The sequence below is a fragment of the Grus americana genome, chromosome 3 (assembly GCF_028858705.1).
Source record: "Grus americana isolate bGruAme1 chromosome 3, bGruAme1.mat, whole genome shotgun sequence".
Taxonomy (NCBI): Eukaryota; Metazoa; Chordata; class Aves; order Gruiformes; family Gruidae; genus Grus; species Grus americana.
Window position 1 is genome coordinate 11,121,097 of NC_072854.1, and position 51,530 is coordinate 11,172,626.

Genomic DNA, 51,530 nt, shown 5'->3' on the forward strand with positions numbered 1-51,530 from the left:
CAGTCCTCTGATCAACTTTGTGGCCCTCCTCTGGACTCGCTCCAACAGCTCCATGTCTCTCCTGTACTGGGGCCCCCAGAGCTGGATGCAGTACTCCAGGTGGGGTCTCACCAGAGCGGAGTAGAGGGGCAGGATCACCTCCCTCGACCTGCTGGTCATGCCTCTTTTGATGCAGCCCAGGACACGGTTGGCTTTCTGGGCTGCAAGCGCACACTGCCGGCTCATGCTGAGCTTCTCATCAATCAATACCCCCAAGTCCTTCTCCTCGGGGCTGCTTTCAATCCATTCTCTGCCCAGCCTGTAGTTGTGCTTGGGATTGCGCCGACCCACGGGCAGGACCTTGCACTTGGCCTTGTTGAACTTCATGCGGTTCGCACGGGCCCACCTCTCCAGCCTGTCAAGGTCCCTCTGGATGGTATCCCTTCCCTCCAGTGTGTCAACCACACCACACAGCTTGGTGTCGTCAGCAAACTTGCTGAGGGTGCACTCGATCCCACTGTCCATGTCGCTGACAAAGATGTTGAACAGTGCCGGTCCCAGTACTGACCCCTGAGGAACGCCACTCGTCACTGGTCCTTGGTGTGCAGGGGTGGGGTCAGGGAATGCGTGACAACTGCAGAACAGCAGCAGCAACTGTAGCTGTTGAAAGCACAACATAGCACCAAATAAACTTTTGTTAAACTTAAGCAATTGGTGCTTAACATAGTCTGATGCCTACAGCAGGAGTCAGGGATGCTCATTCAAGCAGTGAACTGAGGCAGTAAGTTAGGAGTAAAACTGCTTGACATTTCCCTTCTATGAACAGTGGAGACAGACAGGTCCAGAAAACAATTCATCTTATCCCAAGGAAAAGATTTAAAATTTGTGGGTTGAATTGCTCTCTAAATACACCAGCCTCTTTCTAACTGCAAGAAAGTTACCAGTTCCTTAACCAAGGTGGATAGTCCAGTCCTTAAATGTTACTAATATAAATTATGTGCTTCTTAGCACTGGAAAAGTCTGCACTTCTATGACATCTACCAAAATGAGGACGATGCTGAGATTGCTGCTTCTATGTGCTACCACAGGGCAGCTGATAACAGAGCTCTGGCCTCTGTGAAACCTGCAGAAGGAAAATTCACGTACAGGACCACAACACATCTTTCTCTTTGGACGTTTAAAGCTTTCCAATTCTAACACACGATAGAGCTTCTACTGCGAGCAGTAGCCTGGGAGCTACATGAGGACTGAATCTGGTAAAGAGTTTATTTTACTTGGGGACAGATTCTGTCTGGGTGTTTTGTGGGACTCGAAGAAGAGGAAATGATTCACTGACAAAGGGGGGAACAGACGTCTTGACTCACAGTTTCCTGATCTAACCACTAGACAATTCCTCCAGCAATTCCTTAGTGCATCAAAAGGATGGATTAGTTTCCTAATTCCTTGAACATCATGAAATAGTTGTCCTGGATTATACATTCAGGTTTACCATACTGCCTATTGAGTGAAGATCTCTGGGTTTTATTCTTCAAGTTTGTAGAAGAAGAGCCAAAATAAGTGTATTTGCCCAACAAACTAGTTGATATTAATGGAACAAAGTGCCAAGTCTGCTGCACTGCTTTTCTCATATGTACAGAGCTGGGGGCTTTGGGGTTGATATACTCAAATCTCACCTAGTTCATAAAGTTCCAAATATATCAGAACACATTTTTTAGACTATGGCTAAGAAACACAAAAGGATTAGGTCCGCATGAAAGCAAATTTAAGACATTACTGTTCAATTAAATCATTCTGGAGTTTCACTTTCCTTCCAGTAAACAGAATTTCTTTCTATCTATGGCCACTATAAATTGTTTCTAGATCATACAAGGATAATTAAGAATGCTTTATGAAGCATGGATGCCAAAAAACTTATAATTACATTTAAGCTCTCAGCTGTACTAAACTCCACTATCAGATTGTCTCATATATGCAGTTTCTTTTATAAATTATTTCCCCTAAAGAGAAAATAACTGTTTCCAAAACCACTTTGCTTATGTTGACAAATCAGTAGACTCACTCCACAAGAGCTCTTGCAGGAGCTTTCGAATTCGTTTCCCACGCAATGTTTCCCCGTGGCTGTCTTGCAGGACGAGTTTAGTTTTAGGACTGTGCCACCTGCTGTTGGAATTGCAAATTTCCCTGGGTCTGCACAGGGTGCAACCACCAGCTCCGACAGTCTGGCCGTGTGTGACTGTGATTTGTTCCCATGTGAGGGACCGACGTTGCAGGACGACTCTGTCTGCCACCCCCGTCAGAGGCTTCAGTCTTCCTAGGATCGTTTATTCCACTGTTCTGAATGGCTCTGCTTTGGCACAGACATGTAAGGGCCTCCCTTTGTCCCTGCTGCTCAGAAATAATTTTATTGGAGGTGGTATGACACACATAGGATGCAGGGCCACATTCTGCAATATTAAATTTTAACAGAAAATTGAAGCTCCTTTCTGCCTTTCAGCTCCATGAGCAAAGAAGGTGCACAGACAGCTAAGGAACGGGCAATTTCAGCGTATTTGCTAGCTCTAGGTACCATTGCAATTGCTGTTGAGTGAGGCTGCAGCTCCAGGTGAATTGAGCAGGAAGGGTAGAGGCACGTTGGAGCCTGGCCCTGCAAAACAAAGAGCAGAGGGCACCACAGCTTCTCAAGGGCAGTGGGGAGCATCCCTCAGCAGTGCGGGGATGCTGGGTCTCAAAAAGTGGCTTAAAACCAAGATACTTCTTAGGATGTCCCATGGCTTAGTCTGTCAGTGCCCCTCTACCTGATCCTCATGATGGGGTTGCTGCCATCCCTGAGACTCAAGAAATTCACTTGCTCACAGAAGTGTTTTCCCAAGGTGAGGAAAATATGGCCCTCTGGATCACATTAGCCCTGTCTGCTTTTGTCTGGAAGCTATTTTGGTATATGAGTTAGTAACACAGTTATTCCAGTTGCATTTCTAATCACACAGATGGACTCTCTTAGATCTCACACAGCGGTCCTGTGCTCAGGGCTCCAAAAGTTTCACCTGACTTAGGGCTGTTATTTGGGCTCTGCTGGGCTAGAAGTCTGGGCTTGCGGGCGATGCTCTGCTTTCTAGGTCTGATCTTGCAAAGAGTTATTTATTTCCAGACTCTTGCAATGACATCTTAACAGCCTGTGATGCCCTGACCCCTCATCTGTGCATTCACACAGGACCATGTACTGAATGCATCACATGCCCGGTCCCTAAGGCACATGCAGTAATGTCTGCTGGTGGCTACGCATAGCACAGCGCATCTCTTCGGGCAATCCGGTGCAGACCTCCTCGCTAGTACCAAACAAGCTGTTTCTTGATCTGGAAACAGCACAGGCACATCACCCTAGTACTGCACATAACTTGTTTGGTCCTGTTGGGAGGCAGAGTGAATTAGGGTATATATTGTGCAGAGCTGGTACAGTTGTGCAGTAAGGAGTACCAGTGCGGTATCTCAGGGCAGCATTTCACCCTCCTGCATAAATCCCACGTTTGTGCATTTGGAGCAAGCTGTGGGAGCTTTAATGTGGCAATGAATCATGTGGCTGAGACATGAACTGAATGTCCTCCACTGGGAACTGGCATTTTTATTAGGGCTTAGACACAGTGGGATTGGACCATCAGGGCATGTTGAATTCCCAGTAAAAAAGTGCTAACAAAGTTCAAAATGCCATCAGTTTTCTGAAAAATTAGTTCTTGGAATAAACACTGTGCTCAGGTATTACCTTAGTTGGTGCTTAGATTGGTGCCATCTCCACCACATCTGAGTGTCCTCCCCTAGGTGCTAACTGATCAGTCGTGGTTTGGTCAGCAGTGTGATAAATGAGTCTGAAAATTAGCTGTTGAGAATTGAAGTAAAGTACTAGTTTCTGTTCTTGGAACTTGTTGAAGACTCTCATCGTTTGTAGATTGGCATCTCAGAGGGGCTGCTTGTGCATGAGAACAAGAGGATTGAGAACAAGGAATGAACTCCAACCACTGCCTTATATTAGACTTTAGTCCCCATTGTTTATAAGCTAGTAGGATCACAGAGCTATTAAAAACTAGGCTGAACAATAGAGATATTTATTATTGACATTGCATTACACTCTTAACCACAAGTATCTCTTATCTGACAACATGAAAGCAATACCACTTTGGGAAAACTGAAAACAACTGTGCATTTGGGTAGTCAGATTCTTCACAAGGGTAACCCACATCCTCCACAGGAGCATTTCTGAGGTCAAAGGTCCACCGGGGAGGACTGGCTAGGGAAATCATCCCAAATGTATTTTCAATTTAACAGTTTCAACAAGGGGCATCTTCCTGGCAGTCACTGCAGAGCAGGGATGCTGTGCTCCATACCTGTCTATGGCAGCTCAGGAAATCAGGTGGTTGGTGTACAGATGAGCTCTCTGGGGCACAAAGTCATATTTCAAGAGACACAACTGATCTGGAACTTTTTAATCCCACTCCTGGTTCCTGTTATAATTACATCCAACTGCCTCATGTCACTAGCATGTTTATCTGCTGACGTTATTAGGAAAGGAAATGTCTTACATTTTAGACACAGAATTATGTTAGCAGTTAGTTAATAGGGTTTTGTTACTGAGAGTTGTAGGACCTGGCATCTTTGGCATCCAGCCTGTATAATGAGGGGGAGGTATATGCTTAGACATCAAATCGAGAAAGGCCAGGATACCATGCAAGAAGCTGTTTAAACAAGCTGGTTAGAAATACTAAGAGACATATGCCTTAAATCCCATTCTGCTGTAGGATTTAGGCAGTTTTTAAGGCATGTTTTTCTCTCTACAGCATGAAGAACTCCCAGATCAATAAGCATCATTAATACTCACAGTTGGCATGACACGGGTGCTCCACAAATACCTGGCCCCAAGATTTTAGGTGTCCATCCTAACATCAACAGCTCCTGCACTGAAACATCACCCTGCTGGCCATGCTAGCCCATGGCTTGTGGGAACCTGCCCCGATTTTGCTCAGAAATTTGGAAGTTAAAACTGAGGCTCACAGGGAGAGCAAAGCGCAGTGTTGCCTGGAGAACTTGTTGTCTCTTGTAGCCCACGGGCTGGTGGAGTTTGGGGAAGGCTGATCCGAGGCCACAAGCAGATGAAGGATGTGAAAGCAAAGCCATTAACTCCTGAGACAAAATGTCTTGGCCAGAGCTACCTGGCAGAGCCGGGTAGTGAACATGGCCCCCAAGTGGCACATAAACCACGTTATGTTTTCTAGTTGGGAAGTAAAATGGAAAATATCAAGAACATAAAAAAATGTCTTTTGCAGACTGAAAATGTGGCTAATATTGCTGTCCCTCCTCCACTTCATTTAATCATCTTAGAACTTGCTTGTAACAGCAAGTGATTCATTTTCAGATAGAAACATGATGAAGTGTCAGCAGAGACCCCTGACGTAACGATGGCCAACATTTCCTTCCAGGATTTGAGCTTTTCCCACAGGACACGCTGTCCACTCCAACCCCTTTTTCTGTGGGAGCTGCCTTCCCCAGCGCTGCCTGTAACCCGAGGTTCATTAGAGGAGAGCTGTTAAGAGGTTACGTGATGCTGAAGACCTTTCCTGGTTCCCCCGACTTCAGGAGGTTTCAGAGCGGGCTTTGGATCAACGGCAGGACTGCTAATGAAACAGGGGGGCTGAAAGCAGGAGGCAGAATTAGCTGTGACTTTTTGACCACGAAGGCTTCAGCCAGAGCAAGCTGTGATGGAAAGCAAGTTCCTCCCGGAGAGAGATCTCGAGGTCCAGCCATCGCTGCTGATTTCCCTTCAGCGGGTGGACCTGGGCATGGAGCCACCTGCCCCAAGGCCACCATGGCTTTGTCCAGCAGCTACACGGCTCAAGCAAAAAGCTTGTCCTACCTTGCCGTGGCTGCCTACCATTTCCAGCCTGGATTTCCTCCTCCTGAGACACTTTGCTACCCACATTCCCGAGCTAGCCTTAAAAATAGGACTGCCTCTGATCCATGCTGGGTAAACAGATTTTAGTTCCCTGTTTTGCATGTGTTGAATTGCTGGTTTTGCATGGTATCTAAAGCAGGCTGCAGGCAGCACAGTTATTGATAGCCGAGAAAAGAGCCACCTCATCTCTGGAGATGCCTTATACAGTGAATTTAAGCTCAATATCCTAAATTTAGGAAAATGTTACATGAAAGGAACCTGCAGTGTAGGGAACAGCTACAGGACTTGAGCTTGGCTTAAACACGCACTCCTACAGAAGCTTGGAAAATTACAAGGTACTCCCTTCTGAAAAACACCTGCCAAACACAGCCTTCCCTTCTGAAATGCTGCGTTATTTGGGAAGAAATGTGGAGGAACAAGTAACCCAATGCATGGGAGTCTCCAAAAGCGCTGCTGCAACAAAATGTTGTTGTATGGCATGGTTGGCAAGGTCGTGCAAGAACGAGGTGGTGGGATGGTTTGAATGCTAAATTTTGTCATGTTTTAAGAGAGACAACCCCAGAAATTAAATGTTGCCAGTCTAAGTTACAATACAGTTGCCATGGCAATTATAAAATGGGAAACCATTGCTGTCATTGCTTGTGTTGTCACATGCCTTATGGTGAAATCGTGGCTCCCTGGGTTATGGAAGGAGACAAAAAAATGTTGGGTTCATCCCAAGAGTCTGCATTTTTTTGAGTGGGGGGTGAGCAGAGGAGCAGCAACTCCAATAAAACCTGCAGGTTGCTCTGACTCTGGCTGGATCCTCGGGGCACAACTCAGGGACACAAGCCTGGGATCTAGACAAAACAGCAGTTTGAAAAACCTCCGGGCTTAGTCATTAATAGAGATTTCTTCTGCAGAGCCAGATCCAGAAGCTTCTTCATGATGACTCCAGGCCTTCAACCTGGCTGCTGATTCACCCCAGCTCTCCTGGCCATCCCTCTGGAGCACGAGCTCCGGTGACGGGCCAGCTCTGGGTACTTCACTGTGGTCTTTTACAGCCAGACTCACAATTTCTCTGCCTCCGATGTGAAAACACTGAACACAAACCAGGTATGAGCAACCAGCTGCATGTATACTGTGGGCAGAACAGACAGACATGTACCTACAGAGCACCATGTAAATAGAGTCTCCATAAGCTGCTTTTATTCTCAGGACGTATGCCAGGAATATAAGAAATCAAATGCATTTATAATAATCTGTCATTACAGGAAGTGATACTGCAAACAGTGTGGAAGACCACACCTACCGTACAGATAGACCATCTGAAAGCAATTCTAACATGTCAGGGTTTTGTCTGCTAATGTCGTACTGACCAAGGCTACCAGCCTATGCAACAACCATAGATCTCTTCAGTATCCTCAAAAAGATCTATCTGTAAGTGCTCCAGATTCCCTGTTAATCACAAAAAGATTAAACGTCGTCTTCTTCCCAACATTGTGATGAGATAAGGCTGAGCTGACAAGACAGACTAAGTGCTGTAGAAACATTATTTCTCCTTTGCAGAGGAAGGAACAGGACAGTCACCTGCTGCCAACCAGCAAGACCTGCTAGTTTGAAGATGTCATTTACTCTAGTAATCCAATAAATATTTTTGAATTGAAATTAGTAAACTGGCTAGGAAGCAGGAAAAACATGAGCAGGCAGCTCCACCGGAGCCCCTAATGCATTGGTGTGGAAAAGAGAGCTAAAATGATCCCATGATGTATATGGTAGGAACAAGTGAATACATTCAAGAGGCCGAATATTACCTCTCCATATGATGATGCAGAAAAAGGATGTCAAGGGGATGTGCAAAATAAGAGCCTCCAAAATTAGCATGAGACATGGTGGAAATGCCTTTTGGTGAGAACTGTAAAGAGATTTAATATCTTTTATTTATCAGAAGTGAGTTTAAGAGGTAACATACTTGTGACACTGAAGCACTTTCTCAGGAAGAATACAGCAGCCATGAGAATGCTATCTCTGTCAGAGAAAGTCACAGAAATCAGTGGTGGGAAACTGAAACTAGATAACATTAAGTTAGCAACAAGATGTAGGTTTTTTCACGTGGAGGATGACTAAACATGAGAAGAAACCATGGAGGATGTGGTGGATGCAGTACATTTTTCTGACCTTCATGCCTCCAGACCAAAGTGGCAGATCCTGCTCAGATACAGAGGTTATGTGAGCATATCTAGGGAAAACTTTGTGGCCTTTGATACCTAGATCGCATGAGAACATGATATTGTCTGAACACTGTAGCGTAAGCCATCCTTTTATCAGTGGATACATATTCATACGTTTTTGACACTAAAGCCTCCCTGAGGGTAATGATCATTTCCCTCCAATGTGTCAGCTGCATCTCTCTGAATGCTGTTTTTCATAGCAATAAACTGTGTGTCATCACTAATTTACTCTGTGTTCACTGTGTCGTGTGCCAGTTTGGAATAAAGCAAGGACAGACACTTACCTTGATTTTAGGAGACTTCCTTGTAGTCATCGTTATCTTGAAAAAAATGCATGCATGCTGCTGATCTCCGATGAAGGGACCTAGGAAGTCTTTAAAGCAAGAGCTAGAACTGCCTGTCAAAAGAAATAGAAAATAACCAGCTGATTTCCCAGACAGCTGGATCAGAGACACAGGCTGAACAGCACTGAGAACAAGTATGCATGTAAAGAACATAATAACAGTCCTGTCTTCTGCTGCTAGAAAAATCCATTTTTTTAATTGTATAAAATATTTATAATAGTATGTTGTAGATTGCACTCGGCTTTTTTGTAGAGGGGAAGGGAATAAAGCCTCCTGCCAGATTCCCAGATCTCCACTGCTGATGGGATGCGCAGAAAACCTACCAGTGCTGCTGTATATTCATGCAGCTCTGTGCAGGCTTTTCATCCAGGGCAAGAGTGGATGCTAAGGGTGCAAGAGCCACCTGGGGCATTCAACAGCTTCTTTCTGAATTGTTTGACAGGGACGCAAACCTCTTCGCCTTCAGGAAAGCCAACTATGCATATTTTTATGTCTACTTCTGCTTTGCTCTCAAGGTTTTTGATTTTATCTTCAAACCAGCAGTGTTTATATTTCTCAAGATGATCGTGTTCTGCTAAACAAGTTCTTTTGTCCCATACTGTTGCTGACAAATCTGCTAGTGAAACAATTTTACTATTCAGTAACTTCAGTTTTGCCTCCAACTTTTTTGCTGTACTCTTTGAACTGACGCTGTTGCATTAATGCCTGCTATGGCTTTGTCTACCATGCATGTCATTGCTATATCCTATTAAAAGCAGTTGCAGCCGTGCTTACCGCTGGCTTCCTCCTTCCTTTTGAAGCAGTTTTCTTTGCCTGGTCTTAATTAACGCATAAGTTGGGAAAGTGCCTTCTTTCCTCCTTTCAAGATGTTTTTGTTTCTTTGTTTTAATTTCACTTCTTTGGCTGAATAGATGTTTCCAGTATGTTCTTTATGAAAATGAAAGGGAAATTGAAGCTTGCACAACTTTTTATTGGTGAAAGAAACCCAGGCCATGGCTCTTCTTTGACTGCATTACCATTGCGTGCTTATTTGACTCCATTTCTTCTCCCTATTCAGAAAAGCCAAGTAACGTGATTAAAGTCCTCTTCCAACTCAAAGACTTTGACAGCAAACAAAGATGGATCACTTACCAACCAAATGAATCATGTACAGGAAACCAAGGCAAGTGTTAAACATATTTACTAGGGGAATCAGTTAAGAATGGTATGCCGAAGATCTGTAATTAATTAACACCAGTTCCACGTACTGAAACAAGAGATTGAAAAGCTATTCGATAATTAGTAAAAATCTATAAAGCTGCATTCCTCAAAGCAGACACAGATGCTGAAAGGAAATGCTGGAATGCTAGGCCAGATATCAACTTGTCGAGGAATTAATCATCTTATTTAATGGCAAATACCTGGTCACGTGGGCTGCCACGCAAAGAGCTGAATAGCCAGACCAGACGGAGCACTTCTCTCATTACTGGTTATTGACACGCTTTTGCAGGCGTGCAGCTAGCGTGTGCCTCAGTTTCCTCACCGATAAGCTAAACAAGCTCCATAGTTCATCAGCTTCACGTGTGCCCATGGAAAGTCACTACTGCACCAGGGCTTCAGACAGGAGCAAAAAATGGGAAAAGTTTGTGAATTACACGAATATGTTATGAATGCATCTCCTGCACATCAGCAGATGAACCTCAGGATTTCGTGCAAACGCCCCTTCGAGCCTGTAAATAAGCCATGGGTCGTGAGATCGTCTCAGCCTGTAAATTAGCATCATTACAGCAGAGCAAGCGGGTCGCAGCCGGGAGCAGCGCCCCACGGCAGGAGTCCCTGCCCGGGGGACACGTCCTCGCTCTGCATTTCATTACCCGCGAATGCCTGAAATGGAGATCTGTGCTTTGATCTCAGTTGTGTCCGAACATCCTCCCGCCTGCGCCAGAAACAATTCCAGAGTGAGGGCTCAGAAACTGGCTACTGAAAGGAGAGCTGCTCCGGGTTGCTTAAACCAGTGCGAAACCACATTGTTTTCCATGTAGTTACCCCAAATTCCCATAGTCTCAGAGAGGGGAGGATGAACCCTTGTAACTTTATGAGAAGGGTCTGTTCTGAACAACCTGGTAAGCACCGATTGCTTCCAGTAGGGAAGGGACAGCTTGTTCTCTCCCCTCACCCAAGGCTTTCTGAGCAGAACTCACCTGCCCTGTTTCAGCTGCAGTTTTCTAACTGTCAGGGAAGCAGATTAAAGAGTATTAAATACTGCCAAGAGGGCGTCTCACTGCCCCTCAAAAGGTGTTTTTGCTGAGGCAGTTTAAAAGCTTCCTCTTTATCTCTCTGACTTGTGTGAAATCACTAAATTTTCTATTGCATCCGTTGTTGATTAAACAAGAGCAAGGCTACAGATATTCAGCGTCAGGGTAGGGGCCTTCTCTTGGCTTCTGTGGGTGAATCCTTAAGTCTACTGCTAATCCATCAGGTCAAGATCTTATAATTTCTGTGAAATGCTATTAAAACAATTCTTTTGTTGCCTTTTTTTTCCCCCCAGAAAATTCCATTTTTTTTACAATTCAATAGAAAATAGAAATAAAAGTTTATGCCTTAATTTCAGCTAGAAAATTCTGCTTTGCTTTTACATGAAGACTGTTCAAAACAAGTTTTTTGCCTTTTTATTGTGATCTGTTGGTTTTTTTCAAAATCAAACTGTTTTCATGAAACATTTAAACATTAATAAGACTGGATTTTTCCCCAGAAAAACTCCCAAAGCCTTCCTCCATCATTTTAGCACCTCGTATGACTGACTCTGCATGCAGAAGCAGACAGGTTTGAATACGGCCCATCACACACTTGCGACTGCACTATTTTGTCAGCACACATTAACTGCATTTTGATCTGCAACAAATGGATGGTTCCAGCTCCTGATTATTGGACTTTCTTTCTGAGTTTGAATGGAAAACAACTCCCCATCAGACTTTTGCAATTAGTTTATGATGTCACACATAAATAGAAAAATATCTTCTCTGGCTTGCAATAAAATTTCAGGCTTTCCATATAACATGACATCACGACAATTTGTGCTATTTTAATAGGCCAATATTGTAAGTGATATGTTGTTAAATAAGCCTGTATTAATACTAGAAAAAGGTCTAATATGATGATGCTTATCTTTGAAAATAAATGCCATTACAGACCAGCCACAGTAATTGCCTTTATTTTGTGGAGGAAAAAAAAAGAAATAGAAAAAAAGAAATAGAAAGGAATGGTGCAAAGCAGTAATCTCATAGTCAATTAAGCAACGTTGAGTCCTGAGATATCTTTCAGCTTATGTTTCCCTGGGAAAAAGAAAACTAAACTAATATAGATGAGCTGAAAGTCGTGATATTTGTTTATGATGTGAGGTATAGATTGTATGCTTTTTAACAGCTCAGACCTGGAGAGATGTATTTTCATTTTACGAAGAGAGAAATCAAGGCAGGGAAAAAAATCGAAGACAAGTATCAAGTTAAAATGTCATAAAGCTAATCACATAACTGTCATCTTTTAACTTCAGGGGAGGCCTCCCTGTCTCTGACATTTGCATATGACTGCTCAGTTACCAGCTTAGGGCTCCAGATAGGTACAAGATAGGAATATTCTCAGAAGAAATCAGTTTCAGGGCTAGGAACAGAAACACTGAAATTTCTGAGGTTTCAGACCACAAGATTAGTCGGTGCTGAACTTCAGAAGATAGGCAGGATGAGACTGGCAGACAGAAGACAAATAATTTGTGTGATCCATGTTTAAACAGAAGCTTCCCATCCCAACAACAGCATTCAAATTACCACCATACCCCCATGGAATCACAGAATGGTTGGGTTTGGAAGGGACCTCTAGAGATCATCTAATCCAATCTCCCTGTTAAAGCAGGATCACCCAGAGCAGGTTGCACAGGATTGCATCCAGGTGGGTTTTGAATATCTCCAGAGGAGGAGACTCCACAACCTCTCTGGGCAGCCTGTTCCAGTGCTCAGTCATCCTGAGAGTAAAGAAGTTTTTTCTCAGCCCAGAACTGGACACAATATTCCAGATGTGGCCTCGCCCAGGGCAGAGTAGAGGGGAAGGATAACCTCCCTCGGCCTACTGGCCACGCTCTTCTTAATGCGCCTCAGCATACCATTGGCCTTCTTGGCCACAAGGGCACACTGCTGGCTCATGGATAACTTGTTGTCCACCAGGACTCCCAGGTCCTTCTCTGCAGAGCTGCCTCCCAGCAGGTCAACCCCTAACCTGTACTGGTGCTGGGGGTTGTTCTGCCCTAGGTGCAGGACCCTACACTTGCCCTTGTTGAATTTCATATGGTTCCTCTCTGCCCAGTTTTCCAGCCTGTCCACATCTTGCTGAGTGGCAGCGCAGCCTTCTGGTGTGTTGGCCACTCCTCCCAGCTTTGCATCATCAGCAAACTTGCTGATGGTACACTCTGTCCCCTCATCCAGGTCATTGATGAATATGTTGAATAAGACCGGACCAAGCACTGACCTCTGGGGCACACCGCTAGCTACAGGCCTCCAACTAGACTCTGCGCCGCTTATCACAACCCTCTGGGCTCTGCCATTCAGCCAGTTTCCTACCCACCTCACTGACCTCTCATCCAACCCACACTTCCTAAGCTTGCTAATGAGGATGTTATGAGAGACAGTGTCAAAAGCCTTGCTGAAGTCAGGGTAGACAGCATTCACTGCTCTCCTTTCATCCACCCAGCTGGTCATGCCATCATAGAAGGCTATCAGATTTGTCAGGCATGATTTCCCCCGGTGAATACATGTTGATCACTCTTGATAACCTCCTTCTCCACATGCTTACTGATGACCCCAGAATGAGCTGTTCCATCACCTTTCCAGGGATGGAGGCCCTCTCATCTGTATTAAGCATTTCTCCCTCACTCCCAAAACCTTTTTCTCACCATAATGCCATTCAGCACATCATTTTATCAACAATCTTCCTGTAGTTTGTCGCGAAATTTCCAGAACGCTATGACATCTTATTGTGCTTTCAAAACCTAGACCTGTTCAGGATGACTTGGAGTTAGACCCAGGACATGGGAATAACAAATCTTTCATCCCTGAAGAATTGATAATCCAACAGAAAGATGGATAATGAGCCTTCCCCATTGCCATCTTCCATGGGTATGCATTTGAGTTTGAGCTTCAGTGCTTGGATCCACACTCAGGAGACAGCAGTCCCCACTGGGTGTGAAATAAAGCCAAGACAGACAAACCCATTCCCTCACCAACCCCTTCTCTGTGCTGAGTTTACTACAACCATGACTTTTTATGCTGTTCTAATTAAATAAGCTTATTTACTATCTTCTTTGTAGTAATGGTCCCTAGCCCTGGTGAGTCCCGCTGAGTTTGTGGCAGGTGTGAGACATGGCCACGCTGAGACACGCTTCTGAATTAGGGGTTCGTTCCTTCCCTTCATTGCTATTCACTGCTTATTTCTCAGAAGTTGTCCCTCTAGATTGGCCAAGATAAAATACAGTTTGTAGCTTTAAAAGAAGCCCTATGACTTTGAAAAAAAAAAAAAAAAAAAAGACTTTCTGAGAGCATCACCTGCACTTATGCATCAGATGGGTGGAGAAATTCTCCATCCAGTAAAGCAGAGGTCTGTGGTTTGAGGCACTCTGCTTAGCATTCTGCTAGCGGTGATAAACTGTTATTTCTCTGAGGATCAGCGCTAGATGAGAACGCATCACGCGCTGCATTACATAGGCAATTCTTGCAATCATCACAGGGATGTTGCTCGATAATGACATACTTGTAACGGCGTCTGAGAACAGAAGTACATTCCTAAAAACTCTTCTGTCTAGACTGGAGAATTTTGCAAAAATGTATCACTCGTGAACACCCCTGTCTATCCCGATCCTCGACCAACCATCTGCTCTCCAATTAATGCTACTGATGCCGATGCTCGCAGCTCCGCTGCTCTGAACACACACACACACACACACACACATTCGCGTTTAATTTACCGCGTTCGTTCTTCCACAGAAAAGATTCATTCCGTGCATTAACTCCTTCCTCCACGCACGGAATAGCCCCCCACGCGGCGATCGGCAGCGCCCGCAGTCCCACGCCCCCCACACGCACCGCGCAACCTCAAACCCTTTGCAACGAGACTCCCGTGAGCACAGACGTGTCCGCCCCCCCCCGTACCCCCCCCCCCCCCCCCAATCCACCGCCGCGACCAGCCGGTCCCCCCGCCCGGCACGGCTCCGCAGCCGCACTGGTGCCCGCTCCTGCCTGCCGCAGCGAGCGCGGCTCCGGCACCAACTTTCCGTGCGCGGCGGAACGGAGCGGAGCATCCCCCCCCCCCGGGGGGAGCAGCGGCGGCGACCCCGGGGGCGGCCATGCTGGGGCCGGCGGTGCGGCTGGCGCTGGGCGCGGGGGAGCTGGTGCCGCCGGCCCCGGGGCTGCCGGCGCGGCTGCTGGCTCTGCTCTGGCCGGCGCTGGTGCTGGCGGCGGCGGCGCTGCTGGTCCTGCGGGGGCTGCGACGCGGCCGGGCCGGGCCGGTGCCCCGCCGCCACCGCCGCCGCGCCGCCGGGGAGGCGCGGGAGGAGGAGGAGGAAGAGGAGGAAGAAGAGGATGGCCCCGCGGGGGCCGGCGACCGGGCAGCCGGGGCGCTGCCGGCGTGGCAGCCGGAGGAACAAAGGCGCACGGCGGAGGTAAGGGCGGCGGGGTGTGTGTGTGTGTGTTCCGGTCCCTGCCCGCCCCCGGCACGGGGGTCTCCCCGGACGAGCATCCTTGCCCCCCTCCTCCCCGGCATCTTTTCCTCCTGCCTGCCTTGCTCTCTGCAGCCCCGCCGGGCTGCACCCGCTGCTCCCAGCCCAGCGGCCACACGGGCAGCCCAGTCCCATGTCGCACGCCCGGGCAGCCTGTCCTGCCTGGAGATGCTGCGTCCCAAACCTCTCTTTGGGTGGTTCAGGGGCTAGGGGGCTCAGCGTTCCTCTCAGAGCCCTGTGGTGGCATCAAGCTTAGAGAGCAAGGCTGGCCTTACGGAGCACCTGGCCTGGGCTCGCTGGTGTCAGCCTTTCTTCCGCCACTTTGTCTAACACCGTAACTCTATGTGGGCTTTATCTTGTTTGCAGGGAATTAAGAAAGCTCCAGTTAATGTCCATCATATTAAGGAGGACGCAAATACAGCGTTTCTGTTACGGTGTTAATACAATGTGCTAAAAATGTGTATTTACTCCGAATCAAATCTTTGTTACTATTGCATTAATATGTGATAGTAGCTGTGAGCTGATGACCATGGCCACCTTGTTGCATATATGGTGTGAGTTTGAGATGATGCACTGCGATGAAGTTTCCATATGACATGGTCATGGTTGTGTCACTTTGACTTGCTGTAAGCTGTGTGTAGCAGAAAATCTCAGCATAAATTACAGAAAACAATTTCACCAAGGTATTGCAATACAGAAAGTAAAGCTCTCGGGAGAACATACCTAACATAAGTATGTACTTAAAATTAATACCTCCAACATTTCTGAACATTTTAATTGTTACTAGTATCTCCTAGGTCTCACTTCTGAGAAAGACAAACAAAATTAATTTGCAGGTGGGGTTTTTTGGGGTGGGTTTAAGTGGTTTTGTTCTTCATGAATAAAATTGTGTCAGGCTTTCCATCGTAAAACTAGCTTTCAAGGTTTTATTATTTTTCATGGAAGTTTTAACTTTTAGTTGTATTATATTTTCATAGGCTGTTCCATTTTAGGGTATTTTGTCTTTCATCAGTGAGAGCAGAATCTTGGCCTGACAGCATAGGTATCCCTCAATTAGTAAAGAACAATTAAATCAAAAAGCAATCCAAACAGAACTGCCTGTGCCAAGGGATGAAGAGGGATTTCAATAACAATTTTATTATAGCTTTATAATCATCAATACTAGATAACTTGACTTGGCTGCAGAACGAATTAAAATTTTGCAGAACCACCAATTATTGGAGGTAGCGTAGGACAGAAAGGGGTGGACACCCATGTTGTCAGAGACAGGCCTGGTTCTGTAATGGTGGTGGGGTTATTAGTTCAAGCTGAAGACATTGATTTTGATTACATATTTTCTGGTCAGAGATGCTGTACCTCACAGGCCTGAATAACAGAAACCAAAGACGAGGAGGAAGAGATAAACTGAAGGGATAAATTTGTTTACAGTCATCTGCAGTTTCTATCATTAATCTCATCTTTTTCTGCACTAAGCGATGGCTGCTCTTTAGGGGCTGGATTTTAGCAGTTACATTTACACAGAGTAGCATCATCCTCTATATGAGACCCATTGATTATTCTCCTATTTGCAGAGGAGGCAAAATATGGACCTAACGAGGTGGAGGATGAGAAGAGGATGATCAAGAAAAAAAACTTAAAAGATCCTAAAGAAAGATAACCTGGGGAAAACATCTTACATGCTGAAATGAAAAAATCAGGCTTGTCCTCCCGTAACAGTACCCTGCCCTTTCTCTTCGCTATTTGTCTCTTTTGTTTTCTTTTCCCTACCCCCCTTCTCCACTGCTCCTTGTCATTTCCCATCATTTTATCTCTGTCTTTGGAACATCATATCCTTGAGGCAAAAACTTTATCTCCTTACGTAAGTGTAAAACGCTGCATGCTGCTTTGGCACTTAGCTGATGCAAGGATGCCAGAACAGCAGAACACCTTTAATATGCCCAAATTTGCATATGAAAATCTCTACCAAGGCAGCATCAGAGATATTATTAATAACAAAGTCTTCCATCCATAGACATGGCCAATGCCATAAGGTGGGGTGCACAGCTATTACAGGATGGGAGCCCCTCTGCTGCCTGCTGAGGTATGAAGCCAAGAGACGAATTGCCTCCAGTGCTCAGGTGTGTTGATACATCCCAGCAGCCAAACATCTGCATATCCTGGAGTGGTGGATAAGTCAAGATCTTAATTAAAAGAAACTAGGCAGTTAATTATTTTTTCAGTTTGGGAATGCGTGTTTGCCGGTGATTCCCAGCCCATGGGTGGGCTGTGAGACTGCCTTCCCGGGGAATCTGCTCTCACCGGGCTGCAGTTCCTCTGATGTAGGACTGATGTCCTTTCCGCTGCATGCCTCTATCCCCCATAGCAACAGGCAGCCAGCGCCTGCCCAGGGTACCTTTGCTGGAGGGTGCAGCGTACCCTCAGCCCTCAGTGGGGCTCCTTCCCAGCCTGCAACTCCCAGGCAGCACCCGGCCCTCCCAGCCACCTCCATCCAAATCCGTCCCAGGTCCAAGTCGCTAAAATGCAACGGTGCATAGCTGTGCTCGTCTCTCCCAGTGCCAGTGCTGCTGGCAGGCAGCTTTCAAGCCTTTGATCTCACTACTTGTTAACTTTGCGTATAGCAGAGTAACAGGATGGAGCGATTACTAGTCTGAGAGCAGGCTATGCACTGTAAGACTCAGTCTGAATTGCTTTCACAGCCCATGTGAAATAAATCTGTTGAACAAACCCTGTTCAAATGGATGCATGGTCTCAACACAATCATACAAGCACATTTTGAATGTGATCTCATTATGCATCACACATAACAAGTTACATTCTGGCTGTTGTCACACACAAAAAAAATCTCTAGAAATGATGCTGGAGGGTGTTTAGTCTTTTTCAGGACAGTCTTTTCCCTAATAGTCTTTTAGGAAATTGGTAACAAGGCTTGCCGGAAGCCAACCAATCTGAACAAGATTGCTGTTGAGTTCGGGGGCTTGTGTTTATTCAAAGTTTTGGGGTTGTTCTGCAAATTGGTCAGTTCAAAAGAATAGCTTTTTTCACAAATGCAGTGATATCGTCTTCCTTAGGCAATTTATAAAAATATGTATTATTTGATACATCCCAAAAGAAAGCTTTCTGCTTTTCAGAAGTGTCTTTATGAACTTGAGATACTTTTTGCCTCTTGCAGGAATTGATTAACAGCACCAGAACTAAAGATCCCCTCAGCTCCAGAGGTGTGCAGCTAGACCTTTTCTCCTACCTTTTCAGGTTATACGGTGTTCTTTATGCCAATGCAACACAGTTGCATAATTATTTTCATACAGCTGTCTTGGATGAGAATTGATTTCGTAAGTATCCTGGAAGGTGTTGGAGTTTGGTAATTGCCTCCTTAAAATGGAGTCTTGATCCTTTGTTGTAATGCTGCTCTAATTAGAATAGCAAATCCCAGGAAACTGATTTCTTCATTCCTCCTTGCAACAGTGGTTTTAATCCACTCACGCTGGGGAAACTCTTCTGTCTTTCCCCAGACATCTCATCAGATGATAGGAGCACCTGAGCTGGGGCAGGTACCCGTCAGCTCCCCGTATTTACGGCTGCTGTATGTGGCCTCTCGTGTATCCTGGGAAGGCTGCCCAGTGGGAGGACATGTGACGTAGGCAGCATCGTCTTAGGGCTGCTTCTCTGATTTTTCTTTTGGAATTGCCTTCTGATATGAATGGCGACAACTGCGATTCTGGCCCCCGCTTCTTGTCATCAGCCTGCATTTGTTACCTGTTAGTGCTCAAGGGGTTCCTACGGGCAACTTCATCCCTGGGAATATGTGCAGAGGAACAGGTCTTCTGTGCTGATGGCCCAGAACCTTGTCCGCAAGGTTCCTGGAACATCCATTTGATGGGAGCACCACCTCTTTCCTCTGCCAGGTGCCTTAAACGAAGGGCAAAATTTCATGTATTCCCAGTATATATTTCCCATATAATTCTGTCTATTCATTGTGTGTGTTTCCCGTGTAGTTTTCCCTTCAAACAGACTCTTCTCTCCCACTGGGAACACATTTGCCTGAAGTGATTTTGTCAGGGAAAACTTTGTATTAATGCATATCCGTAATAGCTATTAATAATATGATTATTAATATTTACAGTATTGATCATGAACCAAGATCCTGCTTTCTTTTCCCTCCCCTTTGCAGGTACGTGTGTGTAGTGTGAGCAGGCATGACCCAAAGAAGTTCCTTTATGTTCTTCTGCCATGCATGAACACCCTCTCGGTTTCCTTTACTAACGAATCCAATATGTTTTTGTGGCTTCCTATTGTCACCTTAGTGGAAATTGCATCTGTGTTATCCTTTCTCTAGCTATTAGGACTGAATGAGTAATTTTTCTTTGAAGCTGGTGCCTTCCTGTCTCTCTGGTGGAGTCCTGCTCTGCCTGAACCCCATCCTTTCTCCTCTGACAAGTGCAAGCTTGTCCTTTCCCATTCATAGAATCATAGAATTATAGAATGGTTTGGGTTGGAAGGGACCTCAAAGATCATCTAGTTCCAAGCCCACTGCCATGGGCAGGGACACCCTCCACCAGACCAGGTTGCCCAAAGCCCCATCCAACCTGGCCTTGAACACTTCTAGGGATGGGGCATCCACGACCTCTCTGGGCAACCTGTTCCAGTGCCTCACCACTCTAACAGTAAAGAATTTCTTCCTAGTAAAGAATTTCTTCACCTGGTTCCCATTGGTTTAGGAAGTAAGTCTCCCAGGCTGAAGTCCATCATTGGCACAGGACCATGTGGGAAAGCCAGACTGGCCAGGATGTCTGCTTGCATTTATGAAAATCTGATTCAGAATTAATGAAACTCAGTGTGCTGCTTTATTTCCCAACAGTTTGTCATGCAGATTGCTCATTGTCTGCTGATGGAGCAATACAAGCTGTTGGCTGGCTGCAGCAATGCTCTGGTTTGCTTGCCCTGTGGCTGAGCTTGTGCTTCTGTGCACAGGGGAGAAGGACCCATCTTCCCAGCACAAACAGTGGACTGCGAGCGGTGTTGCAAATATCCGAATCATAGTGCATCATGTAGGGAGCAAAGATCAGATCTTCCAGAAGATACTGAGGGAAATGAAGACTTTTTGCTCAGTTTTCAGCTTGTTGATCTGCTGAGAAAGCCGAAGAGTGCAGTGATATCTTCTTCAATAGTAACACAGCGTGTTTCAGGGAGGTTCTTTAGTGCCCTGGTTAGAAAGTCCTTTTCTTTTTGTTCTTTTGTCTTTTTATTTTATTTTATTTTTTAATTTAGTGTGTGTTGGTGCAGTATTTGCTGTACCAATGTAGCCTTTTGGCCTATGTCCACCACATTTATTGTGTGGTGTAACCCAAGGTGAAAAAAAAATTTAGTTTTTGCAGTGGAAATGAGCAGTAGGAAACAATTTAATTGAAGTATTTCTTAAATCTGGAAATGGTTTTGTGTTCACAGACCCCCTGCCGGAATGGGGTAGTTTCGCTTCCTTTCATTTCCAGTGTCCAGCCCACTTAATTTGAGTTTTCTGAAAGTGGTAGCCGAAAACAATTTTCTGAATCTTTATTCATGTTCTTAAATGAATTCCTTAATTTCTAATGTAGGAGGCATGTAATAGCTCCCCTTGGGTTTCATACGCTGAGCTTATTTTGTCTTAGAATCCCTCTGCTGGGGAAACCTTTGTGTGCCTTCTAAAGGAACGCAATTTTAAGCACCTTCCCCAAGTGGGACAAAGGGCAGTTAGTGAACCTGAAGCTAATGTTCGCATAATTTTTAATTAATCCTGTAACCAGTTGGTAGCACTGAGATTTGAAAGCAGACTTCCTGACCCGATAGACAGTTACAGAGGCGTTTGGTTTTGTAAAAACGACTCGTCTTATCAAACTACAGAAATGCATGAAGGTAAGTGTGTAGGGGTACGGCTTTATGGCTTCAAATACATGGTTTATATATTAATGATTAAACCCAGTATTTTTTAACATTTGAAGACCTATCACTTTGCCTTCTTTCTTTGTGACTTCATGCAGAACTATATTAACAGTGTAAAATAAATTAAATGGTAGCGCAAACGAATAAAGGTTTCAGAGCAATCATCAGACAAATAACCTTAGGTTACATAAAAAGGAAAAAAAGGCAGGGGGTGGGGGGGAAATCCTGTTCCACTGGGTCAAAAACCAAATGGCCATGAACTAATAATAATCTTTCTATTGTTCCACAGAATTTGAGTAGACATTAATATGCTAAGTCTGATTCCACTAAAAGTCCGGATTCTGTTTCTCTGCATATATTTAATGTATTTGGAATTGCGCTGATGACTATATACAGTCACTTAATATGGCGGGTTTAGATGTGTTCTCCCTGTACAAAACTACATTTTCATTAAGAAAAAAATTACCCTGACAAAATTAATTTCTCTTTAATGAGTCCATTAGGTTAAGTGCAATAAAATAATGAAAATTCCTTCTTCTTTTTCAGAATGGCCAAACAGCATGATAAAGAGGCATGACTGATCCCATATCCTAAAGGCTTCAAAAGGGAAGAACAGGGTAGGGTGGGGTTCCTCAGCCATACAGCCAGCTTACTGCCTGAAAAAGGGTTGGATAAAGGCAGGATTTAGTACAAAAGGTCAGGCTAGAATAATACCTTTCCACCGAAAGGAAGTTGAACTCAGTAAAAATACTTGGTGATGAAAGGAAGGGAGTTGCTGCTGTTACTGAAGGATGGTGGAGAAGCAACAGATACTTCAGGTTTGAAAGAAGAGCATCACCGGAGTGGTGGGCTATTTGGTGATCATCAGTCAGTGGTCAGGTTTGGTATTTTTCTTGCACTCAGCTGCTCATTAGGAAGGATGCAGCAAGGTTCAGGAGTCCCAGGTGGGTATTTAGGGCTGAATAGCCGGTCAGTCAGTGTGAAGACCCCTGGGATGTAGTAAATGACTGTCAACAGTATATTTTTAACCTCTTAGTCAGTAATGGAGAGAGACAAGGATGTTTACCTAGCATATGAAATATCATTTAAGTAGGAAAAGTTGTGCTCGCCTGGTAAAAATATACAGCAGTCAGATTAGCAAAGCATTAAAACAAAGTGCTGCAATTTTTCCAGCTTCTTGCTTGCTGTCATTTATATGGAGAGAAGGTCCAGGAACGTGATCCTGCCCCAGCTGAGACAAGTCTGTCAGAGCCAATATAGTTTGCATCTTCCCTAATTCTCTGTTGCACTCAACATTTTCCCTCTGGAGTTTTCCCTGCCTCTGTCAGGGCTCTGTACAGCTTCGGGCTGTGCTCGCTTATGGCAGCCTGGGGGAGGAAGACAGTTGCATGTCCTTAATCTTGACACCTCCTCGTCTTTCTGCATGTAGTTCCTCATGCTCGCAGAAGCATCTTGATGTAAAGAGAGGCTAATAGGAGGCAGGATGTCTCTCATCCTCTGTGTGTGTCTGAAAGAAGGCAAAAAAGCATCCTCCTCCTCGCTTCACAAGTCGGTGCTGCCGTTTCTGTTGCTGATGGTGGCAGTCTTGCTGAAAGTGGCTTAATTTGGGACATCCATTTACAAAGCCCTTAGAAAATGCTGGAGATCTCATTATGAGAACTGGGACATCACCAGGCTTTGTTGAGATTGGAAAGGAATATTGTGCTTACATGTTCTGTGGCTTCCCCCAGTTATCCCTTCGTGTATTTATGCTATAAAATTCAGTTTTCCTGAAGTCCTGTGTCATACAGTGGAAAACCACCACCCCCCTCCAACATTTTATATTGCATAGGAATTGTTGTTCACTAAGACATGATCTATTTGTATTTTCACACATTTAATTCAACAGAAGCATATGCTGAGAAATAAAGAATCACGTAAGCTCAAGATCTTCCCTAAGTGGTTCAAATTTTCACCAAAATTCCCCTGATACTGTGTTTTATGTCTCCCATCCTATGTGAGAGGCTGCTTCCCTCCCTGCTGCAGGCACAGTGGGATTTTTGCCTTGAGCAGAGAAGGACATGGAAAATGGTCTGGTTTGTGGTGGGGTTTATAGAGCGCCTCTAGTCAATGAACCTGAGAGTTCCAGAAGAGAGATGACTGCCTGTGGGAAAAAATAAAGATGCCCTGGCTAACTATTATAAAACATTGCTGGGTGTTAACACAGAAGTCATTATTTTGCTAGTCAATGTTCAGAAGAATATAACTGTAAAGGTAGCAAATGACAGCTAAGGGAGATGAAAGAGATGTGGACCACTTGGTTTAAGCTTTTCATTTTAAGCTGGTGGAATTACTGAAGTGTAATGTGGCAGGTATTTTGGTTCCTGTAACTGTGGTATTTTACTGGAAGACCCAGAATCGGTGTTGCCTGTGTATTCAGAGAGTGGTATGTTGCAAAGTCCGCAATTTTAGGGCTCCTCCTCCAAATAATAATGGGGTCAGTTGAACGCCAGCCTGCTGGGTCCATGCTTCACCCTTGTACACCAGGAGTTTGTAACTGCTCTGGGTTTCCAAGCAAGCATCTCCAAGGACGAAGCATGTGCCAGTGTGCAGGTGCCTGTCACGCTGTCTTCGACATGCACGTCAAATCAGACCTTTCCGACACTTGGGAAATATATCTCTAGAATGTCTTCAAAATACCAGAGAACTAAGCATTAACAGGCTGAAGGACTGCAACCCGCTGGGTTTGCTGGGGACAGGCATGGGGGCAATCACCCACAGGATTTTATTTGCTGATAACTAATCATTGCAAATGTCAGCAGAGATTATTTTTTTTGGTGTCTAAGAAATAACTCTGGTTCATCTCTCAGAAGAAGCTGCTTCAAGTCCTGACAGCGTTTCGGAGTGTCTTTGGGATAACACACAAAAACTTGTTGCTCTGTGGAGAAGAGTTTCCTTATGTCCCCGTGTCACGGTGTGAGAGCTGTAATCTCGCCCGTCACAAGGTAGCTCTGAGCCTTTGCCTCTCACATCTGGGGTGGTGTCCCCATCACCTAAAGGGATGTAGCCACCCAGTAAGCCCTTTTTTAAAAAAAAAAATCAGGTTTTAGCTTTCCTGATTTACCGTACAGTGTTTTGCAGAGCATGCTGATTTCTCTCTCTTTTTCCTTAATTGCACGCGTTATTCTTCAGCTCTGCAAGAGCACGCAGGGCAGAGCGGGTACCGCTCCTCTGCTGCCCAGTCAGCAGGTTTCATCTGCCAGTGTGCGCGTGGTTAAACTCTGCCACAGCGTCTTGGGGACAGAGAGGACTTGTGAGGGTGGGGAGGAGGAGGAGACGGTGGAAAGCATCAGCAGTTTTCCCTTCCCCAAGAGGACCGCGGGTATCTGAAGCCCCTTCATCACCAGGTTGTGAGAGGGTGCCCGCTGTCTCCTGACGCCAAGGGGACAGCTCTGGGCTGCAGCCAGGGTTTTGCTCGCTGCAGGGCTGCCTTCGCCTGCCAGCCTCCCTGTCGCCCCTTGCCCCAGGCAGAGGTGGAGGAGGGATCAGGGACTACCGTAACAGCCTGGGTCAGGCTGTGAGCTTTGGGTTCAGCTTGGCAGCCCAACAGGTCTGAGGGGACTGAAGGAAACCTGGGCAGCATTGAACGGGGGTTGCGTTGCCCAGGGAGGGGAAGCCAGGCAAAGGAGAGGGGTGCCACACATTTAACATGTGCTCCTGTGCGTGTCAGGGGGAAACAGAGGCATCTGTAGAAGTGGGGGGTCTGCCTTCTCTTGGTGCTGCTGCCTCTGTGTAGCATGCAGGGTCCTTGCTGGCACAGCCCTCGCTGTCTCAGCTGCATATTTACACCCTCCCACCCCTGTAGCTGGAGGTTGGCCATTGCCAGTGAATTCTGAGACAGCTGAGACATTAATCAAACTGTAATGGGAAAAGTGCTTAAACTTTTGTGGTTTACAGGATCTAGGTAGGATGAAAGCTATTCTTTTGGTTGGTCAGATAGACTTGAGGGGGAACATAAGGTCTACCCCAACCAGTAAAGAATTAAAATAAGCCTTCTACTGTCTATGCTGTTTTTGTAAGACAGGTTCACCCTATTTGAAAAACAACTTTGATCCTAGACAAATCTTAGGATAAACCACAAATATGTCTGCTTTGGAATAAATCTATGTGGAGTTTCTGGATTTACATTCATAAAGGCTTAGCTAACACTAATTAATTTGGAATAAATTAACTCCAATTGCAACAAGGCCACAAATCCTAGCCCAGATTTGTACTGGACATTATTTAGCTGCATCTTTCAGCCTATCATATGTATTTTAGGAAGGTGTTGAAATAATTGTATTCATATGTATATTTACACATACACATGCATGCACATACATATTCCATAATGCATTTTTTTTGTCCATCTTCTAGGTTCCAGTGAATGGCCAGCTTATAACATCAGTCAACATCAGACAGAAAAAGCTCCTTAAGGTACCAGCAAGAGTTTTAGAGTTTATATATTGTCTTTCAAGAGACACTTGTTTTAAGAATGTCCCTTATTTGGTAGTCCTTTTTAAAGATCATTTGTTGTTCCTGTTGTTGGAGCACTTAAGAGATGACTTAGGAACATAAGACCAAGTAACTCTCTGGCACAGTCACACTGCGGTGCTTGTCACTGCCACCACAAGTGGGACGGTCTCGTGGTCCGAGCCCAGAAGTGGGAGCTGGGATCTCCTGTATTTCAGTTCCAGGTCTGACATGCGACATTTCCTTGGGTCTGGGCAAGGGTTTTATCTTGGGCACTGAGCACCTGTACTGGTGTGGAGGAAAGTGTCCATGCTTTACAGCTGCTTCCAAATGAGGAGCAGCCCCGTAGCCTGGGCAGGGAAGCGTGTTCCTGGCAGGAGTATCCCGCCTTGGAAAAGTCAAGTACCACTGCGTTAAAACTAGAACATTCAAAATCGAAGGCTTAAGGTTAGCTCTACTGTTTCATCAAGCCATATGGAAATGGCCTCAGCCACTGCTGTGCCCTTTCACATTATTGTAAACTAGAGATACCTTCATTAAAAATAGGCTATTCCATGGTTTTGGGGTTTTTTTGTTGTTGTGGTTTGTTTTTTGGCAGGGTTTTTTTTTTGCTTAAGCATGGGCAGGGTCCTAACTCTTCATTTCAGCATTGCTGATTGTAAAGGGAGTAAATAATTTTAGGTTTTCCTCCTTTTTAGGAATAAAATTAGGAATGATGAATGCCAATCTTACTATAAGAGCAGGTACCTGAAGTAAAATATGAGCTTTCTAACCTAACAAATTTTGTAGGCCAAAAGCTGTAACATTCATTGATTTGGAGTTTGCAATAAAATCTTCTCAGGAGGACTTCAGCTCCCATTTAAAGACTCCAGTGACCTACTACTCTCTCTGAGTGCCACCATGTGGTCTCCATTTCAAACCTATTGCCCTGACTCTTTTTTAATTCATGCTGAAATGTAACAAACACCTATTTTATCTTTCTGCCCTGTATCTCCTGTATACTGTAGCCTAAGAGGAAGAGGAAAGCCCAGTCCTCAGACAAGGAGGTGTCAAAAGATCTGCTTTCTGTGGAAAAAGACAAACTGCAAGAGGAGGAAGGTAACAAAAGATCTAGTTCTTCTGTTATCTGATTTATATTACCGAATAATAACACGGGATGAAATATTTCAAAAGGAAGGTCTTTTCTACTAGAGTTCTGCGTTATTGGGAAAAACTGCCAGTTTGAGAGCTATTTCTATCATCTGCTCCTTACTGCGTGTAACTACACGGACAGGGACCGTGTGCTTTCCTGCCACACTTCTCAGGTCCTTACCGCATTCCCAGGGATGGCAAATCTGCGGATGAGGAAGCATCTCTGAAGTGGCCAGAGGTCCACTGGGTAGCAGGGTCCTGTCTTCTTGATCTTACTTGAATCCTGTGGCCTCTGCCATGCTGATAACACAGCTGAAGCTGCGGTCTTCCCAGGCAGCATTTTGTTGTGCCCATGATTGAGGCTGGTAAAGGCGCTGGGGGAATATACAGCCAATTTCTCGCACGCCCATGAACACAGCCAAGATCTTTGGTTACAAGGAAATCTGCAGAGAAATCTGGCAGAGGCTAGCAAGGCTCAGGCAGCTAGAATTTCACTGGAAAATACATTGCATCCCATGAGCCCCTCTCCGCCTCCCCCCACCAAGGGTCATACTGAAAACAGCAACATCCAAGCTTTTCCAGGCTTAAAAGATTATAATGTGATTAGTGTGGTGGCGAGAGCAAGAGAAGCCCTCGCTGCTGTCGGACCGGAGTCCTCTCTGTGGAGCCTTGGGTCAGGAGCAGAGAGCCTGCAAAGCTGCTGGAGGACAAGGGGAAATGGCAGAGGCTTTCTTCAAACGGATGTTTAGTTTCTGGAACAGATGAGGAAGCTGAACTGTTTCATGCATTATTCAGGGATGCTTTGGAGAAAGAAAGCGTCTTGGTGAAATCCAGGGACTGTGTTTTTTCCTTTACTAACTATTTGTGCCAGTCCCTCCCCTGACTTCTTGGGTCATGGAGAGCATGGGTGGAGGCAGAACGTGGCCCTGTAGATGTGAATGAAGGCGTGTGGAAATCAGCTGGCTGGCAGGGAGCCTGCACATCGCAGAACAGGTCTTAGGGTACGTTCGGGGCTAGAGAAAGGCAGTAAATTGAAGCCTTGTTTGACAGTTAAGATTTTCATTTACTTCGCTGTCAGACGTACAAGGCAGTTGATGCTCTGTTGTGACATCTCCCCCGAGGGAGAGGGGTGTCACGTCAGGCTGACACAAAGGACAGAAGAATCTGTGCAGTTACATGAGTCAGGACACAAGACAGACAGGTTTGTGATGGGGATTTCTTATGTAACGCGTTTCTGCAGAGACAGCAAAGGCTGCACACAGGGGAGATGTACCTCGGTGCTAAGCAATAAAGGCAGCAAAGGAAGTTTTTTGTTAGTTTCAAATGAACTTTGCTCTGTGTTGTAGGAGTTTGGCAGACCAAGATCAGCAGCCGAGAAAAGAGACATTTAAGGAAGGAAAGGCTGAAACAAAAAGGTAAATGTCCAGGCTCAGTTACACACTCGATCTTGCTGGGCTTGTCACCCCTTCTCACTTCCCACAGTCTTTCTGTTTGCTCTATTCATCATTTGGCAGCAAAATCTTTACGCTCACTTAGGCTGTTTACATAGGAAAAGACAGCTCTGGGAGCTCTTACTTGGGAGCTTGCCTTTTACTCCAGGCTTTCATTAAAACACGTAGCATTACCCATAGGACTCTGAAAGCAAATGTCTGTTAGATCTGAGATCTGCTAAAGGCTAGGTCTAATGTGGATTAGTTACTTTTATGGGACTTGACAGAAGTTTTCTGATAATGGCTGTATAAAAAACTGTTTAATTTGCTCAGTTCCAAACAGGTTCTTTAATCCAGGCCTGCCCAGAGTAAACAACTATAAAAGGGGGATATACTCTTATCCTAATGAGATAAAATAAATGCTTTGTGCTTAATCCACATATTTTCCTCTGGGGATTTCAAAGTGTCTGCCATGCACTTATGCCTATATACATTACTACTAATTATGTTGTTATAACTGCTGTATGAAAGCCAGTCATGGAATTAAGGCATTTGGAAATGTTTTAATTATGTGTTATAAAATGATCAATATAATAGAGCAACCTGTAAGTTTAATATATTAGAGTAATTTAGAAGCTAAGATAGAAGTCTGGAATTGGGAGACATAGCTGGAAAAATGTGTTTGTGCACTGTCTGCAATAAGACTATCTTAAAGTGCTCTCAGATGCTCCACTAAAATTGAAGGCCAAGTGAACAGCGAATTTTAATCCAAAAATGTGCAGACATTTTGAGACCATTTTCTCATTTGGATTATACAGAGTTACATATCGAGAGTTTGGATTTTTAACGCTTGGATTATCAAGACTTAAATATCTGCATGACAGTCTCTAAGGACTTAAAGTGCTGAGGTCGTTTCTTGCTCTCCAGCAAAGTAGATGGGTCCACATTTGGCTTTCTTCATGTAAGTTGGGCTGTTGGCATTGGTGGTGCCAGCTGCGTGTGCAGAAGGTTAACCACGCATGGTTTAACACTAAGCCCATGCAGGTGTTAAGTGTTTTGGTGACCCAGGGCAAGGGAGCTCAGTGGACCAAGTCGCAGTTGAGGCACCACAAGTCCTTGGTGCAATCCTGGAGCCTGGGCTGTGCAGCAGGCTGAACCAGGTGATTGTGGTGGTCCTGTTTAGTATGGACATTTACAGACCAGTGAAGTGTGATCTTCCAGAAAGGAGCCCTAACCCTGCCGAGTGCTGATTGCTGTTTCCTAGCAGGGAAGAAGCAGCAGCAGCATTTAGGTGTGTGAAGGCAGGGTTGATGTCAGCAGTGGTCCCCACCCCACCAGAGCCCCAGGAAAATGCTTTGCTGTTCTGAAGGGTGGATTCATAAAGTGCTTTAGGAGTCCTTTGGAACAAAAGATGTTGGAGGTAACTGTCATTATTTATAATATCCATATTCCTAGTGCTGATTTCTCTAGCAGCCTTGAACTACCAACATGCAAAAGATTTGCTTTCTTTTTCCTCAGAGGTCCTGCTGTTCTCTTTCCTTCCCTTTACTGCTCTGGGTCCCCAGCTGGACTCTGGAGGCCTTGAGCCACCCTTGCAGTCAGGGAGGGATGCCCAAGGCCTCTGCAGTGCAGCGTCATCTCCTGTGGGACTCATTTCTAGACTGTGTTATCCTTCCTTCTCACACGGCCTTCACATTTGCTGCTTCAGTGTCCCACTCCAGAGGCTCTGCTTTACTGCCATTGTATCTGTAAATAATTTCACTTGGAATATAGCCATTACATCTGACGGGTTTAGATCAGGCTTTGCTCTGTTGTTTCGCTTGTACAAACTCTTCATTGTAATTAAAAATCATGATGACCCTGTGATGTTTATTCCTGAGAAGACCGCAGCAGAGCATCCCAGGGTAGCTCAGCGGTCGAACCAGCCTTTGACTGGGATGAGAAGCGAGCAGTGTGGCAACTCACAGAGGACACCAGTGGCGGTGGAAAAGGTGCCAAGGCAGAGTGTAGGACCGAGCTGAAGGCCTCAGGAGCCATACAGGAAGAATTGGTGCCTTCCCAGTCAGAAGAGGATGTTTTCTCCAATGTAGGTGAGTGTCAACGTTCAAGCATTGCAGAGGGAAAGCTTCATGAATTACTGTGTCCAGCAGAGTACAGCCCCACCGACGTTCATCCTGCACACACACAGTGTTGTTCACCCGCTTTGAACCCTGCTAGCTGTTGTTTATTTCCCAGCAGTGTGAAAAGAGGAGTCTTTATGGCAGGAATTTCTTCTGTGTTGCAAACTACCTGTTGGGTGCAAGTTGTTTTCTACCCACAGGTGTTTAGTGTTTGGTTCCTTTGCAACCAAAGCCTTTCCTTCCGAGGATGCTCACACACGGTCAGAGTTAGGCTTCAGGGTGTATCTGTGTGTTTCAAAGCAGTATGAGGCAGGGTATGCCTAAATCAGTTGGGCGTTTGACAGCTAGAAGTAGTCTGTTTGTGTCAGTGCCGTGCTGTACCTGCACAGTTTGCCCAGCTTCCCAGCTGATTCAGCCCTTGTTGATGTCCAAATAAACTCATTTAGAGCTACTTTGGGTCTCCGTTGTGCTGTTGGGACATTCTCTGTTTAACATAAGCTGCAAGTGGGAAACTGCATCGCTAAAACCTCTGGCGCCTTTAAAGCAGCAAAGGAATGGACTGCCAGGTCATTAAGGCTAAAGATTAGGACATGCTGATATCAGCTCTCTCACTGGTATTTGATGGTTTTTCATTTCCATTATGGTTTAGTTTTTATAGCAAAGTTATGTCTTGCATTGTGTTTCTACTGAGGGTGATACTTTAGATTCTAGAACTATACCAATAATTAATAACTAGGTGGCAATTGGACCTTTATATTTTTCTTTATATCTCTGTTCCCAACTTCTTGGTGGGGCGGGAGAGTTATGAGTTAAAAGTTAAAGTGATTAATACTGCTTTTTGGTTAATTTTCAAAAGCATTTGATTTTCATCGTAATCTCACTGGTTAATCGAGCTTAATGGCTGGTTGATTGGTATATAAGGCCATATGATGCCTCACCTTCAGTAGCAGTAATCCAGTACTCCAGTGATTCAGAAAACGGTTTTAGGTTGCCCTTACATGAGTTGCTTTCTCTGCTAGAGTTCTTTTTTTCGGAAAGTACGGGGTTGATGGCGGGAGGACATTAGTACCATTTTTTACTCTGCTGCTTTCAAAAGGCCAAATTCCAAGCTGATACATGATACTTCTGCCAGTTGTGCATAAAGGGGACATCAGTTCAGATGAGTGAGAAATTGGTTAAGCCCAGAGAAGTGCCATGCTGGTGTGATGTGCACTTTGAAGGGCGGAGAAGGTGTACGTGGCAACTGGGCTGGAACTACTCTGTCCATAGAAGATAATTTCTCCTTGTTTGATTCTTCTCCAGCAACAGCAGTGGCTGCAGGCTTGGGATGGAGAGAACATGGAAGAGCTGCAATGAGATTGAGTGTGTCAGGTAGAAACTGCAGTCACCAGCTATGAATGTGACATCACATTTTGGGTTTGTTTGCTTTTTAAATGCAGGAACATGGGATATTGCAGAAGTAAAATCCTGTCCTGTGACCTTTGGGACATTATCAGAGCTGTCCAGGGAGTTAGGTGAGTGGTGTCTCTTTGGACTTCTATCTGAATTCTTCTATCACTTTCTTAGATGCTTGGCTTAAAAGTACTTGCATTGCTTACATATGGGTCTTTTCCCTTGGAGCCACATTTCATTAGTCACTCTCCCTTGTAGAGCCTGCTCACATCTGCAATCCAGCACTACCAGCATTTTAAGGAGTGACATCAGAACATTTTATTGAGCGCTTTCCAAACTTGTGTCTCATCTTGGAATAAATAAAAAAAAATATTGCCTCCCCAGCAAATTCTTTCTCTGTTAGGTTTACTCGCACATAAGGTTTCTGTTGTGTTCTGATGACCAACAAATTCAGAGAATTTCAGACCGAGGGAGTGAGCAAACGCCCAGGTTGGAAGGCCCTGTTAGAGGCTGCCAGCCAGCAGCTTCCTCTCCAGCACGGCAAGGGATTTTCAGCTTCAGCCTCTCCACGCATGGCCTTGAGAAGGATGGAGCATCTTCTGGTTTTGCATTAATGAAATGCCTCGTTTCTGGCTTTCACTTTGCCTCTCTGCAACTGTCCATCCTTCTCACTGTCCAGCTCTGAGCACTCCCGGTTCAAACACTTGCTGCCTACCAGAAACTCAGATTTGTCTGGAGGTCCAACTGGCCAATGAATGCAGTCTGGTCTTGAATCTTTCAGAGATGCTAAAGGCAAGCATAGATACATATAAATAGACATCCATGCCCAAAACAGCATGTGCTGTGTAAGCCAGAACACTGGAATTCGCTTCTAAAGCCAGACATGGTAGTAAATATAATACACGCCATATTTTATCATCTATTTTCCAACACTGCATCAGTTGATTGAAGCAGTTCCTAATGTACAGGTACCTGACAGGGAGAAATACTTGTTAACATCTGCATTTATGCAGCAAAAAATCAAGCAGATCAAGAGCAAAACTGCATAAACAAAGGAGTTATTTAGGTGAAAGGAAGAAAGGAAAAATCAGAGGTATGCAAAAAAAATCTGTTGTGTATGAAAGAAATGAAGAAAACACTGGTCTGTTATGTACAGGCCTCAGAAGGGGGCTAAGGGGAATCATTCAGGGAGGCCTGTGAATCCTACTGGTTGCTTTAGTTGTTGAAAATAATCATCAGAAAAACTTTAACTCTTCTTTTGCCTCCAGCAGCTCTCTCTCATCTGTGCTCTCAGACTAATTAATTTGGTAATTATGGATTTCTGTTAGAATGAACAGAAGCCTTCTCACTGAAGTCAGTGGGAGGGGAGCTGGATACACTGGATGCAGCTTTTGTTCTGCAGGAACAACAGCTCCCTTCTCCCGTCCCCAGCAGAGATGTGTTGGAACTTTACATCTCTGAATATTGTTAGTGCAGCCACTCCTGAGCAGGTTGTTTGTAATAACTTATGCGTGTAGTGACCTCATCCAGCCTTTGTTAATAAATCCACTGTTACGAGCAGCATAGATTAATGTGTGGCTTAAATTACATAACGTCCAGGCATCATGACATAGCGAGCAGATAAAGGCATGATTAATTGGTTTTAATAATGTGAATATACCTATGTGATTATCTTTTAGGTTTTGGGGGGGGGGTTGTTGTTTTTATTTTAAAAAAAGATGCTTTTCCTGTATGCAGATAACATAAAGAGTAAATCATCTGAGGACAGTCCTTCCAGATGCTGTTGGCATGCCGGCTCGACTTTCCTCCCTGTAGACGATGCATGGCAGGGTCAGGGTATGTCTCTTTGCTCATTTTCTGTTGAAAGATGGGTGTACTAATGCTTTACCCTTTCCAGTCTGTTTTCTAAGCCTCAAAAATCAGGGTCTGCTGCCCACCTGGTACAAGGCTGGCAGAGGTTAGGGAGAAATTCAGTTTGAGTCTGGTTTTGGGCAGGCACCCAAAGCTGCTGCAAGCTTGGTCAGAGCAGCAGACACCCTGCGTGGGACCCTTGAGAAGGGCGAGAACATGCAATTTATTTATGATTTTACTTAGAAGGTGACAAAAAAGGGATACAGTCGGTGCGGTCTTGTTCAGTGCATGCATACTGCTGTGCAAAGTGTAATCAGAGCTTCTGGGCAGCAAGGCCAGCTGTAGGGAGGCTGGCTGAAGGCTCCCATAGTCCGGTGTCCTCTCGCCAACAGTTGCACATAGCAGTTGTTGGCAGATAAGCACAGGAACAGGGCAAGCACAGGGCAATCCCCCCATGTCCCTCCCCCCCCCAGCAGAAAGTGGGTCAGGGACTTCCTGAGCCAGAGGCAGTGATGTGGCCTTTGTACTTAAAACAAAAAAAAAAGCACATGTTAGCAATCATCTCAGATTACTAAATTTGCAAAACGAATTCAAAGTTGGGTTTGGTTTTCATAACTGTGGCATCGTGTTCCCCTCCCTCCCATCGCTGGGTGGGGAAGGTGGAGCTGAGTGGCCCCTTTCCAGGCAGCCCCCAGCCCGGGCTCGGTGGGGTGGCCAGGGCAGAGCCGTGGGGAGGACAAGGCACTGCTAGAGCATGGGGTACCTTTGCCAAAACTTAAAACGTTCTCTGGCATACCCGGAACCCAGATGCAGAATGCAACTCCAGTGGACGGTGGCAATCAGGAATTCAGTCTTTTTATGACTGATAATGTTGGGGTTTTTTTAACTTTTAAAAATGTGCTTGAAAGGCCAGCATGGGTCCTGAGTGGCTGGAATAATTTGGCATGAACAGTGTGGGTATTAGATGGCCTTTTCTCTTGACCTTTTGGTCAGGATTGAGTGAAGTATCTATTTATACCCAACGTTGTTGGGAGGCCTTACCCTGCTCTTGCAGAAATGATGTCTGACGAGCCAAGCAGACCTCTTCTTGCTAGAGCTGCTCTGCTTTAACTACAGGAGAACCCAGAGTGGTTAAATGCGTTGAGAAGGAAAGACTGCAGTTGTCTTGCTCCTCTGCCCAGCGGTAACTGAGACTCTGCAGCAGACGCATCAGCTTGGCCATCAGACGATTTTATAAATAGCATAATTTGCTTTAAAACAAAGCAAAGCAAACCAAAATCAACCCAGCCCCAAGCATTCCCCTCTCTTAGCGCTGTGTTTGTTTACCCTCACATGGCTGCTGATGAGCGCTCGGCCCTTTGTAACTTCTGAGCCCAGACTTGCCTGTGCGGGAAGGAGGGAGGCAATGGAGGTGGCTCTTCAGCAGCATTTCCTTGCGTTGCATTTAGCACACGGCACACTTGGCACGCTCTGGATTTGATCTGCAGTTGCAAAGCCGGGCAGAGTTCTGCTTTTTCTGGTGCCACGTCTGTCTGAGAGCAGAACAGAGAGAAGCAAATTCAGCAGCTTGCTCTTGCAAATGTCGGAGCAGATGCATTTTGATTGAAAGCAGAAATGGAAGGATTTCTGCTTGCCTTACAGCTTTCTTCTTAGTAGTAGGTTTTTTCCTTTGAATCATCAGCCTTGATATTGATGCAGAGGGGAGTGTCACGAACATGTATTCCCTGAATTTAGATGAGGTAATGGTTGGCATTAAGGTCTGCGCTGCAGGCAAAATGAGCTCTTTCACAGTTAAACAAGGCCTGTTAGCTCTTGCAGGCCTGTGAACTAAAAAAATGCCATTTATAACCTGAATATGAGATGGGGTCATTTTATCAAATCCAGATCAGTACATGCAATGAGTCGCTTTGTTCTGCGATGGGCTGGTGCAGAAGGAGGAGCTGGATGGTGGCCTCCTGCCTCTGCCCCCGCTGGCGGAGCGGCCTTGGCTGGCTCCCCGCACCACGTCGGGTTATCTTTTTGTGAAGTATCAGTAATAACAACGGCCTAACTTGCAAAAGGCTTAAGTGTTGTCCCAACTGAAAGCGTATATACATAGAGGGAGAGAGGGAGCTAGCAGTTAGGGAACTGAGCGGTCACCATGATATGGGAGTGTTTAGAAGACTGATAAATCAGGGTGGTTTCAAGACAACACACTGCTAGGTTGACATCCATTAATGATACGTGTCGCTGATGGTTAATTCTTAATCGTTGTCACATCTGGAGTGCTGTGCCTGTTTCTGGGCTCCCCAGTACAAGATGGGCATGGACGCACTGAAGTGGGTCCAGCAGAGTCCATCTGTGTGTATGAACACCTGATGGTGGTCGGCTCTGGTCTGCCCAGTGAGCGGACAAGAGGCAACGGACATGAAGTAAAGTACGGGAGATTCCATTATACATAAGAACAAGCTTTTTTTTTTATGGTGAGGGTCATCAGGCAGCAGAACAGGTTGCCCAGAGCGGTTGCAGAGTCTCCATGCTTGGAGATACTCAAAACCCACATGGCTACATCCCTGAGCAACCTGCTGTAGCTGAGCCTGCTGTGAGCAGCAGGGTGGGACTAGACGATCTCCAGAGGCCCCTTCCAACCTCAGTGATTCTGTAGTCCTCATTCTGTCATCAGTCATTGTCTCTGCACATTCAAATAATTAGTCCTTAGCAATCTAAGCCTTCAATAGCTGGGGTATTCAGTGTCCTAGAGCTGAAGCCACATGGTTAGCACCAACGGATGCAATCCCTCATGAGGGAAAGGGGCTCCAAAGTGGGCAACTTCTTTCATCCTCATTTTTCCCCGCTCATTGATACTGTTTGCATGCTTTTCAGCCCTGCCATGAAGAGAAAATCTCTGGTGCTTCTAGCATAGTTCTCTTAAATTTGGGGCCTGGGAACTACTCTGGTTTCAGCAGGTACCCTTCTTGCTTGTTCTGCAGTGTTGTCCTGGATACACCAGCCATCTCCTGCCTGCTCTGCCTCCTGTGCTCTACCTTGATGGCTCAATACCGCCTTTGTGCAACTATACCACACATCTGCCACTGCCCCTTTGGTGACATTTGTGTACATAGGCTTAGGTGTCTCACAAAACACATTACAGGCTGCGGCTGGTTTTGCCGTTACAAAGTGTGTAACCTGCACAATGCGGCTGGCTGGGCTGTTTTAGAACATTTGTGTCTGGTTCTAAGGCAAGCAAATACACATTTTATGCCATGCATCTGCTTCCAAGCGCAGTGGGCATGTGCTCTGGCAACAGTGCAAAGCAGTCTCAGAAGACCCATGTTCTGCTTTGCAAATGCAGCACATCTCATGACCATGAGGGCTGTCTTCTTACCTGTGACTTGAATGAATCCTTCTTCATTGCCAAGGCAGATTTTCCCTGGAACCTTCAGAAAGCTCCTGTGTCTCATGACTCCCATCCTTCCTTCTGTCCTGGGGTTAAAATGAATTTTAATTCCTTTTTTTCATGAGAATAAGCAGCTTCTTTGGATTAAAAGAAGTGTTCAGTCTGGGATTTATTTGATATTTTTGCATCTACTGAATTATGCTAGAGGAAGGTGCCAAATGAGGGACTCCTACACCCAGCTGTTGCTAGCAATAATTTTGACCTGAAACACATAAATGCAAGCTTTAGACTGGAAATTGTCTATCCATTTGCACTGTATGGGTTCCACTTTGTCTACAAATGAGGGCTCAGGAAGGATTTGGGTTAGGACCATGCTCATCATGCAGCCACCTGCCCTTTGCAAAGGGACAGGGTTTCTACAGCAGCTGTGGAAGGACTCATCACCATGAACAATACGCAGTCCACTGAGGATTTTGCCCTGCTAGATGAAGGGCTGCTGTCTCTTAGGTTTCTGTTGACCATATTGGGGAGAGCATGCCAAAGAGAGATGCTGATAGCGTAGGATCCAAACCTACAACTCTGGAGTAGAAATTTTTTATCCCCTTCTCAGTGACACAGACTGATTTTTGCTGCAGTACTTTCCAGCTTCGTTTTCCAGGCCAGATAATTAGGTTCAGCCTGTAGAGTACTCTACTCTACCCTCTCTATCAGCTGGCATAGGGAACTTGCTGACTGTCCCCTTTGACCAGACCCTGCTGCTGTGGGGCCCTGTTCGCCTGCTTCCCAACACTTCCTAGGGTGCAGCCGGCAGCTCCCTGGCATTGCTCAGGCAGCTGGAGACCAAGGGCGTTGGGGTGGTCGGTGCTGGGATGGACTTTCTGCCTGCAGAAGTGCTGGCATCCTCCCTGATTTCTGAAGACACCTTCAAGGTAGTGCTCTTCCGGATCTTAAAGTATCTTCATTAGGTGGGGTATGTGGAAATCCCCTCGGTCCTGAAATGCATGCTGTAAATGGGACACGGTTGTTGCTAGCAGGGAACAGAAAAGTACAGCTTTGTCTGGGTGGAGCTGCTGGGGGACTGAGGTGGGTGGCATGCAAGAATCTAGTTGGAAAATGGCATTTAACAGTGCTGCTTTTGTAAAAATGGACAGTGGGAATTATCAAGATGTTGGTCTATAGATGCGCTGGGAGAGATCACCTCCGTTAGTGCTAAATCCACCGAGGAAGCAGGAGTACGTGCTGCTGCATGGCACGTGCCTTTTTTTGCTCAGGGTTTTCTCCTACTGAAGGAATTACTGACCAGTTTTTGCCTGTGAGAGAAGTTGTGACCCAAGGAGGACCAGTTGCTGATTTTAAAATATTAGAGATTATCCAAAGTTTAAAGCCATTTCAGGAGATGTCAGTGTAGCTGGAAGGGAAATACGCTACACAACAGGAGAGGTTTTAAACCAGAGCTCTAGGATAAGTACATTTAATCCTATTTTCCCATCAAATCCAGCAAATTGTAAAGAATCTTACATTGCACTTAATTTTACTCCGAGATGATTTTAAACACCCCTGGGACATAATGCTTTGGGAAGAGTAATTCTGAGATGAGGCAGAGTCACCGCTGCCTGGCTGAGCTTCATGCCTACCGTCATGATGAGGGCGAAGCATGAACATAAGCCCATTGCAGGAACTGAGCCATTAAAACTATTTTCATGCTTAAAAATAAGTACATAAACATACTGTTTAAGAGATTGGAAGTTAAATAAGTGAAAATTATAATTGTGGCTTCCAACGTGCCTTCCTTAAGTTACAGTAAGTTACAGTCCATTCTGCTTGCACACCCACGAGAGCATCCATCAACAGAGCTGCTGCTGTGCAGCTCAGGAGGGACTGTCATTCCTGAAGTCATTCACCAGTCCCTGCGTCATGCGGTGCACCTTCCTTGTAGCCAGAATTTGCCTCCTCTCTAGCAGCAGCAGCATGGTTTTGCCTGTATTTTTTTGCTGCCATGAGACACTTGTGGTATTTCAGTGCAGAGGCGGAGCATGCATGCCCAGGCTGCAGAGCTGGGACTGGCTGTGTCCTCACCCTGATGTACCTTCTGGCACAGACACGGGGTGGAGAGTGCAGGTTGGTATTGCCTGCAACCACAACAGCTAAATCCACAAGAACTTATGAGCCAGACCCTCATGTAACTTAAGTGGGGAGAAGCGGCAGTGGTGCTACCCTGTGCTACAGCTTACACAAACTGTTCTTCAGACATCTAAGTCATTCATGTATATTGTACTTCTCTCGAATCTCGATGCATTCGTTTGCCTAAAATACTTAGACTGGAATTTTTTGGGGGAATACATTAGAGAATACTTGTTCCTTTTGAAGAAGGAAAGAAATACTGTCTATGTACAGGGCATGGATTTTAAACTGAGAAACTTGAGCAATGTTTATAATCATGTTTATAACATTTGGCAGCAAACTGGACAGAGCAACTTTTTGGAAACAGTTTTCTTTTATCGTCCCCAGCATGCTTTTGGTTTTGGCCCCGCTTCAACTAGAAGTTTTTCCATCCAGCTTGGGATTTTTTTATATTTGTTTTTATTTTAAGAGACATGATCAGCTAAGAGTTATTATTATATGTTGTGTTTTGAAAGTCTTTCTCCCTGTTAGGATAAGAATTAAGAGTGTTACATTCAAACCATTAAAAAGTAATCAAGTAGTCCTTTCAACATCTTATGCTGATTTATCTGCTTTTTTGCACCTCATTCAGTTTGGGTAAAGAAATTAGACTGGTCTGTTTTGCCTTTTTGCCTGAGGATCATTTATTCGCCAGTGCTTTGTGGAGAGGCAGCTGAGGGCTTGTGGCCAGATTTTCAAAGGTACCAGATGCTGGCAGATACAGAAACCTAAGAGATTTTAAAAAGTTTTCTGCCTGGCCCCCATGAAATGATCAGAATCGATGCAGGGTAGGTGTTATCTATTTCCTGCATAGAGTTGCATGTCAGAGAGCTTTGGAAATCTATGCTATGTTGGTGCCTTTCTGGCTTACATTCAAGAAAAGAAAATGGAAGAGGAAGATGAAGTCAAGAATGCACTTGGTACTGTTTTTTTTTAATAGGAAAGAAAAGCCAATGAGAGCATTAACAAATGCACAAGTCCTTTACTAATGTTACTCTTCCATACAAATAATTGCCTGAGGATTGTGTGTTGCAGTGAGTAGAAGAGCCTGCTGTCTCTGCCAGTGTTTCTGGATGTATTTTTAAATACATTTAAGATACATGTGCGTACACGCGCACCCAGACATCACATCAGCAAGCAGGAAAATGACAGAAACTCTTTGCAGCATTTGTGAGCCTGGGAAGTGGTATGGATTTGATCATAACTCATTCATATGCTTGTCCTAACAGATGATCCTTCAGCACTTGACCTAGACTCTGACTGGAAGGCTCCCACAGAAGAGTGGGGAAACTGGACGGGAGATGAGGAGCATCAGACAGGGAACGAGAAGGAAAAGGTGAGGCAGCGGTGTTGATGACCAAGAGAGACCTGCTGCACTGGGGTCTGTCTCAGCCAGACTGGGGTGTCCAGTCCAGCCCTAGAGCCAGACTCCTCCAGTCATGGGGGCTTTCTCACGCTGTGAGGAGGCACTTGGTGTGGTCACTCCCCTCACCTGTCTGAGATAGCTGGAGCTGAGGGACACATGTGCAGGACGTGTGAGATGGGTTGGGGGAGTTGGCAGGTTCTGGGAGTTCATTATCTGGATGGCATTGCTGACCTTGGCAGCAGACATCGGGTGTTTGCCACCCTGTGTGAATGAACTCTTTCTACTGCTGCTGACCTTCTGAATAACTGGGGCTTAAAAGAGGTGTAGAGTCCACAGCTGACACCAGCCTTCACACCATCCCAGGCGGCTGGGATGTATTTATTTGAGAGGGTTTGCTGATAGTGATACAGTCGTAGCTTGGGTGGAGAAGTAGAAGCAGAAGGCTTGCTGTTTAAATGCTTTCTGGAAGCCCAGGGACATGTCCCTCTTTGGCAGCAGTGGGAAGAGTGTGCTGAGCTTTTGCAAACAGCTGTCTTAAGCCAAGGTGTGTACCTTATCCAGCGAGACGCCCTGCTTGTACACATCAGCACACACTCCTGGAAGTAATCAGTTTTCCTGAAAAAAGCCATGAATCAGCTGTCCCAGGCCTCTTCTAAAATCTCTGATGCTTTCAGGATTTACCTAAAGGCAAAGCAGACATTCATTTCTGCCTTTCTGGACTTGAAAACAAAACACAGCGAAAGAAGAAGAAAACTGAAGTGAAGGAAGCAAGGGGTGGAGCTGGACTGAGACGTGTATTTTGTATTCCCAGAGTAGCGTCTGGTTTTCCAAGAGCAGAGGGGGATGTCTTCTCCATTAGGATGATGTGACCTAAGGGGGGGCTTTTCTTCCTCTCCATTTTGTGGCTTAGTCTTCTCTTTTCTCCCTGCCCTCCTATAAAAGAAAGGTGAGCACAGTGACCAGGGGTTTTTGCAAAACAGTATTCCCCAACTTGTTTATGAACCAGTTTGATTTTGCAATGCAGAGAGGAGTAGATGGCTTTAATCATGGAAGAAAAAATGCTTTCTCAGGCAAATGCACTCCAAGTTTAGTGTACAATTGGGCTGTGTTTTATCTATGATGGAAGGTCACCTGGAGATATTAACAGTAATGCAAAGGTGGTTCCCAAAAGCCAGCGAAGTTAAAGCGAGACGAGTGTTATATCAGTGAAAAGCTTATTGAGAGAAAAACGTCTCAAAGTGCAACAGAGAAAGGCTGTGGAAAATGTCAGCTCATTTGGGATGGGAAGTATGAAGGAACAGAGTGTTGACTGGGTTTTGGACCAGTCCTTTGCTGTGATGTCCTTGTTGCTCGGTGAAATGAGAAACAGGGGAGACCCCCCAAAATGTCTTAATTGTTTTGCATTCACTTGTCACTGAAAATGTTGCTCTGGACTCGTACGGCTGTGTAGTATCATTTGTCTTCCCCTTGCACCCACTGTGGTCTCTCCTGATCCTTGGGACAGTTTTGCCCCGTGAACTCCTGATGCTCCCGTTTTAAGGGAAAAGCTTTTAACTAACTCACTGACCACAATCCACATGGTCATTAGGACATCAGTTACCGGAGTGCTGCCAGGCCACTCTCTCTCTTGCACATCCAATTAGTTGCTTTAGCTTAATGTACCTATTGAGTAACCTTAATAGTGCTGTTCAGACTCCTCAGGACAGCATTGTTTCTTCTGGCACGTTGATGATGGGCCAGAAGGAGTTTGTGCTGCATGCAGCCCCAAATGCCGGTGTCCTCTGCTGTGCAAGCTCATCCTTTGGAGATGGACACAAAAAAAATGAAATTACTAATGAAGCCAGACATAGAAAGTTGCTCATCACACTCCCTGTGCTACCTCCAGTATTTCTATGGACTGTGGTCATTTAGCAGTCACTGGGCACATCTTAGGCTTCAGTCTCACAGTACTTTCACCTCAATGTATCTTGCTGTTCTTCTATTCACGGGGGAAAACAAGGGGAAAGATGTTAATGAAAGACAATTTCAGTACTTTAATCCTTCCTAAAACAAATAAACAGGAGGTAGGTAGATGACATGCCAGAATATTCTAACTGTTTAAAAACTAGTTTGTCCTGCAGATTCTTTAAATACCCTAATTCCCTCCAATAATGACATTTTTTCTCATATTTTGTACTTGCATATGCTTCGTTTAACTCATATGCTTAGTGAAGCATATTGTTTCAATTAAGCCCCAGCAAGGTTTGGAAACAACAATGGAAGAAGGCCCAAGGGACTTGCTATCTACAAAACATAGCAGTGATGCAGGCTGTGCTTCCTTCAGAAAATCCTTGGACGTTGCTAATAATTCACCCAATAACGGTAAGTGATTGTTTTTGCACATCTGATGAATTTTGGTTTCAGAATAATGCGTAATCTAAGTGTTCACAAATGCATTTTTAAGTGAATATGCAAAATGCTTCTCCTTTAGCTGCCTGTGTTAATTCTTAGAGAGGCTCTGTTACATTTTTTTCTATGACAAATACCTGTTCCTGCTCCTGCCAGAGTTAATGAGCAAAACTGCTGTTGCATTTAGTGGGAGTAATTTTTGCACAGCTCTTTTAAATATGAAATGGAAGCAAATGTATATGTGAGTCAGAGCCCACTACAAACATTCAGAGCCCTCCCCATGACTTTGGATTATTACCCTTGTAAGTAGGTGGCCCTTGTAAAACACATCTAAGAACTCCAAAATGCCCTTCTTCAGGCGAAAAGCCAACAGTTCCCAGAGACGTGATTGTGCACGTTGAAGATTTGTGCACTGGCTCCTGTTGTTTGTATGGCAGGTGTACCTGGAAAAAAGGAGAGGAGGAAGAGAAAGAAAATGAAGAAAGAGACTTGAGGGAGCTGTGCAGCTGCCGGAGTGACAACCCAACAGGGCACGCATGCCGATGAACTGCAAGGATTCTGCTTTCTGCAATGCTGTGCTGAGCCCAAAGTAAAGAGAGGCTCTAGGAGACCTCCCAGCGAGAGGAAGAGGGGAAGAGGAGCAGTGAGCCCGACTGTGAGTGTGTGAGAGAGCAGAGAATGAGCACGCTGTGCGCAGGAGGTGGCGGTGAAACGGAGTGGCTGTTCATTACAAACTGCTGCCCTTGATTAAAAGCTGTTGAATGGGGTTTGACTGGTTGCATTAAGTCCTTTCAGTTTTTCACTGTCATGTTGTTTGTCAACTTGTAATGTTATATGCCATTGTAGAAATGGTCGGGACGTAGCTGACTGTGATTGTACTTCGGTCCCATGGCAGGTCCACTAGCTAGTCTGGTCCCCTCTGGCATTTTTGCAGAGGTGCTCATCGACAGGCTAGTAATGTACAGAAGGAAGCACTGTTCAGAGACAAGGAGAATAACATGGGTCGTTCTCAAACCTCCTAAATCTTTTAAATCCTTGTTGGCTGCTACAGTCAGACTTTTGCCTCATACCTTGAGATATTTATACTTTTCACCCCACATCAGGCTAGCCTGCTCCACAGGGGGAAATTTCTAAAGGGGGTTTTAAACTTGTTTGGAAAGATGGTCTAAACCCTTTTTTTCTCCTCAGATTTCATGGTGGGCTGAAGTTTAAAGTCTGTATGTCCAAAGCATGTCGCATTTGTACTTCTAGGAGACTGAAGTAACTTTTAAAAATAATTTTTCTTAATCTGATGTTTGGAAGTTTTTATCATTTTGTTATTTAAATATTCTAATGTAAACTAAATTTGTGAACGAAATTTTTAAAAATGTCATTTTAGTATTTATTGAAGAGTGTGTTTTTCTTGTTGTCAGAGGGCTTATAGCATGGAGGAGGGAATGTGTTATAATTGAATACATTGGTTTATAAACAGCACCAAGCTGACACCACTAAGAGCTGAAGCCCTTTATCCCTAGGGGAGCTGCAGCTGTGGTGGTAGCTGTGAGGGTTTCTTAGATGGTCCCAAGACTGTGCCTCCACCTGACCCATCCTGGAAGTGCTGCCTCAAAGAATGAGCCAGTGATTGTCAAATCTCCATCTGCATTCGACTTTGTGCCTTTGGAGATTGTGTGGGAAGACTACCTTACTAATGCACGTTAAGTGTATGCACGTTCGTAGGCATTGGGCCGATGCTGTGAAACTCATTTCAGGTAGGACACTGAGTAACCAGGGATGTTAACGGCTTTATACCACTACAGCTGTTTGCATCACTGGGCCAGAGGAGAGCTCGGTGCTTCTGCCATCACAGCCACCCAGTCCCTGATGCTGGCTTGTCTGAGCTTTGCCTGCAGCTCAACACTTCTACCCGACAGCCTTCATCTGTTGCATAGCTGTCAAAGCAGCTGTATCCTTCAGAAAAGCAATTAATTGCAGCAGTGTATTTGTGTTTGGAGTTTAGCTACTATATGTTAAAGCGCAGTTCTCTTGCGATTTTTGGGGTAGCTAGCAGTACAGTGTGCCCTGAAATTTAGCACAGCAGGAATTGTTTCAGACAGATAGGTGAGGGGTAATTTTAACTGATGCCACTTAGGAGCCCACCGTATAGAATCTGCACATCTTGGTGTTTGTGTCTCAGCGTAGGGGAAGTATAGGCAGTTTATGAATGGACTGAATAGACCAAAGAGCTTTTATCTGGAAAGTAACTGGTTTGGAGCGGATGGGTAACAAGATGGCCTCACTGGAGAAACAAGTACAGCAAGTTCAAGGATTTAGAAGATGTGTTAATGAGTATGTGGGCAATGAGTAAAGTTCTGCTATCTCTGAAGCCAATGGAAAATATTCATTGACCTCATTGGGGCCACAATGTTGCCCAAGGTCTTTGTTTAGCATTGAAGATAACCTCCATCATCAAAAAAAAAAAAAAGGAGATAAAGAGAAGCTCACAAGATTGGTAGACTCCAGATTTCTTCTGCTTTTTTCTCTATATCTGCTTGCAAACTTCTTGATGTCTGTGTAATTATGTTTTATTTCAACATGTTGCAGTATTTAAAATGTCATTTTTATAATAAATCAAAACTTTTGCCCAAAGCCCAGCACTCATGAGCAGTTTTATTTAATTAGTTTGTATGTGTGTAAGACCACGTGGTTTTGGCTAAAACTATTTCATTTTCAAGCTTTTTTGAGGTACTGTAAATGTTTTTTAAGAGATTGCCTTCACCTGAACCCTTTTATGTTTAGGAAATCCTCATTACATTCTTCTGTCGTTGGGATAAAAGAACAATCAAGACCTGTACCCCTGACAAGTTGACTGGTGCTGATGACAAGCAGCACCAAATTATATTACCCAGTTTTTCTGTCAAATTCATCAGTACCACTCATACTGACATCACCAGTATCAGGAGAGCTGTATTTTTATTCTGGCTCCACGGTTTCACAGATGGGAAGTCATCACTCTAATACTCTAATATTGCTCCCAGTAGTTGGGTACCGTTTAGTTGATCTGGCTGTGGTTGTGCCGGGAGCCTTTCTGCGCCGCATCCTGCAGTGCTGCTGAGCCAGGGGCTCCCAGGGACGGGAAAGTGTGCTCAGGGTCTGGTTCCTCAGTTTAAAAAACCAACCAAACCAAAACACAAAGCACACAGCAACTGCTGTTAACTTCCATTCTTTCACTTCCAAGTCATCAGAGGCTGAAAAACCATCACTCAGCTTAACAAATGGTCTTTACAGGTGGGCAGCGCCTTTGAAAAGCAGACCTTTGAGCCCCTTATGAGATTCGCCTTCCTTTCATAACTGCATCTTCAGGCTACTCCCTGATTTCTATGCTTTTAAGACATGTCTCCCATTCTCTTCTGTGAGAATTAACTGTTCTGTGCAGATCATCAGCCTCTATGCTCTTCTGGCATCAGGAGTGTTAAGCAGACATGCTTGGTAATGTTCATTCTCGTAGTCTCTGATCTTTACTAGCTGGAGACTAGCATGGGTTCTCAGACAGAAGATTCAACATCCCTCCAGCAAGCTGTAGCATTACTTGTGCTATAGCTGAACGTTTTTATCCTCCGCATAATTTATCCCTTAGAAGGGTAAACGTAGAGTTGCCTCTCGGTGATTCATCAACCCAGTGTAGTCTAATTGCCAGTTCATGGGGTAGATTCAGCTGGCTCCCCCTGCCTTTTCCCTAAGCAATTTATTAGTTGCTTGAGTGGCACATGCCTTGGGAATAGCCAAAAGCTCTCCCTGCCCCTGCAGATGGCCCAGCGGCTAGAAATCAAGCCTCTGGTGCAGCCGTGGCGTGGGAGGTAGGATGAAGTGTGGCTGGGAAAACTTCTATGATCTGGTTAGAAGCAAGCAATTAATTGTTACAGCAGCAGCTGCAAATGATGAAATGGCACTGCTTAAGTTTCCACTTTCTCTTAAACTCAGTCTGCACTATTTTTGTAATGGTGCTCTTTCTTGTGGGAAGCCTTTTGAAGGTGGAAGATTGGCTATATCCCTAATAATAGGGCCATATCCGTAAGCGATGGATCCATGAGACAGTATCTCAGGCATTAAGATGTGGTTGATGCTGTAATTGATGAACTCCTGACCTAGAAAGCTGTGTTTACTCACAGGCAGATTGCAGTATGCAGATGCAGAGGCTGAAGCTTTGCTTCACACTCAAACCGTGGTGTAACGCTGTCAGGGTTAAGTAGGGCAACTGCAGAGAAGAATTTGGCCTGCTGTTTCATAATTATCTGTAATTGATCATTGTAATAATCTATAATTATCAAGGTTCCACCCAATCTGTGGCTCACTGGCACAGCTGACATATCTGCATGAGCCACATATCAGGTAGACATGCTAATTGCTTGGCAGAAAAGAATGTTTACTATGCCAACAACACAGCCCTGCTCCGTAATACTGACAATTTCCTAAGGATAGCTGGGTCCTTGTGAGAAAAGGATTTTATGTTACGGGCTACAAAGATCAGATATAAGCAATTTTTGTCCTTCTTCCGTGATTGTACTGAACCAGAGCCAGGGGTCTTTTCAAGGCAAATTGAACTTTCCAGTATGTGCCATCCCTGATGTTCAGCTCTGCAGATGTTCTCATCTGCAAAGGAGGCATCCTCCCATACTGAACAGACACTGTAATGCATTGTCTCAGAAACAAACTCCCAGTACCTTCTTGGGAAAGAGCTACCATAACAATGACTGACCCTCATACCATCCCATCAGGAGAATACTAGAAACTTGCTAAACTTTATTTTATGTCAAACTTTGATTTCTGTATCCACATACTATTTTCCTTTGGTGGTTGTTCTGATTGCTGTAAGTTACAGACACACATGATAAATTATTTTATCGAGCACTTCTGGCAGCACCAGCTGCCTGCCACTGTGTTCCTCCTAGAAACCTTTGCCAACGTTCCAAACTGCAAACCCATTTGAAGAGCCAATGTGGAAAGAAGCAATGGTCCTACTTCCCTGAGCCGGTAGTGTTCAGTGCTCAGGCTCCTCCTGTTCACCCTGCCAAGATTCATGGAGAGGCAAGTCCGGGCTGAGGGCTGGGAGGGGGACACTGCCAGGAGGTACAGGACATTTCCCATTACCAGCACCCACTTTGAGTCAGTACTGAGATATCTGAACTTGCAAGTACCATTTTAGGTGGAGGAAAATACTGCACATTATTTTTAGGTATTTTTATAGCTCCTCAGCTGTATGAAGGCTGATACAAATGAACCACAGCTCTTTTAGTTTAGCAGATTTTGATTCTGTAAATGAATACAAGAATTTTTCTTCAGTGTTTGATATCGAGAAAATCTGAGTGGACAGTGAGTAACCCAGAAACACAGTCTTGTGCTAATAAAAGTTGTACGTCATGCTGTCATATTTTAGCTGCTTTTCTAACCCTGACTTTCTGATCCATCTGTTATGAGTTAAAAAGGTTAGGAACTAAGTTAAACTGACTCTTGCTGGTAAAAGATAATTCATATTGTTAACAGCAATCAGCTAGAACAAAAAGTACAGAAGCTTGGAATGTTACATTAGGAATCCCAAAGTGTTGTTGATTAATTCAATAAACAAAAGTAAAATCCAATAAACACAAAATTCATCGCAATACATTCTTATTACTTTCTTATCTTTTTTTTTTTACAAGAAACCACTGAATCTCTGGATTAGTTTGTTTTCTTCTAGCAGAATCCATCTTGGAGAAAAAGGCTGGTAAAATTCATTAATGCTGACTTCAGGGTGTCTAGGATTTCATTGTGTGAGTCACCAACAGGAAAGTTTCCCTCCTGACTAGTTTATTTTAGGTTTTTTCCCCCTCATTGATATGTTAATGCTTTGCTTTTACTCCACTACATTCTTATCTTCTTTAAGGAAGCAAAAAGCCAATCTCAGCCCAGATATTTTCATATCTTCTGCACCAGTTCTGTTGATTTCTCTAAATTCTGTTGAAGAGATCTGTTGCTATATACTGCAGTATCTATGTAAAGACATTAGTTTCTCTAGGATGTTGAAAAAACTTGCTTTTTTGTTTTGAATTTAAAAATGGTTGTTCAGTGTGGAAAACAACCAAGTCTGAGAAGCAGACCTTTTTTTTTTTTTGTATTTTATAATGTAGAGTAGCAGACACACACATAAAGTTATAGAAAAAAATTATAGAAATAGCTCATTACTGCCCTCATAGTCAGGCATCTTCCATTTGAGATGGAAGAGCTCCAACATGTTCTGCACTGCACCTTTTATTCCCTGGCAAAGAAGCCACTGCACAGACTTGATGTTCCTATCGCTTTCACTAGCCTTTGTGGTGTTGGTCGAATCAGTTCATCTCACTGTGCCTCAGTTTCCCCAACCCCAAACAGGACAGTATTTTCATTATAAAGTGATAGGAATTCTGCCCGTGGAGGTTACGTATGATTATCAGCTCATGGACTGTTGGTTTTCTCTCTCTCCCTCTCACACAGCAAATGCTGAAGCAGAATAGCACCTCATCTTTCATAAGCAATCTGGCAATAGTTCAGTGCATGCAGAGAAATAATGATTACAGCGTAAGTCTAAACCAACATCTTTTAGCCGAGGATAGACTGAAGAATGGCACGAAAGGGAAAGACTATGGAATTACAAAGATCAGCATAAAACAGTCTTAGTGCTGTATTGTTTTGATATCTTGCAGGTGTTGAACTTAATTTTTTGAAGAAGCTTGAAGGAGAATGCAACCTGGCCTCTCGTGTATGTGATCCTAGCTGTTCTGCTGTCACAGATTTTTTTATTATTTTCTAAGATGATTATCCAAAAATAATAAGTTGTGTTTGGTAAAACATTCCCATGACTTCTCAAGACAGAAGTTCAAATCTGTCTAGATACAGATTTTGAAAGATCTAACTAGTTTGGCTAATAAGGAACACTATGATACCAAAACTCCTTCCCTCCCTACCTGCTGAGAGAGAAGGAGTTAAGTGTCATGCTGGTAAAAGAATCTGAATCATTCTTTTGCAGCTGCTTCTGACTTGCAGATCTATGTAGGGCTTTCTGCTCTCAGGGTTGTGGAAGCAGACGATTTGCTTCTGCAATGCCAAGGTCTTTCTGCTATTGGGGAAGAAAAGTTTATCACCAGTACTCTCTGTCTCTCTGGCTGCTGTGACTGTAAGCTGAGCCCTTCAGATTTTTTCATATATTTAACCTTACAAATCCTCTCTGAACTAGCAAAAAGGAGAGAATTAAGGTTCAGAGAGAATGAAGTGTCTTGCCTGAGGTCATCTGGGCTGCTTGTGGCATGGAAGAACTGGAATCCTTCAGAGGATAGGACTAAAATCATTAACCTATCCTCTCTTCCCCCAAGTACAGGAAACAATGCAATCATTCTCAAAATACTCTCTTAATCTTTTTTCTTTTTTTTTTTCTCTGAGTGGAAGAGAAAGTGGAGAGGTTTTTTATGCCCACTCAATAGTTCCACATCAGTCTATCCTGCTGTGGAAAGCTGCTTTGTGATGTTAAATGACATTCACATTATTCTTCCCAGTATCTTTGTTGTCTGCAGGGTATAACAAGCAGTGAAGCTCAAGGGAATTGCATCAATTTTTATTCTGAGCCTGGCTGACAAAGATATGAACACTTAATTAAGATTTCTTTCATCTCATGAAAATAGCCCTGAAGATCTGAGCCTGACACGAGAGCTGCCAGCGACAGTGGTGAAGGCAAAGTGTCCAACTGCAAGATCTTAGTTGGAACACTTGCCCTCACAAACCATTCAAATTGAGAACGGAATCTAGGTGTTTCCAAGTGGATGCCCTAACTCAAGCGAGAGGCTGCTGCTTTCTCTTCTGACTCACTCTAGTCCTGTGAATTCCTCTTTCACACAGGGACAGACCAACAGGAGGGAGAGCCTCTCTCAACTCTGCAGGAACAATGTAATCAATTCAGGCGTGCACGCTGCAGAAACAGTTGGCTTAGGCTTCCCAACGCACCATCTGTGAGAAAAACGATTTCTTAAATGACTGATTACAAAAAAAAATGCACATTCCTTTTCTATTTATTTACATGCATGCATGTATATTGATTAAAATTAGTCTGGTTTTGCTACATTAAATCAGAGTGTTGATAATTACGCATCTGTGCACAGGGCTGAGAACATTAGGAGCACTAAAGAAACAAACAATAGTTTATAATAGGATCATTAGAGCAGTCTTAGCAGCACTTACAACATGTTTATTCAAAAATGAAATATGCCCTAAGGAAGAAAAACACCAATTATGGAGCACAGGGGATTTAAAATAAAAAGGTCAGTTTTAAAGCCTTTAAGTAAATAATTTCAAACAACTCAGCAACAGCTCATGTTTAAAAATAGACTAAATAGCTAAAACAATAAAATGTGTTAATTGTAGGACCTGGAATATATCAAAAGGACCAGTACAGTCACCTTCATTACCTTCTCATTGTTCAGAGTGAAAAAAACTCAGTATTAACACTGACTTAACACATACATCTTGGTGTATATATACACAGCAAATATTTATAGTTCTATGAGTGTCTCAAATTGGTTGTGCACTGCCGAGAAGGAAATACTTGCAGCTGCACCAGGGTTAAAATAAACTGTGTGCATATACGTATCAACAGCTCAGGTCTGCAAAAGCCACTGCCTCCCGTGGGTCAGAGGAAGTTTATAGGTCCTGCTCCATACGGGAACAGATCT

The 51,530-nt window shown here is 44.5% G+C and overlaps 1 protein-coding gene across 2 annotated transcripts; it reads left to right on the forward strand.

Annotated features, from left to right (window-relative positions):
• The first annotated feature begins 14,676 nt into the window (after positions 1-14,676).
• Positions 14,677-45,429, forward strand: LOC129205256 (protein LYRIC-like). Of its 2 annotated transcripts, XM_054822496.1 has the most exons (10): positions 14,677-15,147; positions 25,513-25,572; positions 26,616-26,706; positions 28,086-28,154; positions 30,053-30,259; positions 31,729-31,803; positions 33,419-33,517; positions 40,298-40,404; positions 42,666-42,795; positions 43,260-45,429. In XM_054822496.1, exons 1-10 carry the CDS (start codon positions 14,833-14,835, stop codon positions 43,313-43,315), a joined length of 1,209 nt encoding a protein of 402 aa, XP_054678471.1. In that variant the 5' UTR covers positions 14,677-14,832; the 3' UTR covers positions 43,316-45,429. The 2 variants fall into 2 exon arrangements, with proteins under 2 accessions (XP_054678471.1, XP_054678472.1); XM_054822497.1 differs by lacking the exon at positions 33,419-33,517.
• The last annotated feature ends 6,101 nt before the right edge of the window (positions 45,430-51,530 follow it).

Excerpts from the sequence above, each read along its gene's own strand:
- LOC129205256 (XM_054822496.1), top strand. The coding sequence starts at position 14,833 with ATGCTGGGGCCGGCGGTGCGGCTGGCGCTGGGCGCGGGGGAGCTGGTG. Across the intron at positions 33,518-40,297 it reads CGATGCATGGCAGGGTCAGG|ATGATCCTTCAGCACTTGAC; the intron begins GTATGTCTCTTT and ends TTGTCCTAACAG. Across the intron at positions 40,405-42,665 it reads CAGGGAACGAGAAGGAAAAG|CCCCAGCAAGGTTTGGAAAC; the intron begins GTGAGGCAGCGG and ends GTTTCAATTAAG.